This window comes from Microcaecilia unicolor, chromosome 2 (assembly GCF_901765095.1).
Source record: "Microcaecilia unicolor chromosome 2, aMicUni1.1, whole genome shotgun sequence".
Lineage (NCBI taxonomy): Eukaryota > Metazoa > Chordata > Amphibia > Gymnophiona > Siphonopidae > Microcaecilia > Microcaecilia unicolor.
Window position 1 is genome coordinate 649,671,774 of NC_044032.1, and position 52,500 is coordinate 649,724,273.

General features: G+C 43.5%; 1 protein-coding gene across 1 annotated transcript; it reads left to right on the forward strand.

Annotated features, from left to right (window-relative positions):
* Positions 1 to 22,594: 22,594 nt before the first annotated feature.
* On the forward strand, positions 22,595 to 33,266 carry LOC115462244 (zinc finger protein 501-like). Its single transcript, XM_030192255.1, has 4 exons — positions 22,595 to 22,630; positions 22,784 to 22,897; positions 31,470 to 31,709; positions 32,010 to 33,266. Exons 2-4 carry the CDS (start codon positions 22,846 to 22,848, stop codon positions 33,218 to 33,220), a joined length of 1,503 nt encoding a protein of 500 aa, XP_030048115.1. The 5' UTR covers positions 22,595 to 22,630; positions 22,784 to 22,845; the 3' UTR covers positions 33,221 to 33,266.
* The last annotated feature ends 19,234 nt before the right edge of the window (positions 33,267 to 52,500 follow it).

Below are 52,500 nucleotides of genomic sequence, written 5' to 3' on the forward strand. Positions count from 1 at the left end.
CTCCCGATTTGTGTCGGGAAATGGCCGGCAATCACTTTCGATTATGAGCTGGATAGTAACATAGTAGATGACGGCAGAGAAAGACCTGTACGGTCCATCCAGTCTGCTCAACAAGATAAACTTATATGTGCTACTTTATGTGTATACCTGACTTTGAGTTGTATCTGCCATTTTCAGGGCACGGACCGTAGAAGTCTGCCCAGCAGTAGCCCCGCCTCCCACCCACTAGCCCCACCTCCCACCACCAGCTCTGCCACCCAATCTTCGCTAAGCTTCTGAGGATCCATTCCTTCTGAACAGGATTCCTTTATGTTTATCCCACGCATTTTTGAATTCCGTTACCGTTTTCATCTCCACCACCTCCTGCTGGAGGGCATTCCAAGTATCCACCACTCTTTCCGTGAAAAAATACTTCCTGACATTCTTCTTGAGTCTGCCCCCCTTCAATCTCATTTCATGTCCTCTAGTTCTACTGCCTTTCCATCTCCGGAAAAGGTTCTTTTGCGGATTAATACCTTTTAAATATTTGAACGTCTGTATCAAATCACCTCTGTTTCTTCTTTCCTCTAGGGTATAAATGTTCAGGTCAGCAAGTCTCTCCTCATACGTCTTGTAATGCAAATCCCCATACCATTTTTGTAGCTTTCTTTACACCGCTTCAATTCTTTTTACATCCTTAGCAAGATACGGCCTCCAAAACTGAACACAATACTCCAGGTGGGGCCTCACCAACGAGTTATACAGGGGCATCAACAACTCCTTTCTTCTGCTGGTCACACCTCTCTCTATACAGCTTAGCAACCTTCTAGCTACGGCCACCGCCTTGTCACACTGTTTCGTCGCCTTCAGATCCTCAGATACTATCACCCCACGATCCCTCTCCCCGTCTGTACATATCAGACTCTCACCGCCTAACACGTACGTCTCCTGTGGATTTCTTTCCCTAAGTGCATCACTTTGCATTTCTTCGCATTGAATTTTAATTGCCAAACCTTAGACCATTCTTCTAGCTTCTGCAGATCCTTTTTCATGTTTTCCACTCCCTCCTGGGTGTCCGCTCTGTTACAAATCTTAGTATCATCCACAAAAAGGAAAACTTTACCTTCCAACCCCTCGGCAATGTAACTCACAAATATATTGAACAGAATCGACCCCAGCACCGATCCCTGAGGCACTCCACTACTCACCTTTCCCTCATCCGATCGAATTCCATTAACCACCATCCTCTGGCGTCTGTCCATCAACCAGATCCTAATCCAGTTCACCACGTTGGGTCCTATCTACAGCCTGCCAGGTTTATTCAAGAACCTCCTGTGGGGAACCATGTCAAAAGCTTCGCTGAAATCTAAGTAGATTATGTCTATAACATGTCCATGATTCAATTCTCCAGTCACCCAGTCAAAGAATTCAATGAGATTCGTTTGGCATGATTTACCTTTGGTAAAACCATGTTGTCTCGGATCTTGCAACTTATTGTCTTCCAGGAAATTCACTATCCTTTCCTTCAGCATCGCTTCCATTACTTTTCCAATAACCAAAGTGAGGCTTACTGGCCTGTAGTTTCCAGCTTCTTCCCTATCACCACTTTTGTGAAGAGGGACCACCTCCGCCGTTCTCCAATCCACGGAACCTCTCCCGTCTCCAAGGATGTATTAAACAAATCTTTAAGAGGACCCGCCAGAACCTCTCTGAGCTCCCTCAATATCCTGGGGTGGATCCCGTCTGGTCCCATGGCTTTGTCCACCTTTAGTTACTACTACTACTTAACATTTCTAGAGCGCTACTAGGGTTACACAGCGCTGTACAAATTAACAATTAAGGACGGTCCCTGCTCGGAAGAGCTTACAATCTAAAGGACGAAATGTCAAGTTGGGGTAGATAAGTTTTCCTGAGAAGAGGTGTAGTGATTAGGTGCCGAAGGCGACATTGAAGAGGTGGGCTTTGAGCATTGATTTGAAGATGGGTAGGGAGGGGGCACGGCGTATGGGCTCATGGAGTTTGTTCCAGGCATGGGGTGAGGCGAGACAGAAGGGGCGGAGGTGGTGGAGAAGGGTACTGAAAGGAGGGATTTGTCTTGAGAGCGGAGGTTACGGGTAGGGACGTAAGGGGAGATGAGGGTAGAGAGGTACAGAGGGGCCGCAGATCGAGTGCATTTGTAGGTGAGTAAGAGAAGCTTGAACTGTATGCGGTATCTGATTGGGAGCCAGTGAAATGACTTGAGGAGAGGGGTGATATGAGTATATCGGTTAAGGCGGAAGATAAGACGTGCGGCAGAGTTCTGGATGGACTGAAGGGGGATAGATGGCTACGTGGGAGGCCGGTCAGTAGGTTGCAGTAGTCAAGGCGAGAGGTAATGAGAGAGTGGATGAGAGTTCGGGTGGTGTGCTCGGAGAGGAAGGGGCAAATTTTGCTAATGTTATAGAGGAAGAAGCGACAGGTCTTGGCTATCTGCTGGATGTGCACAGAAAAGGAGAGGGAGGAGTCGAAGATGACACCGAGGTTGCGGGCAGATGAGACGGGGACGATGAGGGTGTTATCAACTGAGATAGAGAGTGAAGGGAGAGTGGAAGTGGGTTTGGGTGGGAAAACAATAAGTTCAGTCTTAGACATATTCAGTTTCAGGTGGCGGTTGGACATCCAGGCAGCAATGTCGGATAAGCAGGCCGAGACTTTGGCCTGGGTATCCGCAGTGATTTCTGGTGTGGAGAGATAAAGCTGGGTGTCGTCGGCATAAAGATGATAGTGGAAACCATGAGAAGAGATCAGGGAGCCTAAGGAAGAGGTGTAGATTGAAAAAAGAAGGGGCCCAAGGACAGATCCCTGAGGAACTCCAACAGAGAGCGGGATAGGGGAGGAGGACGAACCATGAGAGTGTACTCTGAAGGTACGATGGGAGAGATAAGAGGAGAACCAGGAGAGGACAGAGCCCTGGAACCCAAGGGAGGACAGTGTGTCAAAAAGTAGGTTGTGATTGACAGTGTCAAAAGCGGCGGAGAGGTCGAGGAGGATGAGGATGGAGTAGTGACCTTTGGATTTGGCGAGGAATAGGTTATTGCAGACTTTAGATAGTGCCGTTTCTGTTGAGTGTAGGGGGCGAAAGCCGGATTGAAGCGGATCGAGGATGGCATGAGAGGAGAGAAAATCAATACAGCGGCTGTGAACGGCGCGTTCAAGTATCTTGGAGAGGAAGGGTAGGAGGGAAATGGGGCGGTAGTTGGAGGGACAGGTAGGGTCAAGTGATGGTTTTTTGAGGAGTGGAGTGACCACAGCATGCTTGAAGGTGTCCGGGACAGATGCAGTGGAGAGAGAGAGGTTAAGGATATGACAGATGGTGGGGGTGATGGTAGGAGTGATGGTGTTGAGTAGGTTAGTGGGGATGGGGTCAGAGGAACAAGTGGTGGCTTTCGAGGAGGAGAGGAGATGGGCGATTTCCTCTTCAGTGATAGCAGGAAAGGAGGAGAAGGAGGCCTGGGTAGGTTGGATGAGAGAGTGAGATATAGGCTGAAGAGGAGGAGAGGGAGTAGTGGTGAATTCGAGGTTGATCTTCTGGACCTTGTCACGGAAGTAGTGGGCCAGAGATTGAGGAGAGAATGAAGGGGGGGTGGGAGCAGAGGGCACTTTGAGGAGGGAGTTGAGGGTGGCGAATAGACGACGAGGGTTAGAGCTGAGGGAATTGGTCAATTGGATATAATAGTCCTGCTTAGCGAGGAATAGGGAGGATTGGAAGGAGGATAGCATGAATTTGAAGTGAATGAAGTCAGTAAGGGTGCGAGATTTCCTCCAGAGGCGTTCAGCCGAACGGGCGCAGGAGCGAAGGTATCGGGTGCAAGGGGTCAGCCAGGGCTGGGGATTGGTACATCTTGTGGGCCGGGAGGTGGACGGTGCAAGGGCATCTAGAGCAGAGGAAAGAGTGGCATTGTAAGTGGAGACAGCTTTGTCAACAGATGTGGAGGACAACAGATGAGGAGAACAGAGATAGTAGAGGATAAGGTGGAGGGGTCAACAGCCTGGAGATTTCTGGACGTAGTAGTTACTGTTGGGCGAGATTGAGGGGGAGGGTGCTGAAGTGTGAATGTGATAAGGTGGTGGTCGGAGAGAGGAAGAGGTGAAACGCAGAAAGTGGAGGGTGAGCAAATAGAAGAGAGGACGAGATCAAGACAGTGGCCAGATTTGTGAGTAGGGGCTCAGTTGGAGGTTGAAGGAGGAGGTAAGAGTGAGGAACTGAGAGACATATGAATCGGAAGGGTTATCAGTGTGGATGTTGAAGTCACCGAAAATGAGGGATGGGGATGAGGGCTCAAGAAAGACGGAGAGCCAGGCATCGAAGTCGGTAAGGAAGGATGGGAGGGATTTATCAGGGGGGGCGGTAAATGACTGCAACTCTGAGTGGCAGTGGGTGGAATAGACGGATGGAGTGAACTTCAAAGGATGAGAAGCTGTGAGACTGAGGTAGGTGGAGAGGTTGGAAGCTGCAGGCGGGCGAAAGTAGTAGTCCGACGCCGCCACCGCGGCCGACTAGGCGGGGCGAATGGGAGAAAAGATAACCTCCGTGGCATAGGGCTGCGATTGAGGCAGAGTTGTCCGGGGTGAGCCAGGTTTCAGTTAGGGCGAGCAGATGAAGGGAATGGGAGATGAAGAGATCGTGGGTGAAGGGAAGTTTGTTGCAGATTGAGTGGGCGTTCCACAGGGCACACGAGAAGGGGAGGGAGGAGGGGAATAGGGATGAGATTGGAGATATCGCGGGATCGTTTGCATAGATGAGATGAGGACGAGGACAGGTGTGGGGGACCTGGGTTGGGATTGATGTCACCCGCGGATAGCAGGAGAAGGAGCAAGAGAGTGCGGAGAAGGGTGGGTGAGGAAGGGCGACGAAGGCGACGAAGACGAGATGCGCTTAGGAAGAAAGGGGAAGGGTTCATGGCAGGAAGGAGGTGTTGAAGGTTGAGAGCTAGGAAGGAGGAGGAAGACAGTAGGGATGGTGAGGTGGTGGGGGACAGGGGTAGGTAGGGGAGGGCGGAAGAGGACAGGGATGGGTAGTGAGATCGTGTGGAAGACAGCGGTGAGAGGGGGAAAAGATTAGGGAGTGTATAATTATACTACAGCAAGAGGCCCTCACTGGATGCCCACCGGAAGGGTGGAAGGCCAGATTTTAGGACTCAGGCTGTAAAAATACCAGCTGGGTTTAAAGATCTATGACTGGCTGAGCAAGGACTTGCTTTTCCTGTAAGTTAATATGTGTCCCCGCTTGGGATCCATCCACTGGAATAGTGGTGGGTCAATTTACATACCTTAAACAGCTTAAACTGCTAAAAGGCACTGACTAGGCCTCATTAGAATGGTGTGTGACATTCAAAAGCAGTGCAAAAGCCAAGATCAAGGAATTGATGGCTAAAATCCTAACCCAGATCACAAGATAATATGAAATTAATATATCCAAATTTAGATATCTTCATAAAAAAAGTTGTTTTGTTCATGTTTGGATGTTTGGATACCCGTATCTAAGGAAACATTTACAAAAAGGGAAGTTGCACAATAATTTGCAATAGCTAGAACAGATATTTTTAGTATTAAGGAACAAGTTGTTTACAAAAACGGAAGCACAGATGGGCACCTCAGAGGTTGTGCAATATTAAGGGAAAAAATGTGTCCTGCCATAGACTTCTATTAAGACCAACTACTATAAAAGAGATAAGATTTAGACAGAGAATTGGAGTCCTTCCCCAACACCTTGGAAGCAGCGAAGCTCTGTCCAGTTGTATCCAGAATCTGTCCATTTTCTGTACCTATTTGGGGTGAGCTGTCCAACTGAATCTGTAATTTGTACCAACTTGAAGACTTGTCTTTGGGTAAGAAATAAAATGTACTCATCTTCCTAAAGCTATGTTTGTCTTAATTTCTATCTATTCTTCACTTCACATTTATTCTACAAACTAATCTACACATACAACTGACAGTCATTGTGTGTACAAAATACTGTTACATTTTAATAGAATACGTTTGGGTACACAGATGACCAAGGATTCACTTACATCCTGATAGACAGAAGACCATGGTCATGGGCATTATCTTAGAGTTACGCCTTCTACTACCTATACAACAGAAATATCACTGGGATGGAATATCAAGAGAGTTTAGGCAGACAGCCCAGCAGATAGTGGAAGCGCAGACCCTTTGTCCCTGGAGAAGGGTATTCCTGGGGCGCAAAGAGGGCCCTTAAAATTTACATTTGGTGACCCCGGATCGCTGATCTAACACAATAGCCCCCCAATACTGTCCTTCTTTCCCTAATTTTTGAACGCAGTGGGGATAAATATTTGCGTTCAAACCTTCGTTTCTGTCTTTCAATATTCTGTTCTGTTCTTTCTCACCCTCTTTTCTTTCTTCTATCCTGTCCATCTTTTTGATTTGCGAGATGCGTGTAAGTGTGTGATTGTTGCGTGATTGGTGCATTACTACGAGACGAGGAGACTCCGATCTCGTGTTTGCTGCCTGTCTATTTCCCGCTCAATTCTTTGGATTGGTCTTGATGCGAGCATTCTGGCTCAGCGATCCTTAGAGGTTGCGCGTTCTCTTTTTCTCTTTCCTGTTCTCTTCTCTCCTCTTTTATACCCCTACGTTCTCTGTATGCTTTCTGGCTCACTACAGATGTTCTGCCTGCTTCAGATGCGTTTCTGTTCCCTCCCCATTCTATTCTCGGTTTTCCTTTACTCTCACATCTATTGTCTCTACCTATGAACTCCCCTACTTGCCCTTCTGACTTCCTCTGTTCTTTTCCCTTGTGCGGTTCCTTCGCCGCCTCCTTTCTGTTCTTAACTTTTTTGTCTTTCCCTCAATACACCTGTATTCGTGGGATGCAGTGCTTTCTCTCTGTTATGTCTTCTCTGTACTTATATGTCTGAAGATCTTGGGTTGAGTCTGATCCAGACACAGTTCTGTTCCGTCTTACCCAGAATCTACTTTCTGTTCCTTCATGTCCCTTATTTAAGTTTTTTGCTCCTACTCTCTATGATTTCACTTTTTCCTGTGGTTATCTCCTCACCACTTGCTCTTCCATTATACTTTTCTATTACTGTCAGTGAACTCTATAACCTTCGCATCTCCTGCAGTGCACTCTATGCTTTCTCCGCTCCTTTCTCCGTACTTGGTTTTGTCATCTGTTCTTTGTCTGCATCTACGCAGACCATTTGTCATTGTCATTTTTGACCCGGTGGTTTTACCCTGGTTTGCACCACTAAAATTCCTTGGAACACTATGCCTGTTTCTCTGTTCTTCAAAACTGACAACTCAAAACTGACAGCCCCCTCCTTTCACTTCTTGTGCAACCCTAAAAGATATTAGTATCACCGTTCAATTTTGATGCCCTGCAATGCTATTCTTTAATTCTTATTGTATGACGCAATTTTTTGATTAAGACAAGCATGACGTTGTTTGTATCTTTCAGCTGCGTTTGTTTAACCTTGGAGGAGTAACTCAAAGTGATAATTTTGATTTGTTTTTCGTTTAGCCCTATTTAGTTGGGGTTTTTTTTGTGATTCCGGAACTCAGCTTATTACAGTGCTAGTAACAGTCAGAATTGATATATAGTTATTTCCTGTTGAACTAACTCTTTGCTTGCCAGTTACAGAAAAACATACTCTGCTTTCCCTTATACTTCACTTTATAGGATGCGAGTAGTTGTTCTTGGTAAACTGATACCGTGTTCACATTTTATAAAAAGATAATGGATGGTATTGTTTCCTGTTGTATCGCATTTTGCGCTTTACACAAGTTTAATCTGCCTTATCTGAATCTTAGGTACTTTTTCTCTGCAACTATCAAAGTTGTAAAATTACTTATCTTTCGATGGCTCATGTTGCCGAGTTCATTGTATGTACACTTCTGTGCATGTAACAATGTACGGATGTATTTTTGCTTTCACTTTTAAGATTACGGCACAGCATCTTAGGGTTAGTTTTCTAATATTGGCTTTGTTTTAAAATTATAATATTACAGACTCCATAACACTAATCTATAGCCTATTTCCTTTCTTCTTTTCTGCATTTTTTATTTCTCATCTCAGTACGCCATAACTGTAGGAAACACCTGCTTCCTCTCAAATTAGTGTTCTTTCCCTTCAAAACCGGCTTTCTCCTTCTTTCCTCTGCCTTGGTTTCCAGCGATCACATTTGTATCTCCCTCTCACATGCCCGATGATGCTTCTTTAATTTATTTTTAGTATAATGGGTAATTGATGGAACATGTACTTTATAATGTGTTTTTGGCATGGCCCCCCCCCATATCTCATTATTTTAATATTTTGATTTAATACCTCGTGATTTAAGTTTTGAACTATAATGGTGTGAGTTAATTTTTGGATGTGTAACATTTCTTTTGCCCTGTAGAGATACATGTCTTACTAATCCGCAATATTGTCACAAAAATGTCCTTGGTATGATTGATACGCATTTATTTCCTGTAGAATGACTAACCGATAGCATTTCAGGATGCCCGTTGCATATTCAATCACATGTTTTGTTTTGCCGTTAAGAAGCTGGTGTATTTCTCCTTTTTAAATGATATCATATTGTGCTGGTGTTCTATGAAAAAGGGTGTATAGCATTGTTTCCAAGCCATGCATTCAACCTAGTTTCCTGCTATATCTCTCTATATGCATTATGTTCTTTATTTTTAATAGACACAAGCTCTTTCTTGCAAAAACATTTGTGCTCGAATACTCTAAAGTTTTACTTTCATTATGGCAGCGCTGGTTCGCTGCTCACCTATAATCTTTACATCTTCATAGCACTAGCCTACAACTCGTTTTACTTAAATAAAATCAGTCTATATATTTATCCTTAATTTTTTTTTTTCTCTTTCCTCGATACAAAGGATGCCAGCCATACAAGAAGATATTATGCTGCTTGCTTAATGATCTACAATGCCTGTCCATCAATCTCTAAGCCCCGCTTCAGTGAATGTCACGTATCTCTCAGACTTTTCCTGCTTTGCTCGTTTTGCATGATTGATTCTGTACTGCTTGCCCAAGCTCCCTTACTGTCAGCTATTTCGCTCTATTGCTTTACAGTCTCCCTTTCATCGTTTGTTGTGTGGCAAGTGTATTATCTAGTGTATAGTGAATGTACCTTACCCGAAGAGCTTACATTTTTTTTTTATTTCTTTTTACTCGCTATCTCTGCAATAGGTTTCAGGGATTCTTTCTAGGGACATGCCATATATTTTTTTCTTTTATTTTATTTCTCTTTTTTTTCTTTTCTTTTTTTTTTATTATTATTATTTCTTTTACCAGTGTCACGCTATAACTATTGGCTTTGATACCGATGTCCGGGACTTACACCCATTTGAGGCCACAAACCCTTCAATGGATGACGGTATCTCAATTAGTAGAAGCAGACTTCCATTCCATTTTCGGAGTGGCCTGCGGATTCGGCATTATTGCCCACATAGGGGTTACCTGTATAGATGATCGCCGTGACAATAAAGGGACGCCTAAGACATTGGTTGAGATTGTATACGGGTTGACTCGGGCATTCAATATTCTTGAATGGTTAGTTTAAAACGAGAGGTTTCCTAACCTTTCAATGCTCTAGAATGGTTAGTCGTACACGAGAGGTTCCCTAACCACAAATTATTGAATGGGTTGTTGTATATGAGAGGTTCTCAACTCACTGCAGGTCCCTTGGGGAGGTTAGTCGCATATGAGAGGTTCCCTAATCTGCGGAAACCCTTTGGACCGCTGCTCCTCCACTCATGAGACCTTATTCGCTGGTCTTTTGAGTTCTTTGTGGGAGTGTTTGCAATGTCCCTTTTTGGGGGCTCTATCATGGGCTGCAACTCATGGCCAATTATCTGGGAGAGGTTTTGGCAGGCAGAGGAATCCGGTTTCTTTATGTCTTTAGAAGCACACTCTGGGGAGTAGTTTTCATTAATTGGGGGTAGAGTAGTATAAATATATAATAGCTGACACTACGTATTTATTTACTTTTGTACTGTCTCTCTAGGCATATTTCTGTTTACAGTTTTTGTCTTGCTTTCTCCTAATGTCACTTGCGGTCAAAGCGTTGAGCTTTCCGCTAATTGGTAATTTTTATTTTGGGTCCCTTTGTTGGAATACATTAATAGATGCGTGAGTATGATTGTGTTATGTCTCTGTATGTTCTACTATCAGGATAATCATTGCATGTTTTTGTAAACTGTTAGCACATTATCATTTCTAGATCTCCTTGCTATCTCTGAAGCTGCCTTTTGAACCACTAACCTTGTACCAGGTTCTAGGTCTGGTCAATATACAGTATATATTATTAATCTGGTTCATTTTTCTATAGCAAATTACAGGTCTGGAGCTTATTTGTAGACCACTTGCTTACCAGGTCCCGTTATTATATATATTGGGTGATGATGTTCACTACCCATTATATCATATCTTCCTCTCCGCATCCAACACCAGATACTGGTGATCTGACATCTATTCAGATCTCTGGTAAGGACTTTCCGTCCAAAACAAACATTTCTATTTTGCGGTTGACCTCCCTATGCCACCGAGAGTTCAGAAGGGCATAGTGATCCCGCCAACTGTTCTCTTTCTCAATTGATTTTCTGCGCTGGAGATTACATTGTATGAATCGTGAGTATATTTTCATTTATTGTATGTGTTACTATTAAGCTTGCCGTTGTATACTTTCATGGCATGTTGGATTAGCTCTAATTTGAATGTTTTATTTTACCAAATTTAGGATTAAGATTTTGTCCTCAATACACAGGGACGCCTCTGTATGTGGGACAATGACTTTGTATGTGTATGAACGTGGTTTTTCTTTTCTGTCCGTGTGCTGTGACTTGTAATTGGCTACTGGAATATTTATTTTTATGTTTTTTTGCTTTGAAACCCTAAATAATTCCTTAACTGTGCACAATTCCAATGATTGGTTTTGAACTACATTTAGAAATATCTTGCTTCCTCTTCTGAGCTTTAAGTTTTCTACGTATCAGGATTAAGTTACAGTTTTAATTTTATGTCTGAATGTTCCTGTGTGTCCTGTGGTAAATAGCATAAACTAAACCAGCTAATTATTAAGGAATCATTTCTTTAGTTTTAAATTAATGCTTTAAGGTTACTCTGCGAGATTGCCTATCAACTGCAGTGGTAGTAAATCTCAAAGGAGTGTTTTTTCTTTCAGGATTGTATATTATTTCATTTGAGCAATGTTTGTTTGATTTGTGACGTGATGTTAAATACCTGATTGTTTTTGACTTCTGGTAAATTGCTTTCACTGGAAATGCAAGCACTTTTTTGTTTTAATTTTATAGGTGTGTGTCTTTGTATGTGTTCTTTGAAAATTGCTTAATTATTCCAGGTATTTACTATGAAAGGTTCTATATTATATGCCATCAAAAACACTGTTTATTTGTGACGTTGTTTAAAATAACTAGTGCTGATGTTCACTCCCTGGCTTTTTATTGGGGATGTGTTCCGTAAGAATGAATTAATTGTTTTAATTTTGCTTTTCACGTCTTATCTAGTACTTTCAAACTTCCTTCCCTGCCTCTTAAAGATTTATAGTTTTAAGATATATTATTGTATAGAGTTTCAGCATTTTTGGTTCTCAAACCCCAAATGGCACAGTTAAATTTCGTTTCCGGATTCCATAATACTACAGTGCCTGCCTTATTATCTATGCAATAGGGTTCGGAGATTAACCCTTGCATAACATAATTAACTAGTAAATCTGAACTAAAGAAATTCAGGTTGCTATTATTTCAGAGCTATGTTCAGATAAGACTACCTACAATTGCCAATTTCCTCTTCATTGAGAACCGTACCTCTGGAAGCAGATAAAGTAATAACCTTCTTTTCCTTTTTTTTTCCTCTCCTTAAGTATTAATTCTATGAAGACTAATTACACCAGCATGAAGTATTAATATAAAAACTTCAACTTACAGTTTTGATCTGATGTATAGCCCTATTTTCAGTCACCATAATATCCAATGCTTGCAGTGAGCAGTAAACTCAAATTTGACACAGGAAACACCGTTATTTCGTGATTTCCTTAAGACCGAATGACAGAGATTAACCCTTGTAGTTCTTATTTTCTCTAAAGTTCATCTTTACAAATGCTTTGAACTCAGTATATGATACAGGAATTCATTACGTGTTTCAGATTTTTAATAACTAGATGAGTTTTTCTGTGATTCTGTGTTCTCCTACAATGTAGGTTTACAAGCTGTTCCATTTATCATACTGGTCCATATGCACATATCCTACTGGTCAATTTATGCATTTATTGCATTAATAAAAATTGTTATTATATCCTTGATTTTTGAATTTTACTAAAATGTTTTAAGAAATGCTCCAACTTGTCTCCTGCTTATAAAGCGGCTCCTCCTCTGTATTTAAAATATACTCTAAATTGTAAATTGATTCCTGGGAATATATAAGCTTATTTTTAGCTATCCCTCTGAATGTGAATCTTGATATGCTGTCATAATTTAGGGCCCAAATTGTGAAAGCATAGAAAGGATCAGTTTAAAATTTAATATAATTTTCATTTTCCAAATTGGCTGTGAACTATTACAGAGGACTATAGGTTATTGTCCTTCTCATTTGACCTATTTAAACCTTGTAAAGGTCACGTGAGTAGGCCTCATAGAAATATATAGTTTTTACATCTTTCTTTTCTGATATTGGCTTTTCTCTATCTTTTAAAATATCATGTTAAAGGCTGCATTTTCCTGGAGCAGACTCTGACCACAATGTTTCCTCAGACTCTGCTGACTTCCTGTGCCAGCAACACCTAATATACAGAGAACACTATGCTCCACCTACTGGTGCACAAAGGAACTAACAATGCATTCTTTGATCTATTCTTTCTAATGGTCCTGTGCTGAGATTTGACCACTTGATATTACTTCTTATATTAGCTCTATTTATTAAGTCCTGTAGGTTGAGTGACGACTGTTACTCCAATTCCTGATCTACCGCCTCTGTTCCAGTTTGATACTTCTGCTACAACTGACCTCTGGCATGAAAAAGAAGCGCCACCTCCTCCAATGAGAATTTTCTTTTGTCCAAATGATGTCATTAATTTAGACCTTCTTGGTTATGCTTTTAAATGTTCTGCTGTATTAAATATTTTTGCAGGCTCATCTTTTCCAGAACTTACATGACACTTTACGTATAAGCTCTCTATTACAACAGACAGCGACCGTGATTCCAGAAGATACTTCCATCACCTGGACTGGTTATGAATTTTAAATTTCTGCATATTAGTCTTCTGCTTTGATTATGACTATTTCCTAAGCTACCCTTCTTTCTGAATCATCTAGCTCGTAAGTCCTGCTGGCCTCCTGCAACTGAGGGCTCAACCCTTGGTGAATGGTAGTCATTGCAGGTGAAGACTCTATACCTACTGGCCATACATTGCAACGCATTATCCGTGCCTTTTGCCTATTTTTGTTCACCATATTCCTGACCCTCCATACATCAATTATTTTATTGTGGGGTTTTTTTTTTTGTTGTACCCTTTTCGTTTGTTCCATATATTTTACTATTGTTATTTGATCATCTCTTTGTAATAATTACCAATCTGTCTTGCACATTATGCAAGCCAGAAGTGGGGATATATTATGCAAATCCCAATTCCTAGTATTAAGAGGGTTGAAGTTGAAGCTCTGATCCCTACCAATCAGGAGATATAATTTTATATATACTATTGCTATTTATGTAAATTGGCTTTTCGTTATTGTACCCTTATGGTTTCGCTTTTGCTTTTGCACTTAATTAGCACTGTTTTCTCCACGTTTACATTGTCTTTCATTTCTCTTGACATCTATATATTATTTGACTCTTGATGGACTAATAATGATGGTGCATGCCTAGAATAAAGACATGGAAAGATCCAAGTTTGTACACCACAAGTACGTCTTCAAGATCTATCCAGGCCCAAATGATGTTAGATCCCCCAAGGTTGTGGCAATGATCTTTACACCTTGCAAACTACTCGACCACAAGTCTTGGGTCCATGTGAAAGATATACGTGTTTACTCAGCCGCAGAACCAGATGTTACCAGCCTAACCATCTCAAGATCGCCCACTTCCTTCAGCAGGCCAGCCTGAAAATCCAGCCCTGTTAGATCTTCCAGATCTCCGTCCAGATTCTTCAGCGCTTCCACCGCCTCAACCATGATCGATGAAAGAGACTTTAGAACTGATACTTAATTTGAGAATTACTGTTGCTGTTTGTGGACATTATAGATTCATATTTTGTTTTATTTTCAGTTTAGCAGCAATCCTGTCTATATAATGAAAAGGTTTTATTTTTATTTTTTCCTATTATTTCCTTTATTGTTCTAATTGTTTTTCTAAGAGTTTCCCCGTTATTTCTGTTTATGTAATTTAAATTGAAGTTGATATTGCTCAGATACAAGGGTAACATCAAACCCTAATACTGGCTCTGATATCATAATGTAGGTGTAAACCCTGTTAGTATCAACCTGTTATGCAATTGTTTAACTTTGGTGTAGGCTTACTTAAGCTGCAGGTCTTTTTGTAGGTTTGACTGAGCTCCAAGTGGGGTAACGGATATATAAAATGCTTCCCATACTTCCAGGTCATTATGCATATGTCAAGATCCATGCATGACCTTTGTTAATATAAATTTTTCTAGGATTGACCCTTTTTGCTGTATGAGGCAACCTCATACTTGCTATCCACTTTGTAGTGCTCATGATTGGATGCTAATGATGAGTAATAGTAAGGTCCAGGAATTCCGACCTGTTTAAAGATTCTGAATACCTACAACCTAAAACAGCCTGCAATCTGAGTACTAACCATATATTTGTTGAGCCACCATAACAATGCTTAATCAAACCCACTATTCCTTTTGAGGACCACTGAGATACATACATTAGATTATCTCCCCATGTACTATGCAACAGATACAATAGAAGTCATAGCAAGACCTGAAAGTATTTATTAGTATGATCCACCTGAAATTGCTATTACCCGCATACCTATACTTCATGAGATTTTGTAGATGAACTCATGGATTTGTCCCAAGGGATTGGGTAATATAAAGGGAATTCCATATGCCCAAATAATATATCACCTGAGAATGAAGTTTCCTGTCTTTCACCATACCTTGTAGCAATTTGTAAGACCAAAACTCCCCCTCTCGTTTGATAGCTTGCCACCTTCTGGAATGGATGATGACGAGCTTGACGAGCTTTGTGTCACCCCTCCTCAGAGGGGGTGACAAGTGGGGAATGTATAATTATACTACAGCAAGAGGCCCTCACTGGATGCCCACCGGAAGGGTGGAAGGCCAGATTTTAGGACTCAGGCTGTAAAAATACCAGCTGGGTTTAAAGATCTATGACTGGCTGAGCAAGGACTTGCTTTTCCTGTAAGTTAATATGTGTCCCCGCTTGGGATCCATCCACTGGAATAGTGGTGGGTCAATTTACATACCTTAAACAGCTTAAACTGCTAAAAGGCACTGACTAGGCCTCATTAGAATTTGGTGTGACATTCAAAAGCAGTGCAAAAGCCAAGATCAAGGAATTGATGGCTAAAATCCTAACCCAGATCACAAGATAATATGAAATTAATATATCCAAATTTAGATATCTTCATAAAAAAAGTTGTTTTGTTCATGTTTGGATGTTTGGATACCCGTATCTAAGGAAACATTTACAAAAAGGGAAGTTGCACAATAATTTGCAATAGCTAGAACAGATATTTTTAGTATTAAGGAACAAGTTGTTTACAAAAACGGAAGCACAGATGGGCACCTCAGAGGTTGTGCAATATTAAGGGAAAAAATGTGTCCTGCCATAGACTTCTATTAAGACCAACTACTATAAAAGAGATAAGATTTAGACAGAGAATTGGAGTCCTTCCCCAACACCTTGGAAGCAGCGAAGCTCTGTCCAGTTGTATCCAGAATCTGTCCATTTTCTGTACCTAACTGAAGACCCTATTTGGGGTGAGCTGTCCAACTGAATCTGTAATTTGTACCAACTTGAAGACTTGTCTTTGGGTAAGAAATAAAATGTACTCATCTTCCTAAAGCTATGTTTGTCTTAATTTCTATCTATTCTTCACTTCACATTTATTCTACAAACTAATCTACACATACAACTGACAGTCATTGTGTGTACAAAATACTGTTACATTTTAATAGAATACGTTTGGGTACACAGATGACCAAGGATTCACTTACATCCTGATAGACAGAAGACCATGGTCATGGGCATTATCTTAGAGTTACGCCTTCTACTACCTATACAACAGAAATATCACTGGGATGGAATATCAAGAGAGTTTAGGCAGACAGCCCAGCAGATAGTGGAAGCGCAGACCCTTTGTCCCTGGAGAAGGGTATTCCTGGGGCGCAAAGAGGGCCCTTAAAATTTACAGGAGGGACAGGGCAAGGAATAGGATGTGAATGGGGGCCATGGGTAGTGACTGAGGTGTTCAAAGGGAAGGTAGGTGGGCTGGGAGACAGGCAGGTGAGGGTAAGCAGTCGGGCAGGAGAGTGATGAGCTGATAGGAAGATGGGCTGGGAGGCAGGCGGGTTTCAGGGTGGGTGGTAGACAGTCAGGTGATTGGTGGTAAGTCAATGATTGGCTAGTAGTCAAGTTGAGTGGCAGGCTGGAGTGGTTTGAATCAGGAGCTGGCGGACTAGGACAAGCTGATGCAGACAGACTGGAACAGGCTGGGACAAGCTGAAGCAGACGGACTGGGACAGGCTGTATCAGGCAGACTGGAGTAAGCTGGCTGGAGCAGAGGGCCTGGAGTAAGGGAGTAGCTGGAGCAGGCAGGCTGTAACACGCTGGATCAAGTTTCAAGTTGTTCATACACACTCTGTTCCGTGAACGGTGCTATATCCACTCCCCCACTCCATTCTCATATGTACTTTTGCCAGTCAATCGTGGTCCTTCTCCAGGATTTTCTTCAGTGAAAACAGAACAAAAGTATCTGTTTAGCAAATTTGCTTTTTCTTCATCATTATCTACATAGCGGTTCACAGCGTCTTTCAGTCTCACAATTCCCTTTTTAGTCTTCCTCCTTTCACTAATATACCTGAAGAAAATTTTGCCACCCCTCCTCACATTTCTAGCCATTTGTTCTTTCGTTTGCGCTTTCGCCAGTCGTATCTCTCTCTTGGCTTCTTTCAGTTTCATCCGGTATTCCTCCTCGTGTCCCTTTTCATGAGTTTTTTTGTATTTCTGGAACGCCAACTCTTTAGCCTTTATTTTCTCAGCCACTTGCTTGGAGAACCATATCGGTTTCCTTTTTCTCTTGCTTTTATTTACTCTCCTTACATAAAAGTTTGTGGCCCTATTTATAGCTTCTTTCAGCCTGTACCACTGTCCTTCCACTTCTCGTTCGTCCTCCCAACCCATCAGCTCCTCCCTCAGGTATTCCCCATTTTACTAAAGTCAGCATGCTTGAAATCCAGGACTTTGAGTTTTGAGTGGCCGCTCTCCACTTCAGCTGTCATTTCTTTCCATCTACATTTCCATAGAATTTTTTAATATGTTTTTCTTTTTTCCCCAGGGAGAGTTGCAGTGGTTTAGTATGTGGGGAGGGGGGGTCTCTGGGGGTTCTGTGTTTTCTGCTGTATTATTTGACATCTGTTTGTCCTCTTTATGTGATCTTTTGTCAGTTTTTTTTATTATTGATTGCACTTTTTCTCTAAGTCTCCTGTTTCTCATCAGTCACTGATAGTTGAGCATTTTAGTGAGATCTCAGCACAGTGTGGTCAGAATGGCCTAAAAGACTGAGATGATGGTGGTACCGACTGATCAGCTGCATTTTTGTCTTTACCCTCCTTTCTTGAACCTATTCCAATTCAGCATCAAATCTGTTATCTAGATATAGTACTTGACTCTGCTGATATTTCACCCACAGTTTTTTTAATGTGTTTGTTTTTTGTTTTATTCACTTTATTTGCTGCTTCATCTTCACACATCAGATGGTTTTCGTATGCTGACAGAATTGTTGATTTTATCTTCATTTGATTACCTTAATATTCTATATTTCCTCAGCAGCCCTCCAGACTGGTCAAGACGCTTGCGTTATACACGCCCTACCAGCAGAGGGAGACTGAGAACATCTGACTTTGAACACTGTGGGGCCCTTTTACTAAGCTGCGGTAAAACATGGCCTGTGGTAGTGTAGGCTCGTGTTTGGGGCACGCACTGGGCCAGTTTTTACTGTGTCTACAAAAAAGGGCTTTTATTTGCTAGGACAGGAAAAGGGCCTGCAGTAAAAATAAAACCAGCGCTCGTCATAAAACCGGCCTGAGCCCTTAATGCCACCCATTGATCTAGCGGTAAGGGCTCACACAATACACACATGGTGACCATTCGGCATGCACCAAGTGCCGATTACCGCCGGAACCGGTGCATAGGTGGAAATAAATAAATAATTCATCCACGTGCTGTGGGTACGCACCAAATCTGAAATTACCGCTGTGCTGGCCTGACGGTAGTGTCATTTGGGTGTGCGCTGCACACGCATATAGCCTACCACAGCTTAGTAAAAGGGCCCCTGTATATTTGTCCTGTGCAGAACACCAACCAGCCAGTATTTCTCATTGTCCAGCAGAGGGTAGACATGGAAGTCTGTGCAGCCTAACCGATCTGTTAGGCCCTAGGGAGGGCTTTGGTGCTCTATGGTTGTTTTTTCTTTGAGGGCTTTTCTTCTTCTTGAGTTTTTAGCCTGTGTATAAATATGGTACAGCCAGGAGCCCCCACCGAAAAGTGGGAGAAATAAAACCTTAGAACTCAGGCTATTAAACATTCTGGCCAAGTCAAAATCTTATGGCTAGCATTGCTAGGAGCTTGCTGGAAAAGCATGGCCTGATTGGTAGCCCAGACTGAGGCCTGGATGACCTGAATTGAAAAAGTTAGGTCAAGAAAGCTGAAAACAAAATGGACCCTGTAGTCACAAAATGGATTCTCTCATCTCTGTATCTGAGTTAGAAAAAACTTGTTTTTCTGAGATAATGCCAGGTGCAAAGAGAAGGAGGAAGTCAATGTAAACCCATTGGTTTGAATGCAGCCAGAATAGTATAAAAGTAGGAGCAGATTTGGGCGGGGCAGGAGTTGTCCCAGATGCCATTCAGAGATGCTGCCGGATCTCCAGTCTGATTGATATTCATGATTGCCCTGTATTACTCTGTCTTTCTTAAATAATATTTAGAGGGTGGATAAATTGTCTGAGTTACAGTGGTTACCAGATATGGCTTATTGTCACTTACCTTAACAAAGGAGTCAGATGAAAGTAATTATGAATAGGGAGTATATTGAAAGCCTTCTAGGAGACTCCTGTCTGTCATCTGGGCAGCTGTCCAGTATTTCAGAGGGGCAGTTAAACCCCTGAAATTCACCTGGAAAACAAAACCCTGTGCCTGGTCCCTTTTAGTGCTTCTGGGGTTCTGGAGTGTGGGTCCAGTGGGGCCCCGTTTCCCCTTTGGGTGTTCAACCCAGTTGGCCAGGTCCCTCCCCGTTCTCTGCTCTCTGGAGTGAACAGCTTTGTGCCTCTGTTGCCGTGTCTGGGCGGGAGCCTTGAGTACCTTGCTCAGCCTTCAGCAGCGGTGCTCAAGTTTAAAAAAAAAAGAGAGAGAGAGTAAACAGCACCAGACTCAGTGCCGGTATGTTTTGGCTGTCCGGGAGAGGAAAGTGTTGATTCTGTGCTGGAGAGGAAGTTGTTTTTGCTTGGTTTGTAGGGCGGGTCGCATCTTTCCTCCCTCCTGTTTTTACCGCGGTGATGTGTACTGCCAAGCTCCTCCGCTGCCGCTCGTGTGAGCACCAGGGGTTGAGTTGCCTGGATCAGAGTGCCGGCTTTCTGATGATGAGCCAAAGTCATCCTCGGTGACTCCACCCGATTTGACTGTGGAGCACAGCGCAGCAAGAATGGCTGGAACAGAGGCTGCCCTGCCACTGGCTTCACCAGCGGTGGTTCTGTTTTCGGCGGTTCCCGCACTGCTGGCCCGCCTCAGTTGTTGTAGGAAGATATTTGGTCTGGGCCTTTTTTGGCCGGTGAATGCTCAGGAGGAATGGGACTCCCTCCTGAGTCTCTGGACCTTATATCAGGCCTGGAAGATAGGTGAGGGAGGTGATCCGGTGGTGGACAAAAGACCTCGCCTGGATTGGGCTGAGGATCTGGACGGTTTCCCTCTCAGGCTCAGAGGAGGTTTTTATTGAGCTCATGGAGGAAGATTCTCTGGATTCTCAGAAGAAAGATGTCTTACTACCAGAGGAGAACCCTTCTGTGGTTAAGGAGTTGAGGCGCATGGATTACAGCACCGGCTTTGTGGTGAGCCGCAGTTGTCCTCGGCAACACCGCCCCGATTTGACCACTGAGCACAGTGCGGCAGAATCAGCTTGAATGGAGGCTGACCTGCAGGCGGGTTCGCCGGTGGCGGCTCCATTTTCAGCGGAAACCTCCGCCATTTTGAATTCTTCCAACACTGCAGTGCCGCTGAGAGGGGGGGGGGGGCAGGGGGGACAAAATTCCCCGGACCTGAGCCTTCAAGGGGGGCCCGGTGCCGCAGTCCCACCCGCCCATGGCTCCGTCGTCGACCGTCTGCCACCGGGTCAGGCCCCCTGCATTGAAAGCACAGCGCCTCTCACCTCCGTGTGAAAGCGTTGCAGGCAGCAGCAGATTGCCTCCCTTCAGGCCTCCTTCCCTCCCTGTGTCCCGCCTTCGCGGAAGTTACGTCAGACGAGGGCGGGACCACAGGAAGGGAAGGAGGCCCGAAGGGAGGCGATCTGCTGCTGCCTGCAGTGCTTTCACACGGAGGTGAGAGGCGCTGTGATTTCAATGCAGGGGGCCCGTCCCAGTGGAGGACGGAGGGGGGCGGTGGCCTCGGGGGGGGAGTGGCAACGGCGGCGACCTCGGGGGGGAGTGGCAGCGGCGGCGACCTCGGGGGGCATCAGCTTCGGGGGGGGGGGGGAATGGCGGCAGTGGTGACCTCGGGGGGGGGGGGGGTATGGCCTTTATGATTTGCTACGTGCATCAGCAAAGAATATGTCCCTCGTAGTCGCGGCACGGAGGGCGCTTTGGCTACGGGGTTGTATTACCCTACCCTCTACCCATCCAGGTACCCTCCCAAAACAGATTAGGCAATAATTTGGAGTCATTATTCAATAAGAGGGCAGAGCAAAGAGATAATGCTATCACAACACATTAAGCACCAAACTTCTTTCCCTAGGGGACAGAGATGACTGAAAAGGGTCCCAGAGCTTCAAAAAACGGGTTTTACGATTGCGACATCCTCTCGCCTCCCTCGATTTAGAATTGCCCATTTAATGCCTAGTTCTTCCATTCTGAGGGAGTTGCATTGGACACCTGTAAAATATCGCACACTGCTTAAACGTCTTCCTTCTAGAAACCTTCGTTCTTCTTAGCAGTGCTGTAGTATAAAACGTCTATGAGACAGTGTGTGTTTTCAGTATGATGTATATAACTGGAACAATTTACCCTTGAAGTTGTGGTGTGTGTAGCATTATTTGATGTTTTGAAAAAAGATAAAGGCTTGACTGCTTTCTTCTACTTTCCCATTTTATTTGGAATGATTTTCTGTTATTGTTTCTTTTTATGTGAACTATTACATATGTTTGTTGTAAACCATCTAGAATTATGTTGATAGGTGTATGTTTAAAGAAATAAAATGAAATGAAAAAACAATGAAACTCTGACATAGGGTGTCCTGTTTGCTGTTGTAGGCATTGGTCACTTTCAAGGATGTTGCTGCTTATTTCTTGGAAGTGGACTGGGACCTTCTGGGAGAATGGCAGAAGGAGCTATACAAGAAGGTCATCAAGGAGATTCATGACATCCTCATCTCAAGAGGTAAATATGTTTCTCTGTCATCTACCACACAAGCACATTATGGAATCAGTGGTATAAAAATCACAGGAACTAGATACCATGAGCACCTGAAATTTGGATCCTGGCTTCTGATACCATCCCATATGCAATAGGAGCCTGTGAAAGACTCCACTTCTACAGGATCTGCAAAAGATGCTGCTCTCTGTTGTAAGATAAAATGTACAACTTAAACTAGAGGCTTCACACAGCACCAGCAGGAGTCTCTCTCCCATTCCTATACAAAATATTTTGGCATAGAAGACCAGAGAGAGATTTCCTCTGAGACTTCTGCATAAGGTCATGGCAGATTAGCTGCACACGTCAACTATACTGTACAACGTATGACCTCTCCAAATGGTAACCAGAAGATTGGCAGCTGCAATGCCTCCACCTAGGAGGGAAACGAAGAGAAATCTCTATACCAGAAAACCTCTATGATATAATCTTAATCAAGTGTCGGACCACTGCTGCCTCTTCTCTCCAAGTTTTGTCAGTCAAATACACGCGGTTGAAGATATCTGTACACAGACCTCCATGCACAAATCACACACTGCTCCATCAAAACATGAAGCAGAGGGAACCTCCCGAGGGATTCTACAATTACAATTTAAATGTAATTTTCCTACTTCTTATCAACAGGTTATTCAATTCTTAATCCTGATGTTATATTCAAGATTAAAAAGGAAGATGAGAAATATTTCACTCAACAATTTGAGTGGGAGGGAAAAGAAAATCCAAATGACCTCATCAGTAAGTAAATGTTTTGGATTTAATGGGCTTTGCATTTTTAGATCACAGGAGATGGGTGAATAACATCAAACATTTGGACACTTAAAATCAGTTTCCTAATTTAGTATTATCAGATACCTCGTGAATCCTTGTGAATGTGTTTTCTCATCACAGACCTTCCAATTGTAACATCTGTGTTCTCCCTGAGTATTAAGCAAGAGGAAGATATCCCCTTCATGGAAAATCCTGAATCAGAGATGTCTGAGCAGACCCTGACTTCTATAACAGGTAAGTATAGAATTCCTCCTGCACATCTTTCCTAAAGTCAGCTGAAATCATTCAGGAATTCAGCGCTGGTGAGATAAAAGGTTGTCATCTCCTCTTCTTTTCCCTCTGTCTGTTTCCCTACTTTGGACAAATTAAACTGTCTGTGGAGATGGAGGAGGCACGGATAGAGATGAGTATCCCAGCGGTGGGATCTGGTCTGCAAAACCCTTTACCCTAGAGTTTCTTGGGGTTGTGAAATCTGTACTGTTGAAAGGGCTGATGGAGGTGGAGAGTCTTCTGCACTGTTGTGGAGGGACATGACTGATGAACATGGTTCAGTTTGACTTAGTCATGGACATTTTGTGTTACTGATAGGTTAATACAAATCACAGTATATAATGCAGTTTATCGTAATGATGCCATTCCCAATTCCAAAATGGCGGCCACAACCTCATGCAGGCTGCCACGGGAAATCACGACTGCCATTTCTAACTTTGTTTATTAATTTTCTAGCAAAATAACTGACAGCATCTCTTAACATAAAAAATTAAGAACAAATGTACATTTTGTTACATAACAAACTGCCACCCCCAATAATGAAAAACTAAAAGTAGACCCTCCGCATCCCTTATCTCTCCCTTTCCCTTCACTCCCGTCCTCAAAATTCAGGTTGTCCTTCCAACTGGAGGAATCGCCCCACATTTCTTGATATTTGCATTTATTAGATTTTCAGATAGTCCATCTATATCGTTTGCATATAATATACAGTCTGTTTTTGCATGGCCCATGTATGCCAATGTGAGGCAATCAGCAGTCGAGCTGCTGTAAAAACCAATAGCAATAATTTATCCGTAGCTCCCATTATCCCTTCCACTCTCCCACTTAGTAGGGCATTTCCATAGTACATGCTATATGAGTCTCGAGTAACTGTTGCCCATATGCAGATACCTCCTTCCATAATTACTGGACCCAAGGACATTCCCTCCAGATGTGAGTATATATTCCCCTCCGGCTACACCCTCTCCAACATAAATCATCCCCTTTCCTCATAATGGCTTGCAGTCTACATGGAGAGTAATGCCATCTCACCAGTATCTTAAGACCATTCTCAATAATGTGAGGTGCATGTGACAATTTATGAGATCACATTGAGACATTTTCCCATTCCTCTCCCATGCCCCCTTGTAGGTAGCCTTCCATTTATCTAAGGTGTTGAGGAGTCCATAAACAAAAGATATATAACCCCTACCAACTTGTCCACCCACTAAAGTTTCAAAAACTGACTTAAGTTCTCCACCCCCTGCTATTAGTTGTTCTACCTGAATGAAACATTTATCTTGAAGATAAGGGAATAATATCTCTAGCTGCTAGTTGATAGTGAACTTGTAACGTTCCAAAATGTAGAATTTGGTTATCTCCTATAAATTGACCAAAATAGAGAAGACCATTTCTTTCCCATCTTTGAAACAAGCTATTGCCTAGCTCGGATACAAACGTATCTGTATGTCTGATGTCTTATTCTTCAATAAATGGGAATGTGTCTTGAGCCATAGGTTCATAGTGGTCCTCGTAAACGAGTTTTGGACCTCTTGAATGTGTTTGAGCATGCTAGCTGCCCAGGAGAAAATCTTCAACTGAAACGTACTAGCCTTTTGTTCTGCTAGCACCCATTGTTTGGGTTGGGTTGGGGGTACCTGCTACTCTAACACTTCCTTAGGTTTTGTATCTTGGTAATATTTTTCCAGATTGGGTATACTCATCCCCCCATTCCCTTTAGACTGGAATACAGCCTCCCGGGTATTCTGGATCTCTTCTTTCCCTATATAAAGCAAAATATCTTTCTATGAGGTAGTTCAACAAGGAAAACTTGGGAATAAATATAAAAATTTAAGGAGAACCATCATTCTCACTGCCTCCATCCTTCCTATCCTGAACAGTATTTATTAATCCCACCTCTTTAAATCTCGATACCAACTACAGAGTGTCTCCCAGTCCGCCTTAAGTTTGATACAGAAATACTAAACCCATTCAAAGGGCAAGCATTTCCTAAGATTCGTCTCCTCCCCTTTTGGAATGGATATATTCAAAATCTCTGTCTTAGTGGGGTTAGCTCTGAATCCCAACAAGCTTCCATATTCTGCCGTTTGCTCCTGTAAAGCCATTTGGGCTTTTTCTGTACCTTGAGTCAATATCAAAAGATCATCTGCAAACAAGAAGACTCTATGTTCCTTACCTCCTATTATAAGTCCTTTAATTTCCCTAAACTTTTGTGCCAGAGGTTCTACTACCAAGGCAAGGAACAGGGGCGACACTTCTACTGCTATCATAGGTATCCACTCTTGATGTGCCTTCCAAAAGATAACATAACTGTGACGAAACACTGGGTTTCTAAGCCTGAAAACTGTATTATTTCATGAAATGGTTTTCTACTAGTTGGCCAGCAGATGGCTCTTGTTTTGCGTTTTAAAGCAGTAGCAGAAAAAAAGGCTTTCTCTTTTCCATTTTAAGCTTTTGGAAAGGCAATCTGCAATCATTGGCCAGATACTTTCAAAGTTGATGCCCTGGGGCTGTGATTAGCCCTGGACTTCAAACTAGCCAGGAGGTACTGGATTTTTCTTTATTCTCAGGGTGGGGGTACAGAGGAGGAACGTCTCTGTCCTGAGATCCTGTTCAGTTCTTGTGAACAGTTAAGTTCCTGAACTCCCCAGGTGCTACCCAGGTAGTAACAAGTGTTAGATAGGTTTAATTGCTTGCTGTACTTTTTCATCTGTTTTTTCAAACATTCACTGTTCATTTTCTTGATAATAAACCTATAGTTTATTAGTTCTGCCGTCCTGGACTGACTAAGAATCCTGGTTTGTGTTTTTGGGTTTGCTTTCTAGAAACTGTGGAACTCCTGGAGTGTGGCCCCAGTGTCCTAGAAATCACCATAGAATAATTTGAGAGTTGGAGACTAGCTCAGAAGCAAGCAGGACACAGTCGGTGGGAGGAGGGTGCTAGTATAGAGCACATGCCCAGGTGCAGGCGGTCCTGAGAAATGTTGGAGACAGACCCTCCAGGTGGCCAGAAGAGAAAGAAATGAAGTTGGAACAAAAGGATATGAAGGTACCCAAAGAGAAAAGACAACCCCAAATCGCAAATGCTGAAACACATACCAGGAAATGTACATGGAAAGCGATGGCCACAAATGCTCGCAGTCTAAGCAATAAAGTTCATGACCTTCAAGCTCTGATGTTGGAGGCAGACTTAGACATTGTTGTAATCACGGAGACATGGCTAAATGGTTCCCATGAATGGGATGCAAACATACCAGGCTATAATCTGTTTAGGAAGGATAGAGTGAGTCGTAAAGGTGGAGGAGTAGCTCTATATGTGAGAAATGATATCACGGCGACCGAAATGACAGGGACCTGGGGAAAGGAAGAAGCGATATTAAAAAGAGAGGATAGAACCTCTATACACGTGGGTGTTGTCTACAGACCTCCGAAACAATTGGAGGAATTAGATAAAGACCTGATCGCAGATATTCAAAAGTTGGGAAACAAGAGAGAGGTGCTGTTGCTGGGAGATTTCAATCTGCCGGATGTAGATTGGAAGGTTCCGTCTGCGGAATCGGAAAGAAGTAGAGAGATCGTGGATGCTTTACAAAGCGGTTTGCTCAGACAAATGGTGACGGAACCCACGAGGGAGGGAGCGACGCTGGATCTGGTGCTCACAAATGGGGATAGCGTGTCAAATATCCGAGTGGGTGCCCACCTGGGCAGCAGTGACCATCAAACGGTTTGGTTTGATATTACAGCCAAAGTGATGAGCGGCCACTCAAAACTCAAAGTTCTGGATTTCAAGCATGCTGACTTTAGTAAATTGGGGGAGTACCTGAGGAAGGAGATGATGGGCTAGGAGGAAATACGAGAAGTGGAAGGACAGTGGTCCAGGCTGAAAGAAGCTATAAATAGGGCCACGAACCTTTATGTAAGGAAAGTAAGTAAAAGCAAGAGAAAAAGGAAACCGATATGGTTCTCCAAGCAAGTGGCTGAGAAAATAAAGGCTAAAGAGTTGGCGTTCCAGAAATACACAAAAACTCAAGAAAAGGAACACGAGGAGGAATACAGGATGAAACTGAAAGAAGCCAAGAGAGAGATACGACTGGAGAAAGCGGAAGAACAAATGGCTAGAAATGTAAGGAGGGGTGACAAAAATTTCTTCAGGTATATAAGTGAAAGGAGAATGACTAAAAAGGAAATTGTGAGACTAAAAGATACTGCGAACCGCTATGTGGATAATGATGAAGAAAAAGCAAATTTACTAAATAGATACTTTTGTTCTGTTTTCACAGAAGAAAATCCTGGAGAAGGACCGCAATGGACTGCAAAAAGTACAAATGAGATTGAAGTGGATAGAGCACCGTTCACGGAAGAGAGTGTGTATGAACAGATTGAAAAGCTAAAGGTGGACAAAGCCATGGGACCGGATGGGATCCACCCCAGGATATTGAGGGAGTTCAGAGAGGTTCTGGCGGGTCCTCTTAAAGACTTGTTTAATATATCCTTGCAGATGGGAGAGGTTCCGAGGGATTGGAGAACGGCGGAGGTGGTCCCTTTTCACAAAAGTGGTGATAGGGAACAAGCTGGAAACTACAGGCCGATAAGCCTCACTTTGGTTATTGGAAAAGTAATGGAAGCGATGCTGAAGGAAAGGATAGTGAATTTCCTGGAAGCCAATAAGTTGCAAGATCCGAGAAAACATGGTTTTACCAAAGGGAAATCGTGCCAAACGAATCTCATTGAATTCTTTGATTGGGTGACAGGAGAATTGAATCAGGGACGAGCTATGGACGTAATCTACTTAGATTTCAGCAAAGCTTTTGACACGGTTCCCCACAGGAGGTTCTTGAATAAACCTGGCAGGCTGTAGATAGGACCCAACGTGGTGAACTGGATTAGGATCTGGTTGATGGACAGACGCCAGAGGATGGTGGTTAATGGAATTCGATCGGATGAGGGAAAGGTGAGTAGTGGAGTGCCTCAGGAATCGGTGCTGGGGCCGATTCTGTTCAATATATTTGTGAGTTACATTGCCAAGGGGTTGGAAGGTAAAGTTTTCCTTTTTGTGGATGATACTAAGATTTGTAACAGAGCGGACACCCAGGAGGGAGTGGAAAACATGAAAAAGGATCTGCAGAAGCTAGAAGAATGGTCTAAGGTTTGGCAATTAAAATTCAATGCGAAGAAATGCAAAGTGATGCACTTAGGGAAAGGAATCCACAGGAGACGTACGTGTTAGGCGGTGAGAGTCTGATATGTACAGACGGGGAGAGGGATCGTGGGGTGATAGTATCTGAGGATCTGAAGGCGACGAAACAGTGTGACAAGGCGGTGGCCGTAGCTAGAAGGTTGCTAAGCTGTATAGAGAGAGGTGTGACCAGCAGAAGAAAGGGGGTATTGATGCCCTTGTATATGTCGTTGGTGAGGCCCCACCTAGAGTATTGTGTTCAGTTTTGGAGGCTGTACCTTGCGAAGGATGTAAAAAGAATTGAAGCGGTGCAAAGAAAAGCTACGAGGATGGTATGGGATTTGCATTACAAGACGTATGAGGAGAGACTTGATGACCTGAACATGTATATTCTGGAAGATAGGAGAAACAGGGGTGATATACATAGTAACATGGTAACATAGTAGATGACGGCAGAAAAAGACCTGCACGGTCCATCTAGTCTGCCCACGATAAACTCATATGTGTATACCTTACCTTGATTTGTACCTGTCTTTTTCAGGGCACAGCCGTATAAATCTGTGCAGCAGTATTTCCCATCTCCCAACCACCAGTCCCGCCTCCCATCACCGGCTCCGGCACAGACCCCGTATAAAAAGTCTGCCCTCCCCCATCCTAGCCTCTCAACCACCAACCCCTCTTCCCCCTGCCACCCAATTTCAGCTAAGCTTCTGTGGATCCATTCCTTCTGCACAGGATTCCTTTATGCCTGTCCCACGCATGCTTGAATTCCGTTACCGTTTTCATCTCCACCACCTCCCGCGGGAGGGCATTCCAAGCGTTCACCACCCTCTCCGTGAAGAAATACTTCCTGACATCTTTCCTGAGTCTGCCCCCCTTCAATCTCATTTCATGTCCTCTCGTTCTACCGCCTTCCCATCTCCGGAAAAGATTCGTTTGCGGATTAATACCTTTCAAATATTTGAACGTCTGTATCATATCACCCCTGTTCCTCCTTTCCTCCAGAGTATACATGTTCAGGTCAGCAAGCCTCTCTTCATACGTCTTGGAACGCAACTCCCATACCATCCTCGTAGCTTTTCTTTGCACCGCTTCCATTTTTTTAACATCCTTCGCAAGGTACGGCCTCCAAAACTGAACACAATACTCCAGGTGGGGCCTCACCAACGTCTTATACAGGGGCATTAAAACCTCCTTTTTTCTGCTGGTCACACCTCTCTCTATACAGCCTAGCAACCTTCTCGCTACGGCCACCGCCTTGTCGCACTGTTTCATCGCCTTCAGGTCCTCAGATACTATCACCCCAAGATCCCTCTCCCCGTCCGTGTCTATCAGGCTCTCCCCACCTAACACATACGCCTCCCTTGGATTTCTACTCCCTAAGTGCATCACTTTGCATTTCTTTGCATTGAATTTTAATTGCCAAACGTTAGACCATTCTTCCAGCTTCTTCAGATCTTTTTTCATGTTTTCCACTCCCTCCGGGGTGTCCACTCTGTTGCAAATCTTGGTGTCATCCGCAAAAAGGCAAACTTTACCTTGTAAGTCTTCGGCAATGTCACTCACAAATATATTGAACAGAATGGGCCCCAGCACCGATCCCTGAGGCACTCCACTACTCACCTTTCCCTCCTCCGAGCGAACTCCATTCACCACCACCCTCTGGCGTCTGCCCGTCAACCAGTTCCTAATCCAGTTCACCACTTCGGGTCCTATCTTCAGCCCTTCTAGTTTATTCAAGAGCCTCCTGTGGGGAACCGTGTCAAAAGCCTTGCTGAAATCTAAGTAGATGACGTCCATAGCCCGTCCTTGATTTAATTCTCCCGTCACCCAGTCAAAGAATTCAATGAGATTCGTTTGGCACGACTTCCCTTTGGTGAAACCATGTTGTCTCGGATCTTGCAACTTATTGGCTTCCAGGAAATTCACTATCCTTTCCTTCAGCATGGCTTCCATTACTTTTCCAATAACCGAAGTGAGGCTTACCGGCCTGTAGTTTCCAGCTTCTTCCCTATCCCCACTTTTGTGAAGAGGGACCACCTCCGCCGTTCTCCAATCCCTCGGAACCTCTCCCGTCTCCAAGGATTTATTAAACAAATCTTTAAGAGGACCCGCCAGAACCTCTCTGAGCTCCCTCAGTATTCTGGGGTGGATCCCGTCCAGATGTTCAAATATTTGAAAAGTATTAATCCGCAAACGAACCTTTTTCAGAGGTACGAAGGCAGTAGAATGAGAGGACATGAAATGAGATTGAAGGGGGGCAGACTCAAGAAAAATGTCAGGAAGCATTTTTTCACGGAGAGAGTAGTGGATGCTTGGAATGCCCTCCCGCGGGAGCTGGTGGAAATGAAAACGGTAACAGAATTCAAATATGCATGGGATAAACATAAAGGAATCCTGTTCAGAAGGAATGGATCCTAAGGAGCTTAGCCGAGTTTGGGTGGCAGAGTCGGTGGCGGGAGGCGGGGATAGTGCTGGGCAGACTTACACGGTCTGTGCCAGAGCTGGTGGTGGGAGGCGGGGCTGGTGGTTGGGAGGCAGGGATAGTGCTGGGCAGACTTACACGATCTGTGCACTGAAAAGGACAGGTACAAATCAAGGTAAGGTATACACAAAAAGTAGCGCACATGAGTTTATCTTGTTGGGCTGACTGGATGGACCATGCAGGTCTTTTTCTGCCGTCATTTACTATGTTACTGTGTTACCTCCAGGCGGGCGCTAGGCGTTTGGTGATAATAACACTTTGTTTTTATAGCCCGCAATACCTCGCAGTTCTGTGTGGGTTACGTACAACGAGACTAGACAAACCAGAAATTACAGCATATTATCATGAATGAAAACTAATATGTTCATTTCCTTCCATAATTCTGAAACATCTGTTTTGAGCTTGATGCCTGAACTATCCAGGAAGAAATTTCCTTGTCTAGTTTAGCAGTCTGATACGAAAGCAAAGAGTCTATACACCTCTTTTGTATTTCACCCTTCATAGATGGAAAGTACTCTTCTACCATCTGCTGCTTGCCTTCCAGTAATAAATCCTACCTGATCAGGGTTAAATATAGTGGGCCGTGAGGGAGGGAGTGACATAGAGGCAAAAAACACTCCCTCACTGGGATGTATCCTATCCAGCTCTGTAGCTTTTTCCACTTTCAGGTTTTCGAGCCCCCCCCCCCCCCCCCCACCCCCGGCTCTCCTGACAATGCTCCATCCTTTCTTCCTCTCCCGGTTCTACCTCTAGCCCAGGTGCTCCAGTGAATTTTGTGAGGTAGGAGCACATTCTCCTCGTTCCTGCCCACCTTAAGTATATCCTTTTCCATAGCTGTAAAATGAATGATCGTACTCTTTCTATTTTATCCAACAGATGATGGATTTGGGAATGAGAGTGAAAGAGTGAGAATGTGTGATGAGCAGCAGAAAGAGGAATGGAAACACGAAGACTCTTCCAGAAACAGCACATGTCCTTCAGCAGACCGTGAAGGAGGTATCAGTAGCATAATACCAACCAGTGAGAAAGCAGCAGCTCAGAAAGGAGAAAGATTAGAAAGACAAAAGAAAAACTGTAGCTTTTTCCCAACACTTGAACAACCTGGAAGACTCAACGGTGAGAGAGATTTTAAAAGGGCTGATGTTTGGGAAACCTTTACTACCGACTCCAATTTTATTGAGCACCACATAAGTGGGCTTAGGACTGAAGTTCATGACTGTCAAGGTATGCATAAAACTAACCCATCTGTATACTGTGAAAAACCATTTCAATGTTCTGAATGTGATAAATGTTTCACAAGCAAGGCGAACTTGGAAACCCACCATATGACTCATACAGGAGAGAAACCATTTCAGTGTTCAGAATGTGAGAAATGGTTCAGAACCAAGGGTGAGCTAAAACTTCATGAAAGAACTCATACAGGAGAGAAACCGTTTCAATGTTCAGAATGTGAGAAATGGTTCTCAACCAGGACTTGGCTGAAAAACCACATAAGGATTCATACAGGAGAGAAACCGTTTCAATGTTCAGAATGTGAGAAATGGTTCAGAACCAAAGCTGAGCTAAAACGTCATGAAAGAACTCATACAGGAGAAAAACCGTTTCAGTGTTCAGAATGTGAGAAATGGTTGTCAACCAAGGCTGAGCTAAAACGTCATGAAAGAACTCATACAGGAGAGAAACCGTTTCAATGTTCAGAATGTGATAAATCCTTTACCAGTAAAAGTCATCTGAAACAGCATGGAAGAACTCATACAAGAGAGAAACCATTTCAATGTTCAGAATGTGAGAAATGGTTCTCGACCAAGGCTAAGCTAAAACTTCATGAAAGAACTCATACAGGAGAGAAACCGTTTCAATGTTCAGAATGTGATAAATGTTTCAGAAGGAAGGTGAACCTGGAAACCCACCATATGACTCATACAGGAGAAAAACCATTTCAATGTTCAGAATGTGAGAAATGGTTCTCAACCAAGGGTAATGTAAAAATTCATGAAAGAACTCATACAGGAGAGAAACCGTTTCAATGTTCAGAATGTGATAAATCCTTTACCTATAAAAGTAATCTGAAACAGCATGGAAGAACTCATACAAGAGAGAAACCATTTCAATGTTCAGAATGTGAGAAATGGTTCTCAACCAGTACTGTGCTGAACAATCACAAAAGGATTCATACAGGAGAGAAACCATTTCAGTGTTCAGAATGTGAGAAGTGGTTCAGAACCAAGGGTAAGGTAAAACTTCATGAAAGAACTCATACAGGAGAGAAACCATTTCAATGTTCAGATTGTGAGAAATGGTTCTCAACCAAGGCTGAGCTAAAACTTCATCAAAGAACTCATACAGGAGAGAAACCATTTCAATATTCAGAATGTGAGACATGGTTGAGAACCAAAAGTGAGCTGAAAAATCACAAAAGGATTCATACAGGAGAAAAACCATTTCAGTGTTCAGAATGTGAGAAATGGTTCAGAACCAAGGGTGATATTAAACTTCATGAAAGAACTCATACAGGAAAGAAACCATTTCAATGTTCAGAATGTGATAAATGGTTCGGAACCAAGGTAAACCTGGAATGCCACAAAACGACTCATACAGGAGAGAAACCATACGTGTTCCTAATGTGATAAATGTTTCAGAAGGAAGGCCAAGAAGAAATTTCACGAAAACTCATACGGAAGAAAAAAAACATTTAAATATTAAGTATGTGATAAGTGTTTTAATAAGAAGGTCCAATTGAAATAGCACAAAAGGACTCAAATGGGAGGGAAACCATTTAAATGTTTAGAAGGTGATAAATGTTTCAGAGGGAAGAACTATCTGACTGGGCTTGCAATAAATCAATATTCAAGATGTTATACATGTTTCAAAAGCAAGGGGTTACTGTCAGATAGGAAGGTCAGAGCAGGCCAATGGCCTGGACAAACAACTAGGAATATCTGAAAAGAGGGATTGCGTAGGCCTGTCACATAGTTTAAGGCATTAAGACATGCCTAAGAACAAGGACGTGGACCAGTATGTATGAACTGTGTGGCAGTTCAGTAGAGAGTGTACAGGAGTTCATTGCACTTTAAGTATTGTAAAAATGGTAACATTATAAGCTCTTCTGGACAGGGAGTTACATATATGAATTATATTAGCTTTACTTATATAAATTACATTAAGGTAAGCCTGTATGGAGATATGTACTTTAACATTTATTCTGTTCATTATTACCACTGCGTCTAAGCTTGTATTCTAAGCAGATAAGGAAAGTACCAGGAGCAAACTGTCTCTGCATTGTTAAGAATTTAGAGAAAGAACTGTAGCTGGACATGACATAGAAACAAGTTAGAAGATGGGAAAGATGGTTATGGAATATGAGAGGGATGGAACTAAGTGAGAGAGGATAGGTGGAAAAGACAGATAAGCAAATGAGAAGGAGAGGACAGATAGACAGTGGCGTACCGAGGGCGGGGCGGTGGGAGCGGACCGCCCCGGGTGCAGCTCGTGAGGGGGTGCTGCCTTGGATGTCTTCCTCTCCCCCCCGACTGGTGCAGTGCTGCCGTCTTTACCCCTCCCCCCCGGTGCGGTGCTGTATGGGTGTCCTTCCCCCACCCCCATCCCCCAACTAGTGCGGTATCGCTCTCCCCCTCCGCTCCTGCACGTCTTTCAACTTCGAGGCTTCTGGCAACAGCATCACCAATGTAAGTGCTACCTTCTGCCTGCCCCAGAAGCACCCTCTGTACAACTTCCCGCATAGCCCCCCTCCTGATCTTTCTCTTTCATGTTTCAGTAGCTGCTTGCACTCTGCCCTTGATTTTTGTCTGCTGGTTGAAGTAAGAAAATAAAGAATCTTGCTGAATTTGACAGCTGGTTGTGTGAGAATTTTTTGGGTAAGACGTCCCCATCGCAGAGGTGGTGTGAAGGGGTTAAACCTCACAGTGAGTGTATGGTGGGCTGGTAAGGGAGGCCGATATGCAAATGGCATATAGTGAATCATACAAAAGAGAAACCATTTAAATGTTCCTGAATGTCATACTGAGCTGCAACGACATGAAATGACTTATACAATAAACCAGTTCAATATTCTAAATGTTTTATTATTATTTATTATTTGTTGCATTTGTATCCCACATTTTCCTACCTATTTGCAGGCTCAATGTGGCTTACAGAGATTTGTTATGACACAGTCATTACATGATAATAGATACAGTTGGTAGTTTGTAGATTAAGTGAGGTCAGAGAGAAGAGGGAAGGAAGGTGTTAGGCAGGATAGTACCGAAGGTGGACTTTAGTAACTGGGTGGGTTGGTGAGGTATTTTGTAAGGCTATGGGTTCTCTTTGTAGGCCCTGTTGAAGAGGTATGTCTTCAAAGATTTGCGGAAGTTGGTTATTTCTTCAGTAGCTTTCAGGGCTGTGGGTAATGCATTCCACAACTGTGTACTCATGTAGGAAAAGGTAGTGGCGTGTATCAGCTTGTATTTTAGTCCTTTACAGCTGGGGAAGCGCAGATTGAGAAATTTGCAAGATGATCTTATGGCGTTTTACAAGCTGCAATGGCCTATAGCAGTGATGGCGAACCTTTCAGAGACCGAGTGCCCAAACAGCAACCCAAAATCTAATTATTTATCGCAAAGTGCCGGTACTCCACCCCTATGATAGCCACACCCCTTACACCAGCCATGGCGCATATAAACAGACATCATTGAAATATTATACTAGTATAGGAGAAAAATAACATGATTTTCTTTCATTATAAATCATTTCCGTAAGCTGTTACAGCTCCAGTATACCCAGTGCAAAATAAGACAGCAGATGTAAATTCTCAAATTGGACATATTACAAACACTAAAATGAAAATAAAATGATTTTTTCTATCTTTGTTGTCTGGTGATTTTGTTTTTCTATCCATATTGGTCCTAGTCACTGATTCTGCTGCTCTCTATCTGTTCTCTTAACTCCGTTTCCAGGGCTTCCTTTCCATTTATTTCTTTACTTTTCTCCTTTCTTCTTCATTTCTTGCCCTCCATCCATGTCCAGCAACCCTCCTCTCCCCTCCAGCCACAAATGTCCAGCCACCCTCCTCTCCCCTCCAGCCACCCATGTCCAGCCACCCTCCTCTCCCCCCTGCCCTCCCACCCGCCCTCCCTCCCAGCACCAGGCAGGCCTCCCTCCCACCCAGCACCAGGCCTCCGTCCCTCCGTCCCTCCCAGCACCAGGCCTGCCTCCTGCCCTCCCTCCAACAAAACAAGCATCAGGCCGCCCGCCCGCCCATCTTCCCTCCCTCCCAGCACCAGGGCCCCCCTCCTCCTCCGAAATTTAAAAGGCATACCTTGAGGTTAAGGCGGCGCCAGCAGCGAAAAGCATGTTCTTCGCTCGGCGCACCTTCGGCCTTCTCTTCTGTCTCTCAACCTCTGGTCATAGGCGGGACCAGAGCTTGAGAGACAGAATGGAAGGCCGAAGGCACGCCGAGCAAAGAACACGCTTTTCGCTGCCGCTGCCGACGCCACCTTAACCCCGAGGTACGCCTGGGAGGGAGGGAGGGCAGGCAGGCGGCCTGGTGCTTGGTGGGAGGAAGGGAGGCCGGCCTGGTGCTCGGAGGGAGAGTGGGTAGACCAGCGACTGCACGCATGCCAAGGGAGAGGGCTCTGCGTGCCCTCTCTGGCACTCGTGCAATGGGTTCGCCATCACTGGCCTATAGGGTCTCACTGGAGAGAAAAATGGTTTAAAAGAAATGTATAAAGGGACCATTTTACTGAAGTGCAGAAAGCCTATTGCAGGCTCGCTGCGTGGCAATTCGGAAGTACCGCTGGTCTGTAAGGTGTGTTAAGCCACTGATCTGCAGAGCTTCTACCGCTCCTGAGGTCTTTTTCCTCCATTACCACAGATAAAGTGTGTTGATTCGGGTGCATATGTATTTTGATTTGTAATGTTCAAAGTAGGGTAATAATTAAGGTGTTTTTCACTCCGGTTTGTGTTTGGTTATTCCTAGTTTTTTTTGTGGGGACTTTTCATCATCTTGTTGTGTAATTGTCACATGTGACATAAACCATTGAAATGTTCTAAATATGAAAACTCTTTCAAAAGAAAAGCTGAACGGAAATGACATGATCTTACTCACACAGCATTTGGAGGCAGCCACAGGGAAGGTTTTTATTCTTATTTGTAATTTTACCATTCAAAGTAGAGAAATATCCAAGAATAATTCAAAACTTAGAAAAATAATAATAAAGAAAAAGATACATAGGCTTAGTCCACATCTAGGAAAGTGCAGTAGGCTAACGAGGAAGCTGGAGACTCAAGAGGGAAATGGAAACACTGGAAAGCAGAGCAGGTGATGCAAATATATTCCTCTATCACTCCGAAACCTCAAAAACCATTACATTTCAGGAACTGATTAGCAACAAATGGCTAGAAAGGTAAGGAGGGGTGACAAAAATTTCTTCAGGTATATTAGTGAAAGGAGAATGACTAAAAAGGGAATTGTGAGACTAAAAGATACTGCAAACCGCTATGTAGATAATGATGAAGAAAAGGCAAATTTGCTAAATAGATACTTTTGTTCTGTTTTTACTGAAGAAAATCCAGGGGAGAAGGACCGCGATGGACTGGTAAAAGTTCATTTGAGAATGGAGTGGATATAGCACCGTTCACGGAAGAGAGTGTGTATCAACAACTAGAGAAACTAAAGGTGGACAAAGCCATGGGACCGGATGGGATCCACCCCAGGATATTGAGGGAGCTCAGAGAGGTTCTGGCGGGTCCTCTTAAAGATTTGTTTAATAAATCCTTGGAGACGGGAGAGGTTCCGTAGGAGTGGAGAACAGCGGATATGGTCCCTCTTCACAAAAGTGGTGATAGGGAAGAAGCTGGAAACTACAGGCCGGTAAGGCTCACTTCGATTATTGGAAAAGTAATGGAAGCGATGCTGAAGGAAAGGATAGTGAATTTCCTGGAAGAAAATGAGTTACAAGATCCGAGACAACATGGTTTTACCAAAGGGAAATCGTGCCAAACGAATCTCATTGAATTCTTTGATTGGGTGACCGGAGAATTGAACCGTGGACGTGCTATAGACGTAATCTACTTAGATTTCAGCAAGGCTTTTGACACGGTTCCCCACAGGAGGCTCTTAAATAAACTGGATGGGCTGAAGATAGGACCCAAAGTGGTGAACTGGATTAGGAACTGGTTGACGGACAGGCACCAGAGGGTGGTGGTGAATGGAGGTCGCTCGGAGGAGGGAAAGGTGAGTAGTGGAGTGCCTCAGGGATCGGTGCTGGGGCCGATTCTTTTTTTTTTTTTATATATATTTTTATTCACGCAACAACAAGTTGTGAATACAAAATACAGCAACTCTGCTCAGTATACAATTCAAAATCGTCAGTCCAAACTTACGTTCAACATTTATGTCTATTCTAAAATCTTTTACACAACCTGTAGTGCATTTTATTGCTTTATCCCCCCAAGCATCCTACCTTACATTCTATCAAATATTCCATTCTACTTCTCACCTTCCACACCCTCCCTCCCCCCTCCCCCATTCATCCCTGCATGCTCCTTCTCCCAGTATCCCCTCCATCTTCAGGTGAGTAATTGTAGACATTCTTCCCACAACGTGGCATACTTGCAAGTCTCTGGTTTATTAGCCTTAGAGTAAATTTGCTTCTCATGTGTGCCTACTTCCCTCATTTTTATTTTCCATACCACTCCTAGCGCACCCTCCTCGACACCCCAAAACTGCAATATTGTTTTTTTAACCAACAGGAGGGAGACATATACCAGCCTCCTGTATGGCTGAGTCAATCCCTGCCCAACTAAGAGTGACTGTTCTCCAAGCAGTAAAGTGGCATAGTCCCAATCTAATGTTTTCTGCACCACCTTATTAAGCAGCTGTATAGCTTCATTCCACAGCACCAGAGCCGGGCATTCCAGGAAAGAGTGCAGCAGCGTCCCCTCCGTCCCCTGGCATTTAATACATCGCTCATCAGTCCATAGTCCTATCCTTGCCCCTTTTGCCCTGGATATGTATGCCCTATGTAATATCTTGTATTGCGTCTCCTGCAAGTCAGCTGCCTTGACCATGCCGTATAGGGTCGTGAACAATTTCTGAAATGTTTGCTCAGTATAAGTAATGCCCAATTCTTCGTTCCATTTGGCTATCAATATCCCCATTTCCTCTTCCCGTCTATGTTCATTTAACACCTTATACCATGTCGACAAACTATTTAACTGATATGGAATTTTGAGTAAGATTTTGTCTAATTGACCCCACGTCCACGCCTCCCCGTGTTTTGTTCTTATGGTAGTCCAGTAATGTCTGACCTGAAGGTATTGTAACAAGTTTTTATTCGTCAGTTCCCATTTTTCCTTCACCCGGTCAAAGGTATCAAAAGTGTCTGTGTCGTTTTCCAGTAATTGGCCCAAGATCCTGCACCCATTGTCCCTCCATGTGCCAAATGCTGTTCTACCCATTCCAGGTGGGAATGCGGCATTACCCACCAGGTTCATGAAAGGTGAGACCTCTGGTGTTCTCTGTTGACGCTTCCTCCACCACCCCCAAGCTCTCCGCATGGGCTCCAATAGTTCTCTCCTATCAGTAATATTTATGTCACCACTAGGGCCCCCGTGGATTAAGTTAATAAAGGACCAAGGTCTGCTCCAGATCTCCATCCCCCGCTCTGGTAAGTATCTCTGCTGGCCTATGATTCCTTCGTATACAAAGCGCATTAGTGCTGCAACATTATACATGCGAAGGTCTGGTAGGCCCAATCCACCCCTCTCTCTCCTAAGGGAGAGTTTAACCTGACTTATCCTTGCCCCTTTTCCTCTCCAGATAAAGTTCCTGATAATTGATCGAAACAATCGCTCCTCTTTCCTTAACACCCATATAGGTGCTGCCTGTAGAGGGTAAAGAATTTTTGGGAGGAGGATCATTTTGACCAGAGTTACCCTGCCCATCAAGGAGAGTGGTAGGTCTTTCCATTTACCGCACAGTTGCCTTATGTTCTCTATCTGGTTAATTACATTTTTTCTATAGAAGGTTTTTGCATTAGTACTAAGGAAGACCCCCAAGTATCTCATTGCCCCTTTAACTGGTGTGATGGGTAATCCCTCCATCCCAGGATCTCCTTCTATTCCCGACAACGGGAGCAGCTCTGACTTAGCACAGTTCACTCTCAGGCCCGATATATCTCCAAACTCTCTAATTAACCCCAGTGCCCGGGGCAGATCTCTGGGTCCATTTGCTAAGTATAGAAGAATATCATCAGCAAATAAGTTAAGCCTGAGCTCCTTGTTTCGTACTTGGATCCCCCGTATCTGCGTTGTACTACGAATTCTTATGGCCAATGGTTCAATTGCTAATAGAAAAAGGATTGGAGACAGGGGGCATCCCTGTCTGGTGCCTCTGCCCAGAGAAAACCGCTCAGTAAGCTTCCCATTTACCATTAACCGGGCCATGGGGTTTCTATAGAGAGCCTCAATCCAAGTCACCACTGGACCCGATATCCCAAAGTGTCCCAGGGTCTCGAATAAGTATCGCCAAGATATGCTATCAAAGGCCTTCTCCATATCAAGCCCAGTTATAACTTCTAGGCCCCCTTCTCCTCGGAATTTGTGGATGGCCATCAAGGCTCGCATTATATTCATGGAACCATGACGACCCGGCACAAAGCCCACTTGGTCTTCATGAATGAGTTCGGGTAGCACTTGGTTCAAACGCCTAGCCAAGGTAGCCGCTAAGATCTTTATATCTTGGTTTAATAAAGATATTGGTCGGTATGAGCCCACCTGTTCCACATCTTTACCGGGTTTTGGCAACAACACTACATGTGCCTCATTATGTTGTATATTCAGGCCCTCTCCCACAATACCATTAAACCATGCTTTTAGTGGCAATGCCACCAGGTCACTCAATATTCTATAGTACTCAGGGCCAAACCCATCTGGTCCTGGTGCCTTTGTAAGTTTCAACCCTTTTATGCTGGACCGTATTTCTTTCTCTGTTACGGGCCCATTTAAAAGGTCCAATTGCTCTACTGTCAGTGTTGGTAACTGCAACCCTTGAAAAAAGGCTGCCGATTGAACAGGGTCATATTCCCGCTCCTTATATAGAGAGCTATAATATTGGGTAAATTGTTGCATAATTTGGGCCTCGGTAGTGAATACCTCTCCCCGGTCGTTCTTTATAGATAAGATTAATTGCTTTTTCCGTGGAGGCCTCACAAGATTTGCTAACAGCCTTCCTGCTTTGCTACCCCATTTGAATAATTTAAACCGCTGATAGTATATATCCCTCTCTGCTCTCGCATGCAATATGTCATCAATTTGTTTTTTGAGTTGGGTCAATTGTATCTTGTGTGTGTCACTTATAGTCTGCATATGTGCCCTCCTTACATGATGGTATTCCTGCGAGAGCCGCAGTAAATCTGCCTCTCTTTGCTTCTTCTTACCCGCCATATATGCAATGATGTATCCCCTCATAACTGCTTTAGATGCTTCCCAGTACGTGCTAGCACTAACTTCTGATGTGTTGTTATGTGTCTGATATTCTAACCATTGAAGACGCAGAAATTCTCTAAACTCTTTATCCTGGTAAAGGTAGGGGGGAAGCCGCCACACCCTCTCGCCCGGCTCCGCCGCAAAGGAAACCGCCACCGAAACCGCCGAGTGATCACTAAGTGCACTATCCACTATTTCTGCTTTTACAATCTTTGGGACCAAAGAGGGCGCCACCAGTAAATAATCTAGTCTCGAGTATATCTTATGTGGGTGTGAGTAAAATGTATATTCCCCATCCTGAGGGTGCAGAAGTCGCCAAATGTCTACCAGCCCCAACTGAGACAGCACAAAAGGTATTCCCTTATCTTCCCAGCTCCGCACCCTCATTTTCCTGGGTTTGCAGTCATTAGTGGGGTCTGCTACTATGTTAAAGTCCCCTCCCAATATAATCTGATAATTGGAGTAAGGAATCACTCTAGCCACAAGATCAGAGAAGAATCTATGGGAGTATACATTGGGTCCATATATGTTACAGAAAAGAATTTGCTGTCCCCATAGTTCCCCCATAACTAGCACATATCTACCCTTTTTATCTTGGATCACTTTATGACAGTGAAATGGGATTTGTTTATGAATTAAAATTGCTACTCCTCTCTGTCTGGAGTTATATGCTGAATATCCAACCTCTCCAACCCATCCCCGTTTCAGCTTTTGATGTTCTGAAGCCGTGAGATGGGTTTCTTGTAGGTATGCAATGTCAGCTTTTTCTTTCTTCAACCATGAGAGAATCTTGGTTCTTTTAATAGGTGAATGTAAACCATCCACATTAAGCGTAATAATTTTCAAGCTTCCCATACTAACAACAGGTGTGCATAATAACCCATTTCATTGTGTGTTATACCCTGCCCGTCTCCCAGCCCGACACGCAAGGTTTTGATTGTACCATCATTCCAAATATATTTCCTATATATCTTCTGCTTCTTCCCTTTGTTCACCTGAATCCCTTCATATCCCTGGGCTCCCTTTTTCCATGTATCCCCCTTCACCGAAGCCCTTCTTCCAATTCTTATCCTTTCCTTCTCTTCCCCTCCTCCTTCCATTTCATCTTCATTCACACTCTCGCACACCCCCCCCCTCCCCTTCCCCCCCCCTTCGTCCCTCCCTCCCTTTTGCCATATTCTTCCCCCACATCCTTCACCTACTCAATCCAACCCGAGGACATCCGAAGTCCCCCTCCCCCACCCTTCCAATAACTATGTTACACAGATAGTTACCCATTGCTTCTTACAGGTATATTCACGACAGTCCATAGCGTCCTAAAGGCACTATAACTGCCCAGCTCCATTTTTAAGTCTATGTCCGACCAGCTTGATTAAGAAAGGCTGTTCATTTTATGAGTTATCTATGATGTTTTCACCTCTCCCTGTAATATGTTGCACGTGCTCATCGCGGGTTTCCTTCCCACCGCCATGTCTTCCAATCTTGCTAAAGATGGGAGAGATGCTCAAACCCAGCTCTTTCCTTTCTTTTCAGTGTCATTGGAGTGCATTAAGTTCATATCCTCTAACGTAAAAACAACACCAAACAAGTAGCGCTTCTATTCTTTCAGCTCCACCTGGTCGTTTTACTCTGGATCCTTAGGCCTCGACATGTCCAGCAGATGAAGTTTGTTCATATATTCTTTTGCTGTAGCTGCATCATTGAGAATAATAGTCTTTCCATCGGTCCAAATTTTCAGTTTAGCTGGGTATATCAGGGCGAATCGTACCCCCCTCTTGTAGAGTGCAGTGCAGGTAGGTGTCATGGCTTTCCGCAGCAGTGCCACTCGCGTCGAATAATCATTAAATAACAATAAGCGGCGGCCTTCATATTGTAATCCCTCCTTGCCTCTCGAAGCCTTCAGTATCTTTTCCTTTGCCTGCCAGTTCACAAAGTGCGCAATCGCTGTGCGGGGTCTGGTATTATTGTCTCCCCGGTTCCCAATCCGATGGGCTCTGTCGCATGCGTAATGGCTCTGATTCTCTTCCAGGCCCAGGTGATCAGGTATCCATTTGGAGAAAAAATCGTATAAGTCTTTGTCTAGCACTGTTTCAGGCAGTCCAGTTACCCGCAAGTTGTTCCGTCGGGAGCGATTTTCCTGCTCCTCAACTCTCTCTTTCATCTCTGCCAGCTCTTTTTGGAGTGCCTCCAGCTGCGTGGCGGCAGTTTGGGCCTCTTCCTCCCTTGCAGCTATCCTGTTCTCCACAGCGGTAAGCCGAGCCGCATGGGAGTCAAATTTTTCATTGATTTCGTCCACCGCCGACTGTAACTTATTCAGCTTGTCCTCCAGAGCAGCTGACACTGAGCGAGAGATTTCCTGCGCCCAGTCCGCACTCACCGCGGCAGGCATACTCTGTACCACTCGGTGTTCCGCCATCTTGCCTGGCTCTTGTTTCTCGGAGGTCGTCGTTTTTTTGTGTGATTTCGGGGGCATTCCGCCCTTGGCGTTACTTCAGCTTTCACCCGCGATTTCTCGCTACTTGGATCGGTTTATGTGCTGTTCGTCGTTGAGTATTGACCCGCTGTATAGCAATTTTAGGGTGGGTAGGCGCGGAGCCTCGTCTTCCCGTGTCTTCTCAAGTAGCAGGCATCACGTGACCGTGCTCGCTGGGGCCGATTCTGTTCAATATATTTGTGAGTGACATTGCCGAAGGGTTAGAAGGTAAAGTTTGCCTATTTGCGGATGATACTAAGATTTGTAACACAGTGGACACCCCGGAGGGAGTGGAAAACATGAAAAAGGATCTGAAAAAGCTAGAAGAATGGTCTAAGGTTTGGCAATTAAAATTCAATGCGAAGAAATGCAAAGTGATGCACTTAGGGAGTAGAAATCCAAGAGAGGCGTATGTGTTAGGCGGTGAGAGTCTGCTAGGTATGGATGGGGAGAGGGATCTTGGGGTGATAGTATCTGAGGATCTGAAGGCGATGAAACAGTGTGACAAGGCGGTGGCCGTAGCTAGAAGGTTACTAGGCTGTATAGAGAGAGGTGTGACCAGCAGAAGAAAAGAGGTGTTGATGCCCCTGTACAAGTCATTGGTGAGGCCCCACCTGGAGTATTATGTTCAGTTTTGGAGGCCGTATCTTGCTAAGGATGTAAAAAGAATTGAAGCGGTGCAAAGAAAAGCTACGAGGATGGTATGGGATTTGCGTTACAAGACGTATGAGAGACTTGCGGACCTGAACATGTATACCCTGGAGGAAAGAAGGAACAGGGGTGATATGATACAGACGTTCAAATATTTGAAAGGTATTAATCTGCAACCAAACCTTTTCCGGAGATGGGAAGGCAGTAGAACGAGAGGGCATGAAATGAGATTGAAGGGGAGCAGACTCAAGAAGAATGTCAGGAAGTATTTTTTCACGGAGAGGGTGGTGGATGCTTGGAATGCCCTCCCGCGGGAGGTGGTGGAGATGAAAACGGTAACAGAATTCAAACATGCGTGGGATAAACATAAAGGAATCCTGTGCAGAAGAAAGGGATCCTCAGGAGCTTAGCCTAGAATGGGTGGCAGAGCTGGTGGTTGGGAGGCGGGACTAGTGTGGGCAGACTTATACGGTCTGTGCCGGGGCTGGTGGTTGGGCGGCGGGGATAGTGCTGGGCAGACTTATACGGTCTGTGCCAGAGCCGGTGGTGGGTGGCAGGGATAGTGCTGGGCAGACTTATACGGTCTGTGCCAGAGCTGGTGGTTGGGAGGTGGGGTTGGTGGTTGGGAGGCGGGGATAGGGCTGGCCAGACTTATACGGTCTGTGCACTGAAGAGGACAGTACAAATAAAAAAAGTAGCACATATGAATTTATCTTCTTGGGCAGACTGGATGGACCGTGCAGGTCTTTTTCTGCCGTCATCTACTATGTTACTATGTAAGTACCGGTTTATCAGAAAGAAACAATTCCCCAAAAGGCATTTACGGGGAAATTTAAGGAAAAAAGTTGCTCCCACAGCCAAAACTTTACTTTGTGGGAACTGCTTTCTACATAATTGCTTCTGCCTGGAGACATCAGGAAACAAATAAATTTTGGTGACCACATAAAGGTACATTTTTTTTGAGAAATATAATTTAAGAATATTGGGGGGGGGGGGGGGGGTTCAATTTTAGAGGAAAATTTAACCAGAAGAGTAGCTCTTTTTTGCTATCAAATCCTGTGAGGACTCCAAAAATTAAGATAAATCAGGACTATTATTTATTTATTTGTAGCATTTATACCCCACTCTTTCCCGCTCGATAGCAGGTTCAGTGCTTGGCCCATTTCACCCTCTTATCTGGATTGAGCTTCTTTGAACATAAAATATACCCTCGACAGTTAGAACAGCTGCATGAGGATACCCAACAATATTCTTTAGATACATTTCAGAAGCTGTAAAGGAACCAGATAATGTCACTAGAAAATTTCAGGGTCCTAAGGGGCCCCTTTTACTAAGCTGCAGTAAAAGGGGGCCTGCACTAGCGTCAGTGCGTATTTTTGATGCTTGCAGAGTCCCTCATTTTACCGTACCCCCAAAACAAAATGGCCGTGCAATAAGGATTTAGGTGGCAGTAAGGGTTCCGTCACTAAGTCAGCGGTAACCCCCTGCGGAAATATTTTTCCAATATTTCTTCTAGCGCTGGAAATGCTGCGCGTTCACGGTGGAACTGCCACCGGTGGTAATTTCAGATAGCTGCATGGCAACCCTTTAGTTAACAGGACCCCTGAGATTTTATTTTCCAGAGCTTCCAGGTGTGAATGAATCGGCCAACTGTCCTTAACAGCAGAAGCTGCAGTGGATTACAAGGTAACAACAGTTTGTTCAGTCTTTCGAAATGCTGTTTCAACTTTTATAAGTCTCTGATCCATCTCTTTCTTTTTAACCAAATGTTCTTGAGAGAATTTACACAATGAAGGAGTAGTTCCTTGTATCGCTTGTTCAATCCTCTTTACAACTTGCCAACTATCTTGAAGCTAAACCACTCCTTTCTTAGTAGAGAATGACACGGAGACAAAGTTTCTCCCGTCCCCACAGATTCTGTCTCTGTCCCTGTCCTGTCCCCATGGGCTCTGTTCTCATCTGTAGAAGCCTCGAACACATATGATTTTATATTTAAATCTTTTTATTAAAGTATAAAAAGGAACAAGATGCTGTGCAACTGTTGTTTATAAATCACCAATAGAAAACAATAAGAAAAACAAGCAACTTGTCTTCTCAGAAGATGTGCTGGTAGCAGGATGTACAGGATCCCCCATGCAAATTTTGCTAGTTGTGGCCAGCATGTTTGCTTGTTTTTCCAAAAAATCAAAATATTGTTGTCTGCATCACTCAAATATGAATAACATTCCAGGTCATTAAGAGGCTTCAAAGTAGAAAATGACACAGGAGCAAAGTTTGTCCCTGACCCCAGGGGCTCTGTCCCCATCCTTGCCCCTTCCCCGTGAGGTTTACTGGCCTGTAGTTTCCAGCATCTTCTCTGTCGCCACTTTCGTGAAGAGGGCTCACAGCTGTTCTTCTCCAATTCCACAGGGGACATGGGGTGGCAGAATAGACAGAGGCTATGTTCTTTCCAAGAAGAAAGTCTTTATTTCTTACCAATAACAAAGCAATTATGCAATAACAAATAGCAAAGCAATCAGGCACTAACAAATAGCAATTTGTTATGAGAGGGAGAGAAAAGCCACTGCTGTAAAGATTTACTCACTGTCGGTCATCCCAGCCTCTGACTAAATATAATGCAACCATGGCTTATATACTTTCTGTACAATGGAAATTCCCTCCCAAATCATACAGTTTGCAATTTCAGCTAATTTCTGTCTTACTTCATTGTTTACATATAATGAAACACACTATCTGAATGTTATAGAACACAGAACATGATATTTAAATGTTTGTGGAACACAGCAAGTCCAAGGTTTCTTGTAGTCGTCACTTTGCTACAGGAATCTCTCCAGGACCCAGGTCTTATCATTGTTTTGTCTGGTAACCTCAACACATCTTCGCTTTCAAACTGTGTATTCATTTTTGTGTCCTTGTGATGTAGAGTTAGTGGCACCACTCTGTCAGGGAGGGGGAAAAGTGCTCCTTGCTGGATCATCATGACCTCAAATTCACAGCTTTCAGCAAAAAGTACAGAAAATGCAGTACTCAGGCATTTTTAAGTTTGAGCTTTTAGCTATGCATTTCATGGGTCATAACTGACCTGTCAGTGTACAGAAAAGTGCAAATCAATTCATTCCCCTCTTGATGATTGAGAAATCATCACCTGTACAGATAATAATTGTGATTCCGCAGAGTGCCCATTCGATGTCCATTGATGAAGGGTACAATAGTTGGAAAAGGAAGGAACCCAAACTAAACCTTTCCATGCCTGGGGAGCTGAAATAAGCTCTAGAAGGAGAAACTCATGTAACCAATAAGCGGCTAAACCAGAAAAATGTTAAAGATAAAATTAAACATTACATTCAATTTCATAAAGTAAAATGGGTGAAACAGGTACAAAAAATCAATTCGGAATTAAGTGTGAAAGTTGTACCATGGATGACATGGGAGAGTACAGGAAAGAAACAGCAAAATAACATCAGGGAATCTTATTGAAGAAGTCATTTCAATTAAAAAATATATGTATAAAAGAAGAATATATATAATATTTCAACTAAAGCAGTATGAGCAGAATAAATGTCTTCCTTGAAAAGGAGGTGTACTTGCGTTACAGGCAGTAAATGTTCTAACAATAAACTGAATAAGGTCAACAGCAGCTGGCCCCCACAACCTTCATGACTTGAGATATATTTTGTCTTGTACTATTAGAAAGAAGTTTGAAGACAAGCCCACGAGCACAGGGAATAAAGCAACAGACAATTAAAGCAAAAACTAAAATGACAACCAAAATGGAGGTAAAAATAGACATAAGAAAGATTTTCTAGTTACCAAAGATTGTATCCCACCAGGATGTCCAGCTAGTATCAATACCTGAATTGGTAGCTAATTCGTTGGCTAAAGCAGAAAGGCATTGTAATGCCTTCATAACAGAACCATCAGGGTCAGTATTATTGGGAATAAAAGTACAACAATGAGCATGAAGTACAATACAAACATCACCATCTTTGGAAAGAATTTGATCAAGAACAAATCTATTTTCCCAGGCTACTCGACTAGTGGCACCAAGTTGATCCGCTAAGCCGTGAATGGCATTTCTAGTAAAATTTATGAATCTTTGCTGATTATAATAAATGTAATTAATCCAATCAACATTTTTATTAATAGTGACCCACCAAAAGAAAGTAGATTCTAGACCTGCCTATACCTGATTTCTGGCCTTAAATTGATCAGGTATCCCTCTTGGAACTCCTATAGCGTCTAGATTGACAGTGTCATCAAGAGAGTTAGGAACAGTGTCTTTTGACATGAGATACCTGGTGAGGATTGCCAATTACAATGGGTATAACTAACTGTATGAGAGCACATATACCAGGCCTTGTAATGGCAAGAGGGGATATAGAATTTTGGTCCCGCAATACCACCATACATCAGAACATGGGTTAGAGAAGCGAGAGAGCAGATCATTAGGAGAGAGGGACCTGTAGCGCCACCACAGAGGACGGAGCCGGAGGAGCCACAGAAAGTGTGAGTCTGGGATGGGGTGGAGGGTGGAGGGAGCCGGAGCAGATCGGATTGGATAAGAGCTGCTGCAACCACGTTGTTGTGCTTAATTGTTGGTAGCATTTTGATTTAATCTTATTTATATTTTCAGACATACTAGCCAGCTTCTGCAGCATATGGATGTACTAGAGAAAATATAACTTTTTATAGGTAGAGTAGTAATTTGTTATAAATCGTAATTAGTGTGTCATTTGGAGGAGGGGCTGGTTACAGGGACACCCTAGCATGTGTGCAGAGATTTTTTTTTCTCCTAGTAAAAGGTCCACTAAAACAGACATCACAGTATGAGAATCAGATGCTCAACATTCAGAGGTTCTATCTATTCATTTACTTAATTTTGGCATTTTATCCTACATTAAATATGAATTAGATTGGAACCTGGGAGCATTTAAAATCTTTCTTTTTTCTGGAGAGATTAATGCATTGCCCCCTCCCAGGCTCTCTCCCTGGGTATAGCCAGCCTTGCAATTTGTGTGTGGGGGGGGGGGGCACAGAGGTGGACTGGGGCCTCTGCACCCTCCAAAAATAAAAATTGGAGGGCTGGCTATCCCGGGGAGAGAGCCTGTTAAAAATTTACCAGCATACCACTGTATCAGTAGCACAGTGTTTACTTGGTTCAAATCCTATTTGTCAGACGACGACAATCAGTTCTCTTCAGCAATGAACTGTGGGGTGCCACAGGGAGCCATATTGCCTTCAATTTTATTTAATATCTTGTCAAGCCTCTGGCTGAGCTGCTTCGGTCAATGGATACAAAATTCTTGATATATATATGACACGTTTCAGGATGAGTGAGCCCTTAGACCTCCTTGGAACAGCACTGACTGTCTGCCCAGGGGGCAGAAAGACTGTAGCAAATGGTGGGGCGAGTCCCTGCAGAAGGAATTGCTCATGTAGAGGCATCAAGGAAAGCAGGAAAGTGTACCCAGAACTGGAAACTGACAGTGTGTTTGAAGCAGAAGCTATGCTGGAGCTGGAACCAGGACTGGAAGCAGGAGCTGTGCTACATCCTCAGGCATAGGGTCAATGGCTGGCGGTAAGGTCGCAGACCCAAAATGGAATGCGCGGCAATTTTGATTTTGCCGCACATCTGTTTTGGCAAAAATGTTTAAAAAGGCCTTTTTTACAGGTGTGCTGAAAAATGGATTGGCGTAAGTCGGTCTTTCTCTGTTCCCAAGTGAGGCAACTAGGGAAAATAATCTATGCTTTCTCCTGACATGTGGGGCTCCCTCAGCTAAGAATGGGGTGGTCCCTCTTTGGACCTTATCTTCTCCGCCAGTACCCCCCCCCCCTCTCTGTTCCCTTATCCCCTTCTTCACAGTATCCATGGCGGTATGTACTGCATCAAGTCAGTGTTTCTCTGTTTCTCTGTTCCCAGGTGAGGCAACTAGCTGTTTTTCAATATTATATGATTTATAGCTTCTTTATGGGATTTCTTCCTTGCTTTTGCGCGATGCCGTCAGTCCATTTAATACCGTGATTGATCGAACCCGGTGGAGGGACATGGTTTTGTCAGGGTGATGTTTTCACACAAGAATTTTGCAGCCAGAGGTCATGATGTTTGCACCGTGTCCCACGCAATGTGCCGCTTCTTTATCGCAAACCACGGTGATTGTTAAGACAGCTCTCTCCCCACATTTTAGACACCAGACCATGATATAGTATGAATAGTAGTAGTATCTTTCAATCACTTTTTATCATGCTTGGTGTTTATATCATTTCAGGTTCCTTTATTTTGATAAGAATCCTGGATTGTTACAGTTTTATTTATTTTTTTAATAGAGTGGACTGACAATACACTAATACATTTTGAGTAACCGCTCATGTTATTTCTGCTGTTCTGTTGGTAAGCCTTGTTTTCCTTTTACTTTTCTGTGGTCTCCCACCATGTGGATGTTGCTGTTTTATATTCTGTTACTTAGTTTTTATTATCACACATTAACCACCTATTTCACATTCACTTTAATGTATGTCAGTAGACCTTCACATTCACTTCAGTTTACTTCATAGGTACACATGTTCACCACAATGAATGTCACATTGTATCAGGGTACTGTGTTCAGTTTTGGAGGCCATAAAGGTGGTAAATAAATCTTAATAAATAAATAAATAAATAAAGATGTAAAAACACTGGAAGCGATGCAAAGAAAAGCTACAAGAATGGTATGGGATTTGCATTGCAAACTTTATGAGGAGAGACATGATGCCCTGAACATGTATAACTTGGAGGAAAGGAGAAACGGGGTGAGATGATACCTTGCAAATATTTGAACGTCTGTATTAATTTGCAAACAAACCTTTTCTGGAGACGAGAAGGCAGTAGAACTAGTAAATCTAGACTGAAAGCCCACCTCTTTAACGTTGCTTTTGACTTGTAACCACTCGCCTCCACCTACCCTCCTCTCCTCCTTCCTATACACATTAATTGATTTGATTTGCTTACTTTATTTTTTGCCTATTAGATTGTAAGCTCTTTGAGCAGGGACTGTCTTTCTTCTATGTTTGTGCAGCGCTGCGTACGCCTTGTAGCGCTATAGAAATGCTAAATAGTAGTAGTAGTAGTAGTAGACATAAATTGAGGTTGAAGGGGGGCAGACTCAGGAGTAATGTCAGGTGGATACGTGGAATGCCCTCCCCACGGGAGGTGGTGGAAATGAAAACAGTAATAGAATTCAAGCATGCGTGGGATAAACACAAAGGAATCCTGTTTAGAAAGGAATGGATCCAAGGAATCTGAGTGGAGATTGGCTGGCAACAGCAACACCAGTTATTGGGAAGCAAAACCAGTGCTGGGCAGACTTCTACGGTCTGTGCCCCTGATCGTGACTGAATAGATATGGATGGGCTAGAGTGTAATTTGAAGGGGCTTCGACATTAACTTCAGAACTCTTCGTACAGTCTGTACCCTGAGATTGCTAAGAGAAATCAAGCTGGGGTATACATATAAATTATCGCATACCATGTAAAATGAGTTTATCTTGGGCAGACTGGTTGGACCCGTACAGGTCTTTATCTGCCATCATTACTATGTTACTATGTTATATGCATATCCTTATCTACTAAAAGCTTTTAACAAAGGTCCACAGTCAGTAAATGTTTAAGCTGTTTGTATAGTATCTTGCCCTAGACATGACATTAACATTGGTCAGCAAAAATACATGTTTTGTTCCATCTCAAGATGCCCCTCCTCTCCATGACCTTACGCAAGCTTCCATAACCGTCTCCACCCCCACAGACATCTGTGTCTCAGTAAAGGGCCCACTTTCCCTTCTCCATCACTTGCCCAACAAATCACACTAAATGCGTAAACGGGTCCAGTCTAGTCAGGAGGAGTGTAATTGGCCATAGTTGTGATGATAGTTGAATAGATTTGATGTTATAACTATATTGAAATTATGTTACCCATATTTTGATATCCTATTTGACTGTTGACTGGAAGATAAAGGAGCTTGAACAGGAAGGTATATTTAAATATCTAGGGCTGGAGGAAGGAACAACTATCGAGCAGAAATCGCTGAGAGCAAAATTCAGTAAAGAATATTATAAGAGATTAAGGGGCTCATTTTCAAAACAAAAGCATCCAAAAAATGTCATTTAAGGTGGCAGAAGGACGTTTTTCTCTCAAAAATGTCCAAGTTGCAATTCTGACGCCTCAGTTTTGCTTCACAGTTCGTCCATATTTCAAGAGGGCCATGCTGAGATGTGTACCCAAGTTTTATTGCTCCAGGAACTGACAAGATAGGAAACAAACCAACT

Excerpts from the sequence above, each read along its gene's own strand:
- LOC115462244 (XM_030192255.1), top strand. The coding sequence starts at position 22,846 with ATGGAAAATCCTGAATCAGAGATGTCTGAGCAGACCCTGACTTCTATA. Across the intron at positions 22,898-31,469 it reads GACCCTGACTTCTATAACAG|ATGATGGATTTGGGAATGAG; the intron begins GTAAGTATAGAA and ends TTTATCCAACAG. Across the intron at positions 31,710-32,009 it reads ACAACCTGGAAGACTCAACG|ATACAGGAGAGAAACCGTTT; the intron begins GTGAGAGAGATT and ends ATGAAAGAACTC.